Here is a 50,599-nt window from a genome sequence, read left to right as displayed (position 1 = left end):
CAGCCCATCCGGTTTATCAAACATGTGCGCGTTTAAAGCATAACAAATATTTATATATTATATAGTAATTATTGCAAATCTGCTAAATTTGTATTTGGAAAATGTATTTGTTATACTTTAAAGTAAGAATGTTACTTCAAATGTGTTTTATTGTTCACCAAAACAGCATTTATTTCTGTGGGCCTTATATTCACTAAGTAAATAAGCCTTGTATATCCGGCTGCATTCCCAAAGAACAAACTGATAGCCTATCTATTTGTTTGGTCTTTGGGAATGCAGCCGGAAAAGCCCTTAAATATCGCTGATTGCGTTCTCTATGACTGTGCAATACAAGATAAGCTATCTGTCAGCGTCTCTTGTCAGCTCAGTGCCATGAAATATTTTTGACATAGAAAAACCCAAGGCTTTGGATGAGGCTGCTGGTGGGAGGATGTGTTGCACTTTTCCTATAGTGACATAGAATGGATAAACAGGCCCAACATCATTGTTACTATGACACATAATGACAAGCAGCCAGGCCTTTCCCAGTTGATGTCATGGCTAATAATACGAAGCAGATTGTGTTGTCGCACTGTGAATGTTTCTCTGGTAGGAATCATACAGTGAAGAGATAAACAAGGACACGCAGTACATTGCGGGAAAACGTAGAAATATAGCAACAGTTTTACAAATCCACCCAGTCTAATAGATGTTTTACCCAACCATCACCATAACAGCTTGTGTTGTCACAGCGTATAACAAAGGGGAACACCTTAACTGTTAAAGCCCCACCTATAGCTGGCACTATTTCAATTAGAAAGCAAGGCAAAGCACTTTCATGATTTCATTAAAAACCTGCAGAATGGAATGTGGCCTCGGGCACCTGATCTTCTGTTGGACATGCGGCATACCTTTTCACTAACGATTACATGTAAATACTTAGGAAGTACAACATATAGTTATAGTTAGATCATGTGTCATCAAGCAGCAGCAAAGTGTACTCAAATTAAACACTTAATCAACACACACATAAATCCAAAAACATGAGTTACTGTTTGAAATACATTTATTTATAAAATAGATATATTAAGATTTAAGATTGCCAATGTGCAAATAAAAGCAAGCACTGTTTAAAGCAGTGAATAATGTTCGACATCAAATGTTAATATTCAGTAGAATTACATTTAAAAAAAAATCTTTTTCAAAATACATAATACATTTTTTTTAAACAACACTGAGAAAAACAATCTGCTTTATTCTTACAACATCTGTTGATTGCTCTATATACCAGCTCAAGCTTAATCTGGCATAAATCATCATGTTTTATACATGTCCTTATTTAATAAAGACAACTAATAATAACTTACCATATTTATTTCAATCTGTATACATAAAAAAGATAATGGAATGTCACATGATAGAACATTTATCAACTTTACCTCAGCACTTATTGTTAAGTAGCAGGATGAAATGCAAACCTTAAGAAAGGATTTAGGTAAAAACTACAACCTTACACAAGTTTGATCATACACTACATAGATGTAAATCCCTCACTGATACCATGCAACTCTCAAAACTATACATGTTAAACAATGCAGATTACAGATCCGCAATTATACTGCACATATATTATAAGCTTTAAACCAATGCTGATAATATCATGCTTGCTCATCTAAGGTATTTTGGACTTGACAACAACCACCATTTTTTTTTTAAAAGCAAATTATTCTGGCGTAAAACTGTCCTTACGTCCCAGGAAAGGGAGACATGCAGACATACTTTAAATAACAGATGTTAGCCCCACTTTGGGTCTAAGAGATTTTGACCGAAGGGACGGTTAAAAAACAAATGTTTGCCTTTACAGTTCTGTCTCTTTTCTTTTCTTCGTCTTCACCTGTTTCTAAATAATATTCATCATCTGTTGTTGTGTCTGAACTGCTGTCTGTAGACTCCTCAAAAGTGCTAAGGCTGGTTTCATAACCTCTTGAGGGCCGAAGCCCTTTGGAGGACTGGCTGTCCACTTGCATTGAGGCCCCTGACGAGCCAGGATAGGTCGGGGAGGAAAGGCTGGGGGGCTGGGATATGCGTCTGGACACTGGTGATAGGGGTGGGGTAGGAGGAGGGGTTGGAGGACCCTCTGTTGCCCATGCAAAGTGACAAGTGTTCATGTTAGGGCTCCAAAGGCGGGCTTGCTTTGAGGTTGTGGTTGTTACAGAAGGAGAAACAGGGACTTCTGAACTCCAATTTGCCAAGCGCCTTGTCAGTGATCGAGGAAGAGATCTGGACCTCATTTTACCAGGGTCGCTGGCCAAATATGGCATTCGACAGTCCTTACTTGGTTGGCAATCTTTTTCTGTGCTCCAATCTGGATGAACAGACCACTGATCCAGGTCCTTACCGTTGCCTTCACAAGTCAAGGCAGATTCAGAGAGGTCCCCCACACTCATGAACCTGGATCCGGTTGAGATGCGACCAGGCCCTGACGGTCTGCTGGACAGTACTGAACTCACAGAAAAAGACCTCCCAGGCTCAATGCCATACTTTAAGTCTGCATAGGACGATGCTGAGCCTTCCTCGTCCTGTCCTGGACCTGCACTTGGAGGACCAATGGATGCCCGGCTTCTTCTTGAACCCCCCAGGCTAATTCCTTCTCCCTGCTCACATGGTGAGGGGGTATCTCTACGGCGCTGTGGCTTTGGGCTAAAAAATACATTGTCGTCTGAAACATCCTGTGAGGCGAATGGGGAGACCGGCGAAAGTGAAGAGAAGGGTGAGAAGGGGCTTCTGGGGCTAGATGCAGACCGACCTAACTGAGTAGAGGCATTAGGGCTCCTGCAAGAGAGGTACTGGTTTGTTGGGTTAGAATCTGCCCCGCTGTCTTCATTAAAGTCCAATTGGATTGGTAGGCTCTGGATGGAAAATTGAGGTTTGTTTTGACTGTTGCTGTGTTCTGCAAAAGCATTTAGCTCCTTTTGGTCAGTTTCTGGATGTGACATGTCTGGCCAAATGCAAAGGTCACCTCCTGCCATTATGTTCCCAGGACCTGAGGGTGGTCTCAGAGTGCATCTGTTTGGTGTCCATCTATGAATTCCCTCTGTTCCCTTTCCATTGTCCCCCAGCAGCATCCCTTTGTCCTGCTCTTGCTGCATTAGCTTGGGGGTACTCTCAATAGTGCTATCACTGATGTCACTTGATCCACTAACAGAAGGTGTTTGGGAGGCTCGCTTCCATTTCCATGGAAACAATACATCATCATCAGACAGTCTGTAGCTGAATCTTTCTTTCAGTTTGCTTAAGACCTTGTCCATTTTGTTATTAGTCTTGCTGGCCCTCTCAGACTCTGATCTGTGCAAACTGGAGTTTGGTGTGCTGACACTTTTCTTAAGTGCAAACCGACTTCTCTTTGGGCTTTGTTCATTGTTTCCCTCCATTGAAAAAAATCTACTCTTACCCAGTACATTGTCCTTCACTCTCCTGTTCGAGCTTTCACCAGGAGGCTGACTCTCTGTTGAGCTGCTATCACTGGAGCTCTGAGGTGAATGGCCACGTTGTTCTCTTGTACCTTCCTTACTCTGCCCTCTGTGTGACTGTTGACTCAACTTGGTCTCCACAGAAACCGCAGTATGTTGCACAGGGTTAGGTGTGGTGTACTGCGGTGCACCTACAGCTCTATCTGCTTTGGATTTAACACTGTAAACCAGTGTTTCTGTTACACATGGTGAAGAGGAGTTGAGTCCTTGATGAAATCTGTTGTCAATAAGTAATATCTGACCATTCTGGTAATCTTGGCTGTTATTCTTGCTACTATTAAAGTTGACGTGATACGTTTCTGAAACGCCACACTGTGTACTTCCTTGGGTTGTTGCAGTTTTGTTTTGGAAAGGCAAGGGTGGGGGCTGGGGTTGTCTGACAGGCGACAGAGGGGGTTTAGAGGTAGGAAATGTCGTGGCTGCAACTGGATCAGTCCTCATAGAAAGATGTGGGGTAACATATGGCTGAGACTGCGGAAAGAGGGGGGATCTGGGTATTATAGTCTTAGTTTCTCCCTGTGTTGACCTGGACGACATGAGACTGGAGTAAGGTGGGACACTATATCGAAGTTTATAACCACTTGAAAAGTCAGGAGGGAGGGAGAGAGGAGCAGAAGAACGACAATGAACTGACTCCACTGATAGTGTCCTCTCAGGTCTAGGTGTGGTTGAGTCCTGTCTTCCTGGATCAAGGATCATACTGTCACAAGGTCTTTGCTTAAACCTCTTTTGCTCTCTGGATGCTGAATCAGCAGAGTCAGACGATAAGGATCGATACTTCCCTCCTTTCACCACAAGTATGCCAGAGGTCTTAGGGGTATGGGAGCAAAGAGGAGGTGTGTTTGTTGTTGGATTGCTTGATCTTAGAAAAGAAAAGATGGATGCATTTTTGAGGCTTTGTGGGGAGCTAGAGACAGATAGAGGGCTTTTTGGGACTTGAGATAGTTCCGGCTTCTTGCTAGTGATTGGCTCAGGATCCTTTAGATCCACTGAGTCTTCCCATGTTACTCGTCTCACTCTCTTTCCGTCAACACGGGGGCGCAGTTTCTTTGGGTCACTTTCGGGGCTGCTTAAGAATTCCCTTCCCTCTTTAGGACTAGACGTTTCTGAGAAGCTGGGGCTGGTATTAAAAGGGGTGGCAGGGGGGGTTAGGAGAGAAGAAACAGTGATGATGGGAGATGATGTCATAGCAGGAGTGGCGACAGGAGTAAGGAGAGATGGGTTGGGGGCAGCTCTGGCTGCAGGATGGCTGCCAGTGGTAAAAGGAAAGCTGGTTGATACAGGACTGCAGTGTGTTTTAGAGGTAGCATTGCCAGTTGGAAACAGGCTGGACACAGTTTCAGGGTGGAGAGGTTTGTGAACGAAAGCATAGCGTCTTTCAAAGCCAAGAGGTGTGGCATTGGCTGGGTTGGGGAATTTAGGAGGTTGGGAAGAGCCTGTGTAATACATGCCAATATTGGTCTGTGAACCAACTGGATCCGATTGGAAGGAGGAAATGGTTTTATTGTTTGGGGTAAGGGTCGTTGTAGATGTAAGCGCTTGACTATTGAGAATGTTGGTGGTAGGAAGAGAAAGAGGTGGTTTGTTAAACTTTTGAGAGTTCTTGTTCTGTGAAAATGTGGGGGTGGTGTTAGTTTTGGATGTACAATGATTATTATTGAATTTTCTGCTGCTCTCAGTGGGTGTATTTGGGCTCTTGGCATCTAGCAAAGTAGGTGGTAAATCAGTTACATCTGTTGTAAATAAACTATTATTTACATCGTGCCTGATGAGATCTTTAGGGTAACTCAGTGGTGGGTTACCTGTAGGTCTGCTCATTTTAGAAGTAGTCACAACATCGGGCAAACTCTGAGGCTTTTGAGGTTCTCTGTTGTCCAAATGGGAACCATATTGCTGTTTGTCAAGCCTGTGTGACTCACGCTCAGGTGAATCCCCAGCATTTCTTTGTTTGAGATTGGGAGTTCTTTCCTGTGTCATCATAGCAAGGTTCATGTTACCTTTGCGAACTGACTCTCTTGTGGTATTGTTGAATCTGTTATTGAGAATTTGACCACTAAATCTTCTGTTGTCAGTTGGACTTGTAGAGGTCAAGTCTGTATTATTATTGCAGGGTGGAATTAAGGTTGTGTCTGTTTTGCCTTTGATGCTCATTTCATCATTGAGAGGGGAACTGCCTTCCTGGTTCACTTGTTTCCACCAGGAAGTGGATGTTAGGGTGGTCCTTCTAGGAAGGGAATGTGTTTTAAAGAGAGCAGATGGGTCATATTGAGAAGGTCTCGGTGAAGAGGCAGAGCTCTCTGGGAATACATTTGTACTTTTGTCTGAACCCCTCCAGTTCTCCCGCATCTCTGATGGTACGTTACTTGGATATTCTGTGTACTGGGTCCTGTTCATTGATTGAGGTTGTTGGGAAAAGGGTGTGTTTTCCATGTCTTTGTTTATGAATGAAGGTGAAAAGAAGCGTGTTTCAAATGTGTTCCTTTCTCTTTGATTGGAGGATAATGGGGATACTGCAGGCCCACTTTCACTTGTCCTATAAGAAACGGGCGATGGAGAGAGGAAGGACTTTGATCTGTCTTGCCCATTATCGTTGAGAAAGCTTTGAGAAAGGTGCGTTGCGAATACTTTTCCATCTCGATCACTTGTCGAACTGCTCTGGGGCGAAGAATCTGCATTAGAGTTCCTGCCATTTGAGTGAATTCTTCTTAATGACAGAAGCAGGCTGCTGGTTGTTGGTTTTGAACTTAAAGATGACGGTCCTACTTGATGACCAGTTTGTTGATTCATCCTTTGTTCATTTTGGCCAATGGAGAGGGGAGACAAAGGAGATAAAGCTCTGGGTACAGGGCTTACAGAACTTGCGTCCATTTTTCTATTGTCCATCCTTCCAGAGTTTACATCCAAAGAGACAGTATGAATCATTTTCCTTTTAGATTCATAGTCCAGGATTACAGGTCCACTCTTAGTGGACCAGCCCACTGTGTTTCTCCTCGTACCCAGACATGGCACCCTTGATTGGGCTTGTGATCCAGCTGACAAAGGCCTGTCCACAGTGTCTTGAAAACGTTCATGTGCACGGTTTGCCGCAGTGTTTGTCACGTCGTGTAAATTCCCCTGGCCTTCAGAATTGCCAGGTCCTTCAGATCTTTTGGTCCGTCTTAGTCGACCATTCCAGTGTGGGGCAAGAACTGTTACCACAGTGGAAGACAACATTGTTCTTTTAGTGTTCGATAGTTCCCCAAAATCAGTTTGTCTCTCAAGCTTTGTTTGGCCTTTTATATCCTCTTCTAACTCAAGTGATATAGTGTTAGTCCTTGGCTGTGGCCCACATGGAATGTGTAAGCCATTACACCCATGAGGTCCAAACTCCTGATTGGAGAAACTTTGAGTTACACTGAAGTCCTTGGTAGCCTCCAATTCATTGCAAACAACTGTAATAGCCTCTTCCCTCTTCTTGGCTGGAAATGATATCCTTTCAGATAATGGAGATTCACAGGCTACCTTTATAGAGGAGTCTGGTGGTGATTTTGTCCCATTAATCTGTTGGGACATACAAAAATACTGCATGTCAGATATTGTATACCATTTTATCTTTTATTATATCTACTATTTTAACATCTGGAATCTTAATCATAAATTGTATTTTTTGTCAAATACATTTTGACATCTAACAATTCAAAAACAGATCGGTTATGTATCACTAAAGCCAAACTCTCATCCCATGTTAATTTTGTATCATACCTATGCAAATGACCTGGCAAACTGTGTGCCTCTGAGTTCAGAGCTTTGCTAAGGCTTCTGTTCCCATGGTTGAGCTATTTAAGAGATTCTGATCTTGACTAACAGGTTATTTTGAAAGACGTGAGATTTCTAAGGCCAAACACACAAAAGCACTCACACCCTTTTCCTTGTAACGCTTAAAATAATAATCAGTCTGATGTTTTAAAGAATACACAATGGCATAACTATGTTTTGATGTTTTCAAATAATAATAATGAATAATAAAATAATTACTCCATGTGGATTTTAATGATATTCAGAGGCTTTTAACTTGTAGCGTTACTACAAGTATTGACTTGTTGAAAATATTTTGGATTAACTGGGAGGGAAACGTGCAATTCAATATTTGTTTTAGATGCTACTCTTCAGTGTAGTGGTTCAGGTATAAACCCTTACATATTAATGATAAAGATTGTTGTTAATTCTTACCAGATGGTTGCTGTTCTTAGCCTCAGTCCTCTGTGTTTCAGTTAAACTGGCATAACAGGAGAGAGAGGAGACATGAAAACCATGTTAGATTACACCTGTCATCTACTGTTAGTGTAGATTAGACATAATGTACGGTATGCACATTTTCCTCTGGTTTACTACATGTGAACAGACGTCTTATGTACATAAAAAAGGAAGACCGCAAGGAAAACATGACAAGGCAGTTCATCATCGAGAGGACAGGAGTTTTGCCTTCATTCGTCATGTAAACTACCCAGTTGTACATTCACAGAGAAATATACTTGCAGTGATATGTAATGGACACTTTACTTGGTCAGAATTGCCTTTTTTAAATGTTGGCCTTTAATGTTTTGAATCTTGCATGTGATATTTAGATTTGGCAAGAGACCTTGATTTGTTATGTACGGTTATGTAAGGTTTCACACAGCAAGACTTCATCTGCACCGACCAGCTTAGAACACGATCATCAGGGTGTTTAAACAAACTGTATTGCCGATATACCTAACCGCAAAAGCTAGTAAAATATCTCAGCAATAACATTTGCATAAAAGGGTTATATCTCTCTTCGTATGAACACACCCTGTCTTCCTGTGCTCTACTATAATGTTTTGGTGTGAAATATTTGAGGCATTAGACACATTTGCCACAGCAATGCTGATCAACAGGATGGTCAGCATTCCTGTCCTCTGTTCCTCTCTTTACTAACAGTTTTCTCACAGTTAAATGTGAACTAAAGTCACACCTCAAAAGCATTTATGATAGCACTTACAAAGTATTTTTTATGTCGAACATAATAGCACAAGCATCAAACATGGGCGTTCTGTATACAGACCATTATAGTTATTCGAAGATATCTATATAAGGTCATGATGGATGGTATGAAAGTAGGCAGGTGGCTAGCAAGCACTTTCAGATGAGTGTTCTCTCTTGAACCAATAAAGCGGTCAATGGCCTTTACGGATAAGGATATTGTAATCTCAAGCACAAATAGGCATGCAAATACGTTAAAGGCGAAATGTGCAGTACACGCAAATGCAAACTTTTTTCACCATAAACAATGTGAAACGCACATATTATGTCATATCCGATTACTTCTAAAGAAAAGTTAAATATTTCCCCTAGAATAGAAGACTAACTTCAAATGACCTCAACTTAATTTGCATGGCTGAATTGAGGAAGTCAAGTCATGCAAAAAATCTGCTCAGGGGTAAATGATTTGTGATAAGAATGTTAGGAAGATAATAAGATAAAGGCTTCTTTTCTCCCTGTCCGGGATACCAGGGCATGTCGTGTATGGTCACTAACTGAACAAGTGCGTGCATATTGTTAACTCACAGGCAAACACACATTCGCACATGTCTACTTTTACAGGTCACGTTATTAGGTGCACTTCCTTGTTTACACAGCTGACCCTTTCAGAAAGTGTTTCCCAATCTTGTTCAGACATGCTTCAGTGGTTCAGTTACTGATAACTAAAGCCTGGAGGAGACTAGTGACTTTAGTGAGACATTACTGCCAGGTGTACCAGTTTGATCTTCAATCTGTACATCTAATAAAACACCTTTTGTTGGGAAGGTTTAAGGAAACCAAGACTTATTTAAGATGAGAAACAGATATACGTCATGTAAAGTATATAAAGACCTAATGCCATGAGTGCTAGTCTCAAGGTTACTCTATTTATTTCCTTGCTTACCTGTGCAAACAGGGGGCTAATTCCTTGCTGTGATTTAGCTCTGGAGTCCTGGAGAGTCTGAGTTGGAGGCAGGAGGTGAATTGACGTTCAATGGGCTTCTGGCTCTGGACCTTTGATTCAGCGCAGTGAGCAGCCTCTTCTTCTTTAAGCCTCTCTGCTTTTGATATCAGTGCTGTAATAGATTCCAAATAGGAGATTATGTTCTGGTCACTGCTGTTAATTGACAAAGTCCAGACATATTTCTTATATATTTAATGTTGTGTGTGAAAGTCACCTGTGAGTGTTTCTTCCTGTCTGATGGCTGTTTGGTGACACTGCTGTCCAGTTGGCGTTTCATCATCACGATGCTTCTGTTGCTTGAATGTTTCATCCTGCTGTTCTCTAAGACATAAAGCAGATCATTTGATGGAATTAATTTACACAAATTCTAGCATTTTATAATTACTCAAGAGATGAATTTATACAAAATGCCAAAGATTAGCTGGTTGCAGCCCTGATATCACCTGCCACAGTACGGCCTTACAATGAAGCAGCTGAAGGGCATTTCAACTATTTAGATTTATGCTAAAGGTTAATCAAAGGAAACTAAAACAGCTATGCTTCACTCATCTTATCAGTTATACAGCTCTGGAGTGATAAGCAGGAGTTACATAATAATTCCTCTCTGCTCAGTCCACACTTTCTCTTACAACCAGAGCGAACACACCCACTCACACAGTCACTAAAACATTCACATGCACATTTGCTGCTGCCCAATGCTGAACCCACGCTAGTGTGCCAACTGCTGAGCACGATGATGACACCCCAACAAAATGAGGTGGTTATCTAAATATAAATGTACGTGTCACTGCAACCTTTGTTTGTTAAAGATAACAAATTAAATGAAGGCAATAGTTTGTCCCGGTACATTTCAGGATCCCTCTTTTTAATCTGTTTCAGCAGTTTACAGCACATATTATATATACCATTTCGATTTTTCTTTCTTGTCCTTTTTTAAAATAATTACCATGTCTGTCTATTCCGATCCACCTTGCCTTGAGGGTCGACGCATTGGCCTCATTAGAGCTTAATGTCTGTGGGGCTATTATAAAAGCCTGACATGACAAGACATGAGAGAAGCAGGGAGAGATATAGGGAGGGAGGGAGTTCTTCTTGCTCTTCAACTTCACTGCCAAGGCCAACAAGCCTTCCATTTGGATGGTACAGTGTTTTTATCCTACCCTTCCTTCCCTGAGGCAACACATGAAATGAAATCACACCCAATATTAGCTCTTGGATATCTGAACATGTTGTTGATAGGCATTTGATGATGGAGCATGAAAAGCTGTTGTTTAGTTGCATAGGAAACACTGTAGTCATGGCTAATGATACAATAGCGCTATGGTCATGTGATACCTCTTGTTTGGTCCATTTGAGCTCGAAAGGAACAGTGTCTGAAGGGGACAAGGTTTAAGGGTAATTTAGTTGCTATGTTTCTCTATCTGGTACTGGAGAGGAGCCAGTTCACCTCCTGGGCCACTGCCGAAGTGCCCTTGAGCAAGGCACCTAACCCCCAACTGCTCACTGGCGCCGGCTAGACTGGCTGCCTCCGCTCTGACCTCTCAACTGCATGTGCATGTGTGCATATAACTGTGTGTGTATTTGTATATGTATGTGCAAGTTGTAAAAAGTGTGCACTGTGTGTACTGTATTACCTGTATAAAAATGTGTGTATGTGTACGACAGAGTGGAAACGGAATTTCCCCCTCGGGGGATTAATAAAGGTCCATCTTCTTCTTCTTCTATTTCCTAGCTTTTCATTTGGCTATATTTGACAGATTGTTTGATAAAGAACATAATTGCTTGTTGGCAGCCCTACTTTAGAGGACTAATGTTCAAATGTGTTACTGTTTTGGTATAAGGACACTTGAGATTTGTTAAAGTGAAATTAAATCTAGGACTTGGTGATCTCTAACCCTGTGTTGACAAACTATATACAAACTGCAACATCAATGCTGTAGACATAGCGTGCATGTTATCTGGTGTCTGCGAACTATGTCTCAGTTTGTATTGATAGTGTAGATCCATATGAATAATTGTTATCTTTGTTAAGCTCTGCACCATTACTCAGTGTGTCTCATACAAGTGTGTTGGTGTATTCTTCCCTTGAGGTCAGCCCTGCTGTGGGTGTGTGTCCATATCTGCCAGCTAAATCTTACATAACTGCATGGATCCCGCCTGAACTCAAATGTGGGTGTGTGCTCGACACTGCATTTAATGTTCAAAGTACCGCAAATGATTTACTCCCTAAACTGCTTTCTTAAGAAGTACCCGTAGACAATTTAATGACTTAATAACAAAAGGTGGCCAGGACAAAGTGAGACGTGTTCGGTTTGCTGCCACACCTTCAGTGTCTGTCAGCTTTCCAAGGGAGCTGTTTATCTTTGAGGGTACGGATGGGTATACAGTAGATTTAAGTTTAGAGGGTATTCGCAGGAGGATGTGCAGATAATCAACAGAGGTTGGGCTCCAAACATGCACAGACAGCAGCAGTGTGTACCCATAGAGGTAACTCTAGTGCAGGCCTGGGTATGCATGTATGAGCTCGCCGAACTAAAAACTAAAATACATCAACTTGTTTTACAATATTTGGATTACAGTGTTAGTTTAGTGTATGGCACACACCAATGCAAATGCAGGCTCAGTTGGCTTTGCATGCTAGATATAACACAGGGCAGAGTACATAATAGGTTCATACATTATTCATAATAAATAACAGCTACAGTCAATTCTAAACCAATACATCCAGATGTCCAAGATCAGCTTTATTATTTTCTATATTTAATAAGGTTTACTAGATGCGTCTAGGAGTTAGAAGCATGTCACACCAAACCTTATACGAAAATCTGTGAACTTAGACTAACTTAACGTAGACCCAAATCAAGAATAAAACAAGATCAATACGACTCATTTACAGCTACTCTACACAGCCACGACACATGTATTCATCCAAAATAACAATCACAACAGATTTTTGTCAAAATTCGACTTTCTTAACAAGTTATTCCCGCTTCCGTTTGCTGTCAAACATAATATGGTGGACAGTGTTCAGCCCTGAACCAGGTGTAACATAATACATTTATGGAAAAGCTTTATGCCGAATTAAACAAAATTCGTTAATGGATAGTGGGACCTTTTATAATGACTCTGGGAGAGGTATATCTTCCTGGACACGAGTTGAAACATTAAACCTGCAGATTTATACCCGAGGTTTGGTGGAGTTTTTCCCTGTAGAAGAGAACTGCTCGCAGCGCGGTTCCGAACTCACAAGTGAGCAAACTGAGAGGTAGCAAGTGCTTTTTAATATTAAGAAAGTTGATTCCAATCACAGTAAATACATGATAATTACAAAGTTGTTGGTAAAATGCCCGTTATAGACATGTTTTCCTACCTTGCAGTTGCAGTCCGTGTTCCTCCTGTTCTGTACTGAGGCGTATCTGTCTCTCCTCCTACAACTCTGCGCTCCAACTCTCCTGCGTCACTTATTGACATCCTACTTTAACCAGTCTGGTAAGTTTTCACTTTTCAGGCAGGCAATTAGTGAAATTCATTTTACACATGTTGTGGGTAAATGACAGCAACTGCCCCTAGAACAAGCAGTATGTCATCCAGCCATGTCACACTGGAGGTGAAAGTTCAACACCTCCTGTGAGGTAAGCGGAACAAGTGCGACTGTAATCAGTCACTATTGGCTGCGTCCCTTTCCAGAAAAGTCCACCCTGGTCATTTCCTTGTCAGGAAACTTAAGCTCTTTGGTGAAGGTGCAACAAGAATAATCATTGTAGTGATCGTGGCTTCGGAAACACATTTTAGATAGAAAAAAGATTAGGCTACTTTCCCAAGCTGTGATAAAACATGTAACTGTATTTGCACATTTCTTACAAAGTCCTCTAAAAATCCCAAAAAGCATAGGCCTATGTGCTAATTCAGAAAGCAGATCACATATAATGTCATCATGTCAACTGTCATCTACACACTATACTGTAGGCATGCATGCCAAAATGTAATCCCAAAAATATAATAAAATATAGCCTTTTTTATTGCTATCCAACAACTTCTAAAAGCTCAACTTCATCCCTATAGTGCATAGAGATTATGTCAAGTCTGTGTGCCATTTTAAGGTATTGTGACAGATTATGTTGTTTAACTTGCTTATTTTTACTACCGAGAGATGTGTGCACATATTTAAAGTGTTGCATAATTTCAGGAAATTCTGCAGGAGGTTGTGTTCCTGCATGCCAATCGTTTTTTAAAAGATGAGAATATTTTATGTCTGTCAGCATCCTCAACCACCTGCCAAAAGATTTACAGTTTTGGTTAATTGTCTGCAGGAAGAACAGTGCCCTCTTCCTGTTCTGACTCATTTTTGCTGGCAAAAAGATTAAATGTTGTACTTTAACTTATTCAACTAATCACGTCATATCATTAAAGCTGAAAGAACATGTGAAAGGTTTTTCCAAGTCTGTCTAACTCCATTATTGTAATTTAGACGTCTTAATCAAATCCAGTGGGTATCTTCCAGAGTGAGTCCATTTCTGTACATAACACCCTCTTTGTGTTTCCCTGAACAGTGACTCCTTGTTGAGCTGCAGTGGGAAAGTAACACAAAGAGGGAACTCTGTACTGAAAAGACTTGGAAGATACCCCTTTTCATATTTTTCTCATACCTTCAGATACAGAGGGAAAATATTACGAAGGCATTCACATTCAAATGCAATTTAGACTTTTTATTAACCTGTGTTTAAATCACCTGACCTGTTGTGCTGAATTATTTCATGGTTGTCACTGTTTTGTGTTGCTGTTATCTGAAATAGGAGCAATTCCAAAAAGAGCCACAAGAGGTCAGTGTTGTTTTACATAAGAACAATTAAAACGCACCCATCAGTGGCTCAGTGGTTCACTTTAATCCAGATTATCATCTATCATAATTACGTCATAATAATACCATAGTTATAATGCAATATTATATGTTTAATTTTAATGTCCTCATTAGTTAAAGGTCTATAGCCAATTACAATTAAATGTGTATTATGCCTAAATTAATATAACATCATTACATTTAGACGTGTGTGCAAATGTCTGTTATAGTATGAAAATAAGGGACTGCATATTTTATTCTAAACTAAAGTCTTTATTGATTGCTGGATTCTCGTTGGGTCTTCTGCATAATATAGCCTATCCTCGTTTTTCAATATTACATTTCAATATAGTTAATTTCATGCTGGGAATAAAAGGATCCAATCTGAGCAGTTACTCAGGAAACATAATCCAGTGTCAAATGCTCTGTAGGAACCCTATCACCCCCCCCCCCCCCCCTCTCTCTCTCTCTCCCCCCCTCTCTCCCCCTCCTCCCACAGAGGATGCAGGACAGTGTGGACCTGACTCCTGGCGCCAGAGAGAAATTGCAGTGATCATCACGAGGACAGTCAGAAATCACGCTCTGGGATCAGATTAAGTTACTTGTTTTTATTCCGGCTTTACCCCTACTGATCCTTCATTTATTTCACTTGACTCGGGACAGCATGACGGAGCTCGGATTTACACAATTTGGATTATTTCAATGATGGTTCGCTTCAAATGCACATTTCCACGGAGCTGCAGCTGAGGTTTCATTCAAAGTCCGATTGGATTTTCTAACAGCGTGATGGATACAAATGAGTTCGCAGTACTGAAACTTTTTGTTGTTGGGATTTTGGGTGAGTAGCCTATGTTTTATATATATATTTTTTTCTTATTTGCAGAACGCATGGTAACGATAGAAAACTGGATAGTGAGTTATTACAGGTTGAAATAGCATCACAATGAAGCGAGGAGTCTGATATTGAACACATCAGTTCATCATTAAATTGCCATGCTTCTATATCTTATTTTGTGTTCATGATGAGTGTGTCAAGTTGCAACGTGCACATAATAAGATTTATAAGAAGTCCCAGGGCAAATCTATCACATCACATGCAGTGAATGTGGAATATATTGCTCTATGGCACCATGCCCCTTTGGACAGACCTGACCTATATTGTTGCTAATGGATATTTCTTGATCCAGCTCATTAGTTATTGGTTAAAGAATTAAATCATGTTTAATGGTTGTTGAATCCAGTTGTGAAACATTACTGAGCTGTTTTCATGATTTAGATGCTCGTGTGGATGTGTTCTGCTAAGCATGAATCCAGATAATCTGCTGCTGTAAACCCTGATATCTATAGCTGTAGTAGCAGTGTAAACAGAGTAAATGCTATGACTCAGTGGTGAAGAGGAGTTCAGATATCGAGCTGATGTGCAGCACAGTGACTTCTGGCTGGTTAAGTAGCCTGAGTGCTCTCAGTGAGCTGTTGTTGGGCTGATATTGGGGCCACCTGGTCTGACACTGATTGAAATGACCTGTCTTCCTCCCATGTGGATACATGAGCCAGGAGATATAGGATTTTCAAGGTTTTAATTTCAAGGTCTGTGGTTCAGAAGAAGTTCAAACATAGGTGCTTATCTACAGTAGTGATGCTTTACCTTGAGCGCCTCTGAAAGGCAACTTTATTGGCCAAATGTGTACAAATTAAAGGAATTTGAATTTTGTATTTGCATAGACATAGAAATGCATATAAATAGACATTAGGGCAACACAGAAAAGACGAGATAACAAATGGAAGGACTATGTCACCAGTATGTGAAATATAGGTGTATGTATATATAAAGCACGAATGACAAACAATGGAGTAAGATTATAAAATATACAATATAATAAAGCTGAGTTATGATCATTTGGAGTTGGCTGGTGTTGACAATTTACATGATGTACATTTCAATATATGTCATTATATTGCTGTGTTCTGTAGCTCATGAAGAATATCCAAATGAAATACATACTTATTAGTATTGATGATTACATACAGTGTGTACATCTATAAATACATGTAAAAACATGAATGCAACCCACTTTAGGAAGTCCTTGGTCATTTTAAAGAGAAAAGTCTTGTGGTAGTTAGTGAGATGGGGGCCAAGTCCGGACAGGACCTTCAGCCTGGACTCCCCTGGGTCTCTGCCATGTAGCAGCTGTGGCCTTACAGCGCTGTACGGCCAAGCAGAAAACTAGCTTAGATGGACCTTTTATTACTTAAAGCATGTGTTATGCTCAGTTGCTGGACATGCCCGTGTAATGGAAAGCAGGAAGAAAAGACTCAGACTTATCTATGTTTTATGAGTCCACAAATGGCAAATTTCACCACAGCTGCTGCTGTCAAAGCAATTATTTTCCCATGTTGTGAAGACATGCAGCAATGGTTTCCTCTGACAGCTCTTGTCTAGACTCAAAGAGTTTCCCATCAAGACCCCCGTTGGGAAGAAGAAAGGTGGAGGCCAGATGCAGCCTGTTCAAAGACAAACAAATCGTTCTGATTTGTTACTTGAGTATAAGATCCCATCTGCACCGCAGCAAAACACTGATTCCCACTGACTGGGAAGCATCTGCTTATCCTAATAAACAGCTATGCATACAGTCTCACAGCAAAGGAAAAGCCTTGGGGTGTTTCTGTTCTATCTGAAAAATACCATTCTTGTGAACTATTATAGTAAAATGCTATTCATAGACCCTAGGTGAGATATTGTTGTTTGTTGATCTCAGTTCATGTAAAAGGCTGATGTCCATTACATGGGCTGTTTCCTTACACATGGATGTTGTTACACACAGTTGTGTCATCACCTGCACATTCCTGTAGTGAAAGGCTTTCAAGTTTGGTAATCAATCCAAATAATTTCTTTGTTAGATGAAGAAATGTGAGCTGGGCAGATTGTGTCTGGTTTTGCCAAAGTGCCTTTCATTTGTTCAGACTAAAGAATATTTCTTATTGTCTCCAAACTCCATAAAAATACCAAATCTTACAATCCACTCTTTTCTAGGCAAATGTGTGATATTTTATTTCTCCCACTATCTCTCACCTGCAGTGAAAGCATGTTAAGAGCATTATTAATCTTTCAGTTGCCGTTAAAGATTCACCAGAAGGGTTTGTCTCTTCGCTCATCATGCTCCTATCAAAGCATGCTGACGGCTGACTCTTAGTCCCAGTGTGGGAATCTGACTAAGCACCATATGGTCAGCAGATTGCAGAGGCGTTTTATAGATGCACCTATTAACTCAATGCTTATCCATCTGACCATTAATTATTTAAAGGTTCCACTAAAAAAGGTACTAAAGCTGCAATGTTCTTCCATCAGTTTGGATTAGATCTCATTTCACCTGGCCTTTACTATGGAATTGCAAGCATGTGCAAATCTAAATTAATTTGCCACATGTTTGTTGGACAATACAAACATCTAAATATGTCAATTTGTGCTGTGAGAAATTATGATTGACACATTTTGTTCGATATATACCATAGGAACTCCACTTAATACACAGCATGAAAGCTATTCTTTATATATCAATGTGTTGACGTCATGTGTTCTTCAAAATACTGTATATCAAATAAAACAAATTCATTTCAGAGGAAAAACCAAATGTCATTATCTGATATAATTTGTAGGAGACGTCATAGAGGGCAGAGATGGAGGAGGAAGGTAGTTATTTGTCTCGCTATTTGACAGCGAGGGGATTTTCTGCCAAACGACCTTCGCATTCTATCACAGAACAGAATAGGTGGTAATGAGCACTATTAAACTCAGCATTGAATTGAAGGTGTAACTGATGACTGTAATGATAGACTGAAATTATCTAATGATGACCTGAGAGGGCCAAATGTCATGACATTCAGAAACAGGTCCGTTGAGTTTGATTTGGTATATGAGAAGAGCTCTTTGTTGAAATGTTCTCACCACAGGCATAGTGTGCAATAGTCTGCGACAGCTGTAAGAAGTTGTAAAAGCATTACAAGGATTATATGTAAAGCTCCCTGGCAGGGTTCATGGCGCTAGTGTTCAGAAAAAAAAAAAAAAAAATCTGGGGGTGTGGAGCTAGAAAGAGTTTAGCAGACATAAAGAGGTAACATCAGGGTGAATACGTTCACTTCTTATTTACCTTCTATGGATGAATCTGATGTTGTTTAGGTTGGCTGTCTGTTGTGCGTTCTTCTATTTATGTTCGGTAAATACAGACAAGTCGAGTGGGTTTTTCTGATTCCACTTGTGTTATATACAGAACATGAGACGTCTGGTTATGAAGGTTTAAAAGTTGTTTCAAAGCACCTTTTGACGTACTTGTGATAAATAATGGAAGTAATAATAAATGCCTATTATGTTTGTTGTTGCGTAATTCGTAATAAGACCTTTATAATAGATTGCATGTCAGGTAACTGTCAGTTTTATCCACTGCGCACCAATTCATTTTATAATAAATACTCCTACAGCAGTCATATCATCACAAGGTGAGCAATACCAAATTAACACATGTCAGATTTTGATTTGTTTCATTTTCTAATTAATATGGTGGTGAGCAAATTGCCCCGATTCTTCCTAGAAGGCTTCTCGAGTTCAGTCTAGTATGGGACTGCAACAAAAATGTCAATGAAGGTCTTGGATTTATTAATGCCCTTTTAGCGCTCTTGTTTGGCCTCACAGTCTTTGACCCAGTGTTACAATTTTAATGTATGACTCGTCACACTGTCTCTGTTTCGGCATACTAATATTTCTCACTGTCTGTCTGTCTCCCTCTCTGCCTCCTCTGCTGTCGTTACTCTTTCGCCTTGTTGTCTCTCAGACAGGGTGATGAACAGCATGTTGGCACTGTCCTGACCGCCTCCAAGGCAGAGGCCCTTGGTCAACAACTGACAGAAATACAACTTCTATGCAACCGGTTTTACCAAGGAAAATTGTAATCGGGTAATCCAGCCCGGTTTTAATGGGCGTCAAATTCAGATGTTGGTAAAATTTGAGGCCAAAGTGTCCTGACCAAGCTTCTCTATGTGAGGAGTGGGGATTCAAAATGGGTTAGGAAATTATCTGTGAGATGATTTAAGCATCCCTATTTGTTTTATATCAGAACTCATCTGTCTCATTATCCATGAATGGCTGTTTCCATTACGTCGGTGATGAGAATTCGGTCCGAGTCAGAGCGATAACACATTCATCTGCTGTACTTTGGCTTTTATCACACAGATTGTGCCAAGGGACTGTAATTAATGGCCAGGACAAGTTGACATATTTATAACTGACTGGCTAAGTGGGAGACTGAATCGCTCAGCGGGGTGAAGTGTTTACTGCCAAAGGACGCAGAAAAATAATCAGGGGTCCTGCATTTGTCATTGAGCCCAGTCCCAATTTATCAGAGAAGAACAAGTGACCCATTTCCACTTTCCACTGAACCTCTTCATTTAGAGCTTTGTCTCTTTGTAGCCACGCAATTGTGACTCCATGTCAAAAGCACTTAGTGTTTTTTAAAAGTGGATAATTCATAATTTTATTCCAAACAACAAATGTTTGCTTTTTATTGGAGGCAAGCATTTCAATGGAGGTAATTGTTGTGGTTTGTCAGAGACGGGGTGAAACAGTGTAGCTTCAGGCCATTTTTGGCTTTTATGTTTTTGAATTATAAACTTGTCTAGAGTTGAAGAGAAGTGCACAGTGAATGCTGATGAAAGCCCGAATTGTGAATTACCTCCCTAATTCTGTTTTTCCGGTTAATTATCTTTGCTAACAAAGAATGATGTGGAATTTATACGTGTGCTGATTCCGCCACATTCCACCGTTCACAGTTTTATAATCACATCTGTGCTCCTTATCTGTCACCAACAGCCTTCTCTGTGCATCTGTGTGAGAATGCAACGGTTTATGCTCATACGAACACACTTTTAAAAACATTTTTGATGACCCTATTCCGTTTAAATGTCACAGACACATTGTTCAGGAGAGCAGCAGCTGCAATGCTTGCACAAACAAGCCGTGATAGCTCATAGACAGATGGGTTCTCTCCACAGGGGCCTATTCTGCTGAAGCTTTGCTGTAATTTTCCCCTCCACATAGCAAATAGACTGCATTTATATAGAGCCGCTATCCCAAATGCCCTCAGAGCTTTATGTTCACCCACAACATGCTGTCAAACCAACATCCCTGCAATCACGATCTGACCTGCTCCGGCACCTGTCCTATACATGCACAGTGTACAGGTTTGAAAAAAATGGCAATTCTCTCCCGAAAGTCCCACATAATGAATTCTCTCTTCTCCCCCACTGGCATTTTATTTATGTCTCTCTCCGTCATGGTCATGTAGTACTCCGCCTCACCCCCCCCCCCCCCCCCCCCCCCCTCTCTTCCTGCTTTTGTTTGCCAAGCACCCCTCTGTCTTGAACATCTGTGTCATTCTCCAGTCTCCTCTTCCTCTCACTCCTCCTTGACCCCTGTATCCCCCCCACATGGAAGACTCCACTTTGACAGCCTGGATGCTTCCGCTCTGACCTGAAAGAAGTGAATGTCCTCCTGGGTGTATCTTGTACTCCCATAGTAAAATATTAATTGGAGTTATTTTTACTTTTTATTCATGAGAGGCCACTTCTGGGTTTCGAGTGAATCAATGGCAAAGTGCACCAAACCCTAAGATTGATATATTATGCCTTAAGTGCAATGCCCTCCCTCCAGATTTTTAAATCCCTGTCTTGCTCTTATTCAGTGTCCTTCTCGGAGTTTAAGAATTCATTTCTGTTTGCCTCACCTGACACATCCGCTGCTGGATGAATAATAATCATCCATCAGTCAATCACTGTGGCCTGCACTCTGAACCCCCGGAGGCTTGTTTTTATGAGCACTGTGTGACAATAGGAACTGATCAGGTGGTTTGGGAAAGCATTGCTTTTGTCTAAATAAAATAGCTTCAGAACTAAGTAGAGAGCATTAAAAAAAATCAGTCTTTGTGTGCCTGACAGGTCTATGTCTCATGTGGCTTTGGACATTTTCAGATTTGTGAGGCTAATAATAAATGGAAAAAAGTCAGAACAAATACATTAGCATTAGGGCTGTGCAATTAATCGTATTTTAATCTCGATTACGATTTTGGCTTGCAACGATTACGAAAACAACGTAATCGAAATAAAACGATTATTATTTTTATTAAAAAAAAAAAAAAATTAATTATTATTTTTTTTTATTTTTTATTTTTTGGTTTTTCAGTTGAATTATACTTAATGTTCAGGGTAATCAACTGTTAAAAACATACTGTTCACATTTTTGTTTCAATAAATGGATGTTTTCAAAGTAAATGGATAATCGTTTTTAATAATCGTGATATCAATTATTGACCAAAATAATCGTGATTAGGATTTTTGCCATAATCGCACAGCCCTAATTAGCATGTTAAAAGGCCCCTATTATGCTCATATTCAGGTTTCATATTGGTATTTTGTGCTTCTACTGTGACAAAAGGTCTTTATTTTTCTCAGACTGCCTGTGCTCTGGCTCTGTTATGATTGGTCAACCGCTGCCCCTTAGCCTATAATGTGTTGTAGAAACGCCAGTGTTACGTGAAGCCACTATGAAAACAAAGCAGTCCAATGGAGGCATTTCAGGCGAGGGGGGGGAACATTTATGTACAAAAACCTACACATCACACTACTACAGGAAAGGGAAAACCCCCCAAAACCATAATAGGGCCCCTTTAACAACTTTTATTGTTGTAATATAAATGAGTGAACAAAAATGTCTACTCGAATAACTTAAAATGAGTTGCAACATCGACCATCACATGTTAAGACATTTTAATTCCTGTCCAACTTTGATCATAAAGCTGCTATGTTTTATTTCAATGTTATTTACACTTTGGTGGATCACAAATGAATAAAATAAGACTAGAGAGGACTGGCAGTCTTTTATATCGCTTCAGAGTACAGAAGTAATGGAAAATCCCTGCCTACACATTGGCATCCTTTTCAGTCAAATGGAAAATAAACTAGCGCAAGGAGGAGGAGGAGGGGGTGGGGGGTGGGAGATAAGCAGCAACATCCTCTGTGAATAATGTGGGAAACACTTGTGTGTGAGGCTACCAGTTATCAGATTTTATTTATTCATCATTCTTAATTTAATTAAAAATAATGAAATGAAGGGCTCACAATTCATTTACAACGCTAATGTATGTTATTTTTCGAAAATGTCAAATTGTGTTTTATCCGCTGGCTCCCTCTGCCCACATCACGCTCTTTATTACCTGACATTCACTTAGGAGCTGCCTCTGCCTGCTGTGGTTAAAAGGCTTTCTATTCGTCTGTGGGGGGGAGTGAGAATATTTCTCAAAAGCAAGCTCTCTGCCTCAGGTGACCTCAGTCTGGTCACCCTATTGTTTGAGTAGGAAAGGAGGAGAAGTACCTTTATACTTGTAAAACAGGAAATGTAAAGAGTATTTATGTGACATTGAACATAGTGACATAAAACATTTCTTATTCTTTAGATTTCTTATGTATGATTTCTGTAAAAAAACAGCTTAACAACTCCTCAAAAAGTCTTATTTGATCTATATTCTGACCTGAGGTAACCATGCGATCTCTTTGCTGCCTTCTGGCCTTGCAAACAAAATAAACATTTCCCTTTGAAGGGTTGTGTTCTCATTGATCTGGCTTGTTTCAGTTGTTTTTCATTTTGCAGATGCTGGACACGGGGGGGGGGGCATGGCTTGAAAGGCCAAGAACTCAATGATCTTCAAAGTTATGTGGAAGGTCAGCGTGTTATTCATGAGTGCTGAGTGTTTGCAGATTAAAATGAGCCTCACCTTTACTCGAATCATCTCACATGTCCACAATTTTCTCAGAAGTTGTCTTCACTGCTGGTACATCAACACAGCACAGGTTTTACATTGGCATAACTGAGGCGATGGATTGCAAAAGTACTGTGCAGCTCTGGTTATTATTTTGCTCTCGACACATTTGAACATGTCACCGTGTATTTCTCTCCCCCTTCACTATCCCTCACCCTCTGCGTAGAAAGACAGGAGAAAAAGGCTGCAGCAGGAAGAGAAAGATAGAAAAGGACGCCTGATTTATTGTCCTTCTTTGTTTTTCAGATTCTAAACTAATGCTGTAGGCACAGAAACGGAATCAGATAAAACCTTCATATCCTGTTTGAGATGCATTATTCCTTCTTACCGTGTGTTTAAACTAACACAAGATGGTGTAGTGTCATAAGAAAGTGCAGCCAAATGAGAAAAAAAAAAAATCCTCTAATTAAATCTGACCGTTATTACGAACCCTCCCATCCACTGGTACCTTGTTGTACTGATGATACTGTTGAGGAAGTACACAAATAGGGTGGAGGTAGCACTGACATCATGCATTTGCTTTATGTTTTGGACATGGATGGCAAGTTATGTACTTTCCTTCCTTTCCTTTCCCATCTTATCTATATTTATCTTGACAGCCTAACAGGCCAGTGGATGCCAACTGAGCAGGTCCTCGACTAGCTGCCTATCAACCAGCGTGTAACACACTTAAATAAGTTGATTTAGTTTCCGTCTAGTTCAAAATAGCTCTGCTTGGCCGACATAATTCACAAGATTTATGCTGTTATAATTTAGTGCTAAGGCTACATTTCAGATGACTCAACAGGTCTAGTTGAAATACTGGTTTGGTATTATCAACAAGTATCTGTCTATAAGAACTCTACACGAGTGGAAGTGTTTTTTTCATGGATTTTTGTTGGAGGCTTGAAGGAAGCAAATAATTATAGCATGTCAGCGCCTTGCTAATTTTAAACCACCACACGCAGAGAATCTAATGAATATCCTGAAGTAAGGGTAATTATTTCCTTCCTTTCATTAAGGGCGAAGATTAGACTTAATTATGCCAGTTTGAATACGTTTGTGTCTTTAAAAGAGCCAGCTGCTGCTCTAGAAATACTCCTTTTAGTGTATTCTCAAATTAGGCATCCTTTTGACAACACAAAAGCCTGAGAAACTCTCATTGAATAAGCTATTAAAATGGTAATTTTGCTATGATGTTCAAAAAAACGTTGATGCTGACATGCAAGCGGTTTCCTCTTTTTATAATCATAACTGATGTGGTCATGAAAAGCTTGGTTCAATCTTAGAACTGCGTCGTCCTCAGTGGCCATGAAACAAATCATTAGCATAACTATGAACCTCAATGAAGAGGAAACTGATGAAAAATAAGTGAAAGGGTAAAATTATCAATCCACATGTGGCTGATGAGAGATTTAATGATTGTACTGTATAGTACCCTAAGATGAAATTGCAGTTTTAATGAGAGGCTGTTACAATATGTATTCATTAATGTCAGATTGATTACTTTTTAAATGTTTCATTTACATTTTCTAAGTAGTAAAAGGGGAACACAGACATCAATCATCTGTTTCTCACATCTCAGCTCATGCAATTAGAAAATGGCTTTCACATAGAGTTACTGCAAATGGACACTTGTGGTTTTGTAAATTGTGAAGACATTGCTACAATCTACAACTCACAGCCTATAAGTGTTCATGGTAGTAGAGGCAGCTACAGATAAATTGCTTTGGAGCTTTGTATCCCCTCTGCAGAGGCATCTAAGAGATAGGCTACTGAGGAAGGCTGATACTGGCAATTTGTCTTGAAAATCCCTACTGGTGAGCTCTGTGCTATAAGACCATATAAACAGACAATATACATATGCTCTATGCACACTTTATTGGTTTGGTTTTAAGGCCATCAGACTTTATAGTTTGGTTTCTCACACTGCTGCTCCTATCAGTGTTGTTTCCATAAGCAGCATTATGTTTATTTTGTCTTGTAACAAAGACCAACATTAAGCCAACAGCCGTTTAGCTATCTCTTTCGGACAGAGATAAGCTAGCTTCTCTGTGTTTCCAGTATCTATGCTGAGGTAAGATACTCTCAGTAGCTTTATATTTCACTGAAGAATCAATGTTCTTGTCTAACTCTTTGCACGATATTAGCGTATTATCCTATTTTCCTTACATTTCTAATTATTCATCCGTGTCTGTTTCCTGTGTGAATGGACATTTGATTGCTCACACATTCGCCGGAGCTACTTTACAAGCAGGAAATATTGCTGTAGTCACAACTCAGAAATCTGTTATCTTAATCCAGACTGCTATTCATTTAGCAAACTGTCACGCACCGCAAGATGAGAGATCCACCAAGCTGTTATAATTCGTACTCTGGCAAGAATCACTGTCCAACTTTAAAACCAAATCTCTCACATACACACAGACTCAAGCTGATGCCAAAAATGTTGTGTGTTCCCTCAGTTCACAGAGCGGAAAGATAAGATGTTGTTTCAAAACTTTCCCCCACAGTTGTGCAGAGATCATGCTGAAGGGAATCCTGCTGTTAGCTTATTTTCATCAGTGGCTCCATCCTGCTTGTGATTAATTATGACTATTAATAACTTAGAAGACAAGCTTCCTAGGCTGGTCTTTTTGTCAACAGCATATGATTATCGTATACAAACAAGAAAAAGAACATCCGCCATTTGTGTTTAAGGATAAAAGCCACTTTATAGTTTCAGAATTAGGACTGCATTTTCCAACTGATATGTGAAATGTGATCAGAGTAACATCATCTCGTCTAGACATAACCTTTTTTTATAATGTTGCTGCAGAGCTTGTGCTTCCCTAAGTGCTTGTCAAAAGAGTACATGTGGGATATTTGGTTTTGCTGATTGTTGCCTCACGGGAGCTTATGTAGTCAAGATGTATTTATGTTGGCTGTTATATGAGATGTTATTTTTGCATGAGGCTTATTATCAAGAGAAATTAAATGCAAAAGTAGTCCTGTGCGAACCAAACGGCTGAAAGACAGGCTATGAAGTTGGGAAACGTTCAACTTTGAGTGCTCTGTAATCTTCCATGACATTGGATTTGATCTATTGATTAGCAGACAAGATTGACACATTTTGTGGTACTCTTGAGAAATGACTTTCTGTCTCTTTGTGTCTGAAGGGAAGACAAGAATTGTATTTAATGCCTAGCTTCTCGATAACAATACAGAAATAGATGAGTTTTGATTGACGTCTAACTGGGGATTCTTAGACAGCGCCCTTATCTGTCTCCTTATACCGTCTAAAGAACGACGATGACTTGTCGTGACTCCCAACTCAGATTCCCCTTCTGAAACAGCTTGCCTGAGAAGTCAATGTCATCTTTGACAGTCTCTTATAGAAGAGCTTTTACTAGCCTTGTAATCTTTGTTGAAATTCATCAATGGATTCTGTGATTTTAACTTACTTTCTCAATCTTCAAATGTAGCACGATTCACTAAGGTTTCCCCAAGGCTTTTTAAAAATGTCAATCACTCACTAAAACACCACCCTTTTACACTTACATTTTTTTACTGATAAACAAGATATAAAGTATTAAATAGTGAGATTTAGAGATCTAACAAGTCTAACTGTTCCCCTTGTTTCCAGTCTTTATGCTAAGCAAGCTGTAGCTTTATATTTAGCACACAGAAGTGTTTATCAATCCACTAATTTAACAAGAAAGAAAAATAACAAAATGTCAGCAAAACCAAATCAAAGTATAGATGCATTGAAACCAGGTCGAAATCTACTCAAATATTGTTCTGTGTATATTACGTAGACGATCACCTAAGGCAGCGGTTCCCAACCTGCAAGTGGGCCGTCAAATAATTAAAACATTTTTAAATTTAAATTTGTTTTAACATATAGGAGATGACATTCCCATCTCAGACAACAACAAAACAAACAGTAGAAATAAAGATACAGTCAGTAGGATCACTTTTCACAAACAGAAATAGGTTGACAACCAAAAACCACCAGAAACACAACATGGCATATTTATTGTTCCTTTAATCCCACTCTTCGTTAGAGCTCATTATTTCCCATTTCATGGCGTGTTGAGCCTTTGATTTTTTGTGGCAATCATTTTTTCCAAAATAAATTGTATTTTTAATCTACTCTTCAAACACTTTCAATTAAGATTATTCCTTGATTGACTTTTAAAAATATGTATTTTAGCCAGAAGAATAGTTGTATTTATTAACTGTGTGTGGTCTTCATCTAAAAGCCCAAATAACATATTAAAGAGTGTAAATGTAAATTCAATATTTGCTGCCAAATAATTTGCAAAACATTATGATTTGTGTGGAAACATTTTCATTATTATCAATCAATCAATCAATATTTATTTATATAGCCCAATATCACAAATGTTACATTTGTCTCAGTGGACTTCACAGTTTGTACAGAATATCAGTATGACAATACGACACCCTCTGTCCTTAGACCCTCACATCGTACAAGGAAACACTTCCAGAGAAAAACCCACAGTTTAAAGGGGAACATGGGAGAAACCTCAGGGAGAGCAACAGAGGAGGGATCCCTCTCCCAGGACGGACAGACGTGCAATAGATGCCGTGTGTGCATCGAAGAGATAATACATTTTACAGCGTAGGTAGACCAAATGTTTGGAAATGCGATGTGTCTATAATAAGAAGATGAATCCACGAGGATGTCAACAATCCTGTGGGAGCCATCAGGGAAGTAGTATGATATTAAGATTTCTTTTTATTTTAACCTCTTTTCCTTTCTCTTTCTTGATCCTCCTTAGTAACGGTCATTACAGTCCTTGTCTGCTCTGGATTAACAACGTGTCACATGTTCTGAATTGACCAATCAGAACTTTATTTAGCCTCCGTATTGTTTATGGTTGAATGTGGGCCGCACATTTATTTTTGATTCTTAAGTGGGCCCCGAGTTGAAAAAGGTTGGGAACCGCTGACCTAAGGTACAATAATATGATCCTCCACAAACACTCCACGTTGAAACATCCTCACATGCTCAAACAGGGAGGTCTCTATATTTAGCACGCTAACTTAGTAGCAGTGTTTGCCCCACGGGGCGTCTCTCAGACAGATTCTCCACTTTGTAAGTGTGACACTTCAAAGGCAGATACACCGTCCTGTGCAGCAGCATGTTTAGCTTCCGTCATCTATAACACTCTGTTGCGGTAAAAAAGGTGCTGCTGTGTGCAAGAGCTTGGATAGGAAAAAAAGCTAGGTGGGGAAAAAGGGAATTTGTGTGATGGATGCCCTTTTGTGTATCATTGGGATATACATTTTTTTATCTCGATCAATCTCTGTTTTTCTCTTTTCCTTCTTTATCTCTGCTGGGTGTTCACCGAAAGACTGAAAATAATGATGTTTTCTTTCAGTTATTCATGAAAATGTTCACTTACATGGATTATAAACACAAAATTCAGATGGTCTTCGTTCTTATTTGTCACTTGGAATCTCCTCTAACTAATTGAAACAAAAGACAGTTGTGTATGAATCCTGCTCTTCTTGGCTGTTGGCTATCTGTAGTTCAAAAGCACCATCACTTTTCAAATGAAAGTACAAGCTATATGGTCTTTTATGCCTGTCGAGAGGCTGATGGGAATCGTTTTGCCGCTAGTTGAAAGTGCATTGGATCTCAGGCAATAATAGGGTTAGGAAACTTGCAAACCTTGCTAAGCCATGTGCACGTAGTCTTCCATCTAACAGAATTGCGTGGTAAAAGCTGTTGTTTACCTTGATATTGGTCTTAAAGTGCTGGTTCCCTTTAGTAAAAAAACCTGTTGTCTGGAACTGCTTATCTGACAGCTCACCTTGGCTGTTATCTCTTCTGGGATTACTGCATGAATTGTGATCAGCTAATCCACCTGGAAGTAGGTCGTCACAAAGAGCGCATGTTGATTTTATGAAATTATAGCGAACTCTATATAGTTGCTTTACAATAAAAGCTATAATGTAGTGCACTTAAGCAAAGTTTTGAATGTGAAACAAGAGCAATGTGAGGTTTGAATTAGCAGTAACTTAATGCAACAGATTGAGTTCAGATGCAAGAAAAGGATTTTGTTTTGTAATACATTTTGAACCCAATAAGTTAGTTTCTATCAGATGATCAAATCAAATCAAATCAGGTTTTATTTATATAGCACATTTAAAAGCGATTTTTGGTCGAGCCAAAGTGCTGTACATGTAATAAAAACACATTAAAGATGATGGTCTTATTTACTTGTTAATTAACACGTGGGAACCTACCTAGCTGTTTCTAATCACTCTAAATTCATTATTTTTTCTTTTTTTTCACAGTCAATGCCTGGATGATAAGAGGGTTGTCAGGTAAGAAATCCATCCATCCATCCATCCATCCATCCATCCATCCATCCATCCATCCATCCATCCATCCATCCATCCATCCTTGTCATGTCTCATTTCAGTTACTTTTCTGTTATCACTATTTATCAGAGTTATCCCACACAAATGGGGGTATGTGACCTATAAATGCTCTTCTTCTTCTTCTTCTTCTCAGCCACTGACAGTATCAACATAGAGCCCACTCCCCCCCGGCCGAGGAAACCCTGCAATGAGTCCCGTCTGCAGTGGGAGGTGGAGGTCTGCGGAGAGGAATTCAAGCGGGAGATGGGTCACATAGAGCCACATTACTGGTGTAACCTCACACACTTCATCAGGTACAAACCTATTTTATATGTATTTATATACTGTGTTTGTTGGCTGCAAGCAGAACTATTCAGCAAATCAATCAAATGAAGAAGCTGTGAAAAGGCCGAGTGGAAATAGATAGGAGTCAACAGTGAGAAAATTGAATTCAGAATTGCATTGGGCCATATTGCAGGATTTTCTTAAAGAACAAGAGGTGTCTGCCCACTGTAAAGACTGAATTAGGTGTGTGTGTGTGTGTGTGTGTGTGTGTGTGTGTGTGTGTGTGTGTGTGTGTGTGTGTGTGTGTGTGTGTGTGTGTGTGTGTGTGTGTGTGTGTGTGTGTGTGTGTGTGTGTGTGTGTGTGTGTGATGTCTGAGTCCTATGGCCACGAAAGGGGGTGGTGTGATACGTGTGGCAAATGATGTCAATTGATGACGAATCGGTGTATCCGAATAATGCCTTCATATATATTTGCTTCCCTTTGCATCTATGCATTTATCACATGTAGCAGCGCAATTCATTTAGAAAAACACCCACACTCACAGAATCAGCTCAGTGCTAATTGCATTTTGAGGCATTTCTGTCAGTAACCTGATTTTATTATATTCCCAAAATGGATTATGAGCGGCAACATGCAATGCTACTCCTACTTCATCTTCTTATGGAGATTTCGACTCTACCGCGTGGGAATAACTGCACCTGTTTAATTCATTCTTAAAATAGGTTACGGTGTGCTTGCCATGAAATGGTGGCCTAATTATTGAGACACCAAAATTGGCCTGCAACACGGAAAAAGCTCATTTCCTGTTATAGAGAGCCCAAAGATGTGCCCTAAAATGAACTGCTGCCGGTAAGATTAGTAGACAGTTATCTGCTCTACACACAGGAGTACAATTAAACTGTCTCCTTACATTAATCGACCAGTACAGCTTATTACGAGTGACTGCAGAGCAAATGTGTCAACCAGTAGAAAGCCATGAAATAAATGTGACAGATGGACACTAAAAAGCCCCCCGTATTTTCAAGCTCTTATCTTTATCCCTCTTCTTTTCTCAAATACTTTTGTCTTCATGTCTGAGTGCTCTATTTTTGAAGTATAAGCTAGGGGGTTGTCATACAGGTGGACTTTAAAAAAACAATAAACACACATTTGATAGAAAACTGTTATCCATTTGGACCTCATGCAGCTGGCTGGTAGTCTGTGGGTGGGAGAACAGCTGGAGATTTGATTCCCAAAACCAGTTCTGTTTTCCTACGAAGCATCTGAGCCTTGACCACCCATCTGCATCTATCTTTATCCAGCGTTCAACTCATTCCTTCCACTCACCTCTGACCTCTTTCCTTGAACTGAAGAGCCAGAAGGGGAGGGAGAAGTTTCTTGTGTACAGATACACATGGGAGCTTAAAATCAACGTCAAAGTCATCTGAGTCACAGATTTGTGAGGAAAATGTGAAGATTTCTGGGAAGAACAGCCACCTGCTTTCCCCATCCGTCACGCTTCTTCTGTTCTTCTTTTTAAGCCAATATTTATCCCGAGGGAATGTCAGACCTACATGCTGATTTCCAGGAACATTGTTTATTTATGACACTTTCACACACCGATCTATTTCAGTGATTATGAATTAAAGGCCATTTGAAATGTGGGATAAAGGAACAGCAACCTTAAGATAAGATCAACCACATCAAGAGTACGTATGTCAGCCAAACATGAGCCAAAGACACCAGTGTTTTCATGTCTAGATCTGGGATCATCCAGGAACACCCTCAGGGCACTAGCTATAAAAACAAAGATTGTTTCATAGCCATAATCGAGTGGGAAACGCCGCATGACTTTCCAGGAACTCTGCCTGCATACTTCCACATTTTTACGACAGGAATTATTCATTTGGGTGAATTTGTGTATGATACTTCATTTACATGACCGGAGGATACGTTGAGTTTCTCGGAAGCAGCTTACTTTAGAGCCTGGAAGAAAATTATAAGAAGGCATGAGAGAAAGACTGAGAACGATGTAGGGAGTGGTGAGAAGGCTGGAGCGAGGGGCCTCGTGTTTGAACAAGCATCGACCCTTGCAAGGCTTCCTCTCATTGACAAATGAGCTGGGCCTCTCTGCAGTGATAGGACAAACACCCGGCCAACATGACTGTTTTGGTTCCAACTGAGCTGGTACAGCCAAACAAACAGTGTAAACAGACCACAGTGGGTACATTCAACGCACTTCAATCATTTACGTCTAATAACATATTGATTTTCTGCCCTGTGTGGTTTACAGCTTCAGGAGCAGGCAGCCTTATGTTGAGGAACAGCAGTGTTGGTCTATTTGGACCCTTTTATATTACACATGTTCACTATCAGGAGTTATCTTCGGCCCCTGTGCCGACCAGATGCTGCTCTAAAGTCATCAGAGCTTTTTCCTGCTGCAACTCATGACAACTAATTGACCATTTGGATGAGTAAGCCTAATTTTAAGTGGGTTATGTGAACTGCACCACTGGCAGGAGACTGTTACTATCAACTGTAAGCGGCCTGCCATGGAGGGAGAGGACATTTAATGATTGAAATGATAGAATGATGCACTGTTTTTCACATGGTATTATGAACCAAGGGTCAAGTAGGGTAAGTCCCAACCCATTTTTGCCTCATTCTTTTGAATTTCATTACAGGACAGTTTATAATAACATTAATCTGATTAACCAGTGAGCACAGCTATCAGTCTTAAAGGGTAAAACTGGGTGAAATGGATGCGGATATAAAAAGTCGAAGTATTCAAATAGCAGCCAGTCATAATGCATATTTGGAGGTGCACCATTTATATTTCCATTCAGTTTATCAGCCTTATCTTATCTTGCCTTCCAGAGCTACAAACCCCCCAGGCAGTTTTATTTGTGTAGGATTCACTATGGGTTTCCATGAGGAGTTATGGAATGACAATCTGAGGAAAACTCCATATTAGACACTATTATAACAAATATAGGCTTATTTTCATTAAGTAGTCAAAAACGGCATGTCTGTGAATGCATGCACAAATATATCAGGCAAAGAATGAGCCTGTTCTGTATATGTGTTTGTGGTTATTTTCAAAGTTATGCAATGCATTGTATATAATGCAGTTGAAAACCTGTTAGCTGTGTATTACATCTGGGAAATAACTTCAAAAGTCTGTTATTCCCTACAGTCCTCCGTGCTGCATTTTGATCATTTTTTAATGTATTTCTTTCCATCCTTTTATTTTCTTCAGTCCCCAAACAGTCCCTTTGTTGTATTTCTCTGAAGTTCTTGGCAGTGACGTAAATCACTTTGTTAGAGATTTGATATGATTATGCATCGGGGATCTAAAAACTGCTATTTGGACCTCAATCCAAACAGTGCAACACTTTTTATTGCAGTTTCCACATGAACATTTGAGCTTTCACGCTGGTTTATTAATATACTTTTGCTGAGTTCAGATTTCCCAGGAAGCTTTTCTGAGCAAACACTGTTGTTATCACTGGCCTGTTGTGCCTCCTTGCCCGCAATGCACTATACTATATCTTTATATCAGCATACACACAATATGTCCCCAGACAGCGGGGTTTAATTGATTTGCAGCACTTAAGTAAATGTCTTTCAAATCAATGGTTACAGCTTGCCGTCAGAGCCTTATATATGCGCAGTACAGAGGGCGGCAGCATAAACATTTCCATATATTATGTCATTAGAGGAGTGGTGAATACATATATCAATTTACATTATGTTAAGTTATCAGAGTCAGAGATTGATTGTCAACACTAATGTTTATATGTGTGTATTTTCTTCAGTTATAACAACAGGCAGTACTTGATGCCCTTTGTTTGTCTCTCAGGCTACGTACAGGCGTCTGATTAATGCAGCTTGTTTGTTTTTGTTTATAGCTCCTGGAATTTTTCTCCTAATCAACACATTTATTGTAGAATATATTTGACATATGTCAAAAAGGTCAAATTCTGGTCTGAATCCAATTTCCAACAAGTAACTGCCTTTTTAGGCATTGTAAAGCTGAACAATGATAACATGCGTTTTACCGGCTGTGCCTTCATTTGAGTTTTTATTTCTCATAGATTCTACAGGTTTACATCCAAATGATGTAAACAAGGCATTTTATCCATAGGATTTAGACCCATTTTAGGGGTTTATAGACAATATAACTATTGCTCCATTCACTGTTCTGCTGGTGAGAATGCACTGGATGTAATGAGAAACAAATCTGGACCTAGAGGACTGAGGATTCAGGAAAGAGGGATTACGGCTGGCTGAATGGATTCATCAAAGCAGAGCTCTAAGCTTTGAATCTCCATGAAGGCACTGATCGCCTGTTGAAATGGAGAAGAGTAGTGGGCCTGGGCCAAATTGAAGTAAAAGGCAGAATAATGCCAGGCACAATGATGGATTACTTACCAAACCATCATATCTTTGATTAATTCAAGCCCAACCATAGTAGGGGTTTAAAGGGTTGTGTGACGTGTCCACCTCTACCATTACATGCAAATCAGTAGTTTCATCCCTTGAACTGTGTCCATTTAAGTACCCTAAAAGTAGAAAAGTATTAAGATTAAAAGTCTGACACTCCAGAGATACCTAAAATAGAAGTGTGATTTTAATCTAATCCTTTCCCTCTCTCTTCCTCCCGTGTTTCTCCCCAGTGAGTACCACCGCTTCACCTTCTGCACGGAGACAAAGTCCAACTTCGTCAGCTGCTACTGGCCCAACCCGCTGGTAGAGAGCTACATCATCCACATACACAAGCACTTTTTCTCCAACTGCACCTTGGAGCACGTTGTATGGGTGGACCCGCCCGACGACACGTTAACCATCCTCATCCTCGTTCCAGTTTTCCTCACTTTGGCCATGATCGCCCTGGTGGTCTGGTGCAGCAAGAGGAGTGATGTCCTGGCCTAAGACAAGAGGAAGACGGAAGTGGAGGGAGAAGAAAGACAGAATTCAAGGTCCCAATCTACTCCATTAAAACATTTATGTACAAAAGAGTGCACAGAGTTTTTGGGAGATTGCTTCAGTTGGTCAACATACCCCATAAGTGGCTCTGCAAACCACCTAAACTGCCTGTGGGAATAAGTCAATTAGACATAGGCAGTGCAAAGTTGTATTTTCTTGAGTTTCTTTTCACAGTTCTGACGTTGATATACTGTCACTCAACATGTTTATCAAATATTTCAATTCTACAGTTGATTCTTTACTACTTTGATTTCTTTTGTGACTGGTAACAGAGGCAACACAACCCCTTGTAAATTAACACTGTTTCGCTTTTGTTTCGGATAAGAAAAGTGTCAATAAGTGAGCTGAAGATGTTGATCTTGTTACATTTGTATAAAGCCATATTAGCTGTTTCCCATTGTTTCCATTCTTGAGCTAAGCTAACCAGCTGCTAACAGTACCTTTCTTCATTTAGAAAATTTGAATTAGAGGAGTGTCAATCTTCTCATTTAATTCTTAAACCCATTTTCCTGATTGTTGAACTATCCCTTTAGGACACAGAGGAGTTAGGTCGTTTGACAACACTCATTGGGTAAATTGACCAGCAGGGATCGAATAAATCTGTGTGTATTCTTCAAAGCTCATGGGTCCGGACCGTTGACCTCAGAGATTCTTGTCGGAGCACTGAACCGTCGCTGAAGGCCAAAGCATCCACCGTCAGAGGCAAGTCTAAACTGGTGGGAAATGAGATTCCCAGAGGTCACCGTTTGTTAAATATTTTAACATGATATTTTATGATGGCTTGGATCAAAAACAAGCCAAATATGGACTTTATATTGATTCCGCAAGTTGTATCGTATTGTTGAGTTACTGAATAGACTGTCACTACTGGAAGAGGATACACTGGTGTGCAAACCAAAGACACAGCAACACTATGATTCATATATTTTGGGAATTTCTTGTGTTACTACCTGAGCCTCCACGGACTGCTTTATAACAGTGTAACTTATCAGATACTGTTGAATAAAAGACTAAGAGGGATTCTCAATGGAAACAGAACTATGGACTGAAATTGAGACCTTACACTGTACAGTTCTGCTCTCTGTGCTGTCTACTGTATCTGCATCGCCTCCCCAGTGAGAAGTACACACTGATGCTTTGAAGTGAATTCCTTTAGGGGAAGGCTTCATTTAATGTTCCCACTTCGCTGGTTCTTTGAACTGCAGTCCCTAACAGCCACGAGGCAAACTACACCAAGCTTTGCTTTTTTATTTTCTTCCAAAGCATAACGCATCAATGTCTGTTTGTCAGCTCCTCGCCTGCCAATCTTTGTCTGTGGAAACTGATTAAATCTGTCTTAAAATAACTGGTTGCGCTTCTTCCTTTTGTAGAAAAAGCAAGTTAACATATACTGCTACAAGTTTCTTTGTGATGCAATGTTTCTCAGCTTTTGTTTGTGAATCAATGTATATGTATCTTCTGCACAATCAAATGCATTCATTTCTTTTGTAATTCACAATCATCTAAAAAAAGTGCAACAACCTTGCCAACGCTTGTAAACCATTTGTAAACCATGGAAAAACATTGTTAATTTATATGTTTTATTGCCAGAAAAAAAATCTTTATTTTGCATCAATTGTTCAGATTAAATCACAATGACATTAACTTTGAGATATTTCTATAATCTATGTAAGAAACAATGCCACTTGCATCTTTTGGCCTCCTTTAATTGTATTTCACAAAACACTCCGTTATGATGTGATACAATACAATTAAATGTACCAATTTTCGATGTATAAATATATACTTTAATGGCACAAAGATTTAAACTGGGAACTGATTTTGAGATTTTGCCAGTAGAGGAAGTAAAATGCTTTTCATAAAATCAAATCCCACTTTTACATTGTTACCAGTGGAGTTCCCATACTTGATTCAGACGGCCTTCCTTTAGTTTTTAAGACTCCTTGTAGACTTGACTCTCTTGGGAGTTTTTAAAGTAGCATTGTTTTTGTGTAACCTACAATTGAAAACCAGTAGGCGTTTCCTCAATGACACAAAACTGCTTAGAATTTGCTCATGAATCAAACCTGCATATCCTAATCCTTTTTCAGTTTGTGTCGTGTAAAAGTAAGTGTCTGTGTAGGATTAAAAGACAACTGGCTTTCATCAACGTGTAAATATTATACTTTGAAGATCTGCTCACTGAATTGTTTAACTTATATTATATACAAGGGAATTATTAAACCCAGACGCTCGATGTCCCAGTTTGCTTCTTGATCTGGAGTCCATATGAAAGTAACACTGGCTCGTTTTAACCAATCTCTGATGTATCCAATATGCATGGTGCCAAAGGAGCGTGAAATTAAAATTGTCTCAACTTTATTAAACTATGCATATTCACTTCTGTGTTCACATTTAAAATGACAGTAAGTTTACAAAACGATAATAACATTTAATATTTACTGATTGTTAAGGCACTGCTGGTGATAGGAGTTTTCAGTTGTTCGGTCTGATTAGAAGTTATCGCTGTTTTAACGAAGACACTTTATGTTGAATAAACCTTTAGTGCTCTTGTACTAGTAATCTCCCAAAGTATTTGCTTTTCTACAAAAAAAAAAAGTGATTTCAAAATGGGGAAAGATTTTGTAGCTTATTAGCTGCGTTTCAGCTACTTCTATTTATTTGTTTTACTTACCTACCTTCTTTGTTTCAACCCTCTGCTGTGTGAAACAATGCTCTGCGAAAAGGGTACTGCTTTTAAACAATGAGACAGGACTTAATAGTACGGATATGCCTGTTAGATAAACCACATTAATGAATTATTCAGGCCGAGCAGATATGTGGATACAACAGCAAAGTACATAGAAAATAGAAAGAAGCTAGACAAATAAATCCATTTACATTGTCTGTATGATGGCGTAGAAAAAGACGATTAATTCATTTGGATTGCCCGCATTCTGTTGTGAAAAGCCTTGTTGATACAAAGCTAACAATTATATTTGCAAGTTTCCATCTTGTAAATAGCGTTTAAGTCAAGTATGACTCCAAAAAATACAGCCTTTGCATTATTTAACACTGATACTAAAAAGGTTTGGGACACAAAGGAATGATGTTTGCTGTCATCACTTTAAAATTGTGTCTTTGTTTTATAAATGATGTCCCATGCATTTCCCCTTTTCTTAAATGAGGTGGAAAACAAATGTACGACCCCAGAGAATATGTGCTGTTGGAATATGTGTCGAATTTGTTCAGTCATAACACTTGAGACGAAAGCCCTGGGAGAGTTTATTCTGTGTGCCTGCATTCAGCCTTATTATTCTCTTATTAAGACAACAGTATTATCCCGACTTATACAAAGAGCCAGACATTTGAAACCATGACTGATTTGCTACGTGTCTGTGTAAACCTTGAAACAATACAAAGAAAAACCCAGCAATGTAGGTTTAAATGTTATCATCGCATCATGTAAATAAACTCTGAGTCAAACAATGCAGTCCTCACTGTCAGGGGCTGATGGTCAATGATGTTGACATTGCTGTCGAGTCTCGACTGTGAGACACAAAGCCGGAAAAGTCAAACTGAATGACCAAAAAAACAATCACAGTATCATTACAGACCCCACCTAAACAAACAAACAGCAAGATATCAGGCAATATTTATTCAATTTGAAACTGTCCAGAAAGCCAAACAAGGGTTTTTTTGTTTCTTTTGAGAGGCAAAACAACAACGTTTAGAGACACAAACAGAGGAGACAATAGTTCACGGTGAGGGGACACATTGCGGTGCAGTTGCCCTCAAGGATGGCCGCCTCCATGGCGAGCATCTTGAAAGCAGGAAGGATATTAAAGCTTTTCCCAGAGTTGACAGAAGAATACAGGGAAGTGGGTTGACCCAGCGGTTTTTACCAAAAGCACTGAAGGAAGTGTGAGAGCAGCACTGTGGCTCAACTGTGGCTTTACAAAGTTTATGTCAGTATCTGGCACTTTATTAAAGTCATTTTCTGCTTGCATTAGATAGATAGATAGATAGATAGATAGATAGATAGATAGATAGATAGATAGATAGATAGATAGTACTTTATTGATCCCAAATTGGGAAATTGTTGTTGTTACAGCAGCATAAAAGGCATTTTACAATAAAACAAAACTACAAAATATACAAGAATAGAAAGAAAAATAAAATAAAATATAAAATATAAAATATACATGTCGAAATAGAAAATATACATGCAGATATTATATATATATATATACAAATATATATATATATTCAAAATATATGGAATATGGAGTATAAATATTGAACAGATTATAGAGTAAAATGTACAACGTGGTTTTATTTCAAGAGAAACTATGGAGCAGAGAGTTCTCTTCCAGCCAGAGGTGATTTGTTTAAAATATTGAAACTAGTGAATTCCTGCTTATTTTCTCAAATATACTCATGCTTAAATGTCAGGAATGTTATTGGCTCTTGCAGGGACATCAGGATGGTGATCAGCAGGTGATCTCACTGATGAGCTCATCACCACCAGCTGAAGGAAATCAGTGAAATCAGCTGGTGGTGTTTTTAGTTGAAAAAAAACATGCAGTCCCTTAAATGTCCCTGCTATATGACATCTGAATATAGCCTTCCTTATGGAAGAAATGGTTAACTTAATAATAAGTAAAAAAGTATCTTTTAATTACCAGATATTGTTATCAGTCCAACCCGAGACTGCACACTGACACACACCAGCGCACAGATATGACAACATATCAGGTTGCGCATGGCTCGTTTTCAGCATATCTACTCCGATGTCCTAGATATGCTGTATAATATACTGTGTAGATAAACTGAACATTATCAGTTAGGGCATAGAGTAGTGATAAAGGTAAAGCACGTTTATTTATATAGCACATTGGAACAGCAAGGCAATTCAAAACTGCTTCACAAAAAAACATGGTAAATGACATTTAAAATAAGACAGATACAAATAATATATGTTAAAGGTAGCGACAAATGTGGAAATCTTCAACCCTGATGTAGTTGCAATGGTTAAAGCTCATATATGATACCACATGATAGTGAAAAGAAGGCTAATATATGGAGTCTGTATACATATGTTTTAAAGGGAGCTACTGTTTTCTCAGCTTCTGCCATAAATTTCCCTTTCTTTTCCTGTTGTCTGGATCCCAGCCTGCACACCCACGCTCATGTTTTTAAATGGTTCTATTTTAGATGTAATGTACACAGTGTGACTGATCCCCACAGGGGTCAAGTTGTATGTTGTAGTTTTATAATTAATGGTTATGTTATGTCTTGGGCATGTTTGTGTTAGGCCCCAGAGTGGGGAAGGGAGCTCTCTTTAAACACACACACACACATACTGTCCACACATGACAATGGGGTCCTCTAAATGTGCGAGGACATTGTATTGACTTACATTAACTAGATGTGGCCCTTACATTGCTAGCCGCACATCCTCTAACGACAATAAATCACCACGCCGACCATCAAACATGTCTTTACAAGAACTGTGGGCCTTCAAAAGTCAGTTCTCACAACCAGACCCCACACAAACACACACACACACACACACGTACATTTTCCCACAGTAAAAGGCTCTGAAGCACATGACCCAAACAGGACATCCTCTCAATCTTTCACCCTCTTTAGTTTTCTTACCCTCCACCCCCATAAACCACTCTTTCCCAGTTTTGCATTTTTTTTCTACTACGCTGATCGCTGAATGTGCCCTTGTGATTTCTTAACGTCACTACAGCATTCGTTGCTAAATGACCCTACACAGATGAGCAAATGACCCTTCCAAGTGACGTCTTTTCACTGCGCTTCTTGTTCTACAGCTGCCTGCAATTGGCAGAATAAATGTCAAAGTACTGGGCAACTGATTGATTTAATGCACCATCGTTAAAACACTGAAAAAACTAACCCTGTTTTCTTGAGATATCTTGTATTTTCTAAGGAAAGCAACAAAGTTTAGGCCTGAAAATGACTATTAAAGTAAATGTAATAGTCCCTGATTACTCCCTGACATTTCAGAATACTTTAACAAAAAAAGCACAAGGAAACAGGGCTGCCAAAACACATTACTACTGTGACACCGAATGTATTGGATACGACAGCCTCATAACGTCTCCAGCTCGTGCTTGTTCCTCATCAGCCGATCAGACTTTTTTTCCATCCCTCTAATCCCCGTTCCTGCTTTCACCTTTCTCATATATTTCTCCTCCTTGTCCTCCTCCTCTATCCTTTCCCCCAGTGATCCCTTTGCCCTCCTCGCCCTGTTGCTGGCCAGATCACCACGCAGCTGGACTCTGTCACACCCACTCACACTCTCTATCTCACACACACGCACTTTGCTGGAACAGAGCAGCCCAATCTAAGAGTTCATTACTAATTGAATGTGTGCCATGTTATAAACACAGACATGTTTGCAATAATATGTCTGCAAATTTTTGCAACATCTTGCATCATGTTATTCCAATAACAGCATTACATCAGTAACATGGTGTTAGGACTCCCGGGTCTGTTTCAGAGTTTATTTGATTTCTGCAACATCTCTCCTTTGAGTTTGTTGCTTTGAGACGACTCTGCAATAACTGTGTGTCAATTTTCTGCCGTCTCTAGGTTATCTTGGCATTATTTTCACTGACAAGCTGCTGGTGGAGGAATAGATTTAACTCTAACTCATAGTGACTCTCTCTGCTCTGCAATAACCCATAAAATATGAATGCAAGATTTCTGATTTTCTTTCTGAGTGCAGAGGTTTTTTGCAACAGAGGCTAAACCTGCATGCATGTAGTTGAATAAACTAAATATCTAAATTTGAATCTGTGAAACCCCACAATCATTAAATGAGATAAAAGATGCAATGACATTTTAATGATTCGTCATTTGAAAACTGGGTCATGAAACCCAGAAAATCTGATGTGCACACTGTGGAGAAAGAACACGCTGAGGATAACGATTATGCTGGCTTCCTGTTTGAGAGAAATCTTATTAAGTTATCTTTCTGACAGATTTACAGGCTGGCAGATGTTCGCAGTTTCCTCATCTTGTTACTTCTTCGCCTTGTTGATGTGACACAGTGATCATTGAGCTGGTAATACATCCTGTTAGCAGAAGCTTTTATAGATGCTCCTGGGTATCTCTTTAGTAGCAAACCCCTCTGGTGCATGGGAACGATAGGAAACTGAAGCAAGTATGCATCAGTGGCTCGTCACTTGAAATTAGCAGACACACAAGTATGCATCATTACCGTTTGCTATTAAGTGCACTGCTAGACTTTCTGTCAGATTTTCATGCAAAGAAGCCATCTCAGTGAAATATAAGCTTAGGGTTTACTTTTTTTTTGATGTGTAAGGCCTACTAAAGAACACATCACTCTCAGAAATAGCAATCATTTGAGATTTGGGGAAACATATTTGCTTACTTTCTATCTGAGAGTAAAGTGAGAATATTGATATATCACTCACTTATCTCTCTTAATGAGAAGCTATAAGCAGCAGCTAAGTAACTCAGCATAAAGACAGGAAATGACTTTTCATCTAAAGTTGATAAAATCCATCTACCGGCACCTTTAAAGATCACTAATTAGCATTTCTTATCAACACTGATGACGAAGTCATTATGAGTTTTATAGTAATTAAACCTCGATGAATTAATGGAAAATGTTGTGTATGGATTAAGCAACTGGATTTAATATATTACTGAGATACATTTCAGTATTGGACCTTCGGACAGTCTGGCTAGTTGTTTCTACCAGATTTGTTAGTTTATGCTAAGCTAGGCTAACTTAGTTGTAGCTTCATTTTTAACACAATGACTGTGAGTGGTATCCATTTTGTCATCTCAAACTAGTCAAGAAAGCTATTCAATGTGTTTCCCAAATGGTTTAAATATTACCTTAAATGTTCTAAAGATTATTGTCTTTATTTTTTTGTCGGGAAGCCTAAATCCAGATCACAGCAAGAAGTCTTGGAATAAGCTCATGGATGACTCAAATTGTGTCAGTGGGAAGTGTTTATTGTTTTTTTTATGGAGAGGTATAAGTATATCTCTGAGGTATTTGAAACCTCAGAAGTTAGTTTCACTTTTCCGGTGACGTGCATTCTGGGTGTTGCATCCTGCTGCTGTGAGTACAAAAGTGGATTCAAAGAAACCTTCTTCTAAAAGCAGATTTCCCTCCAGATCTGTCTTCCTGTTTACGCCCACTCACACACTTTTACACACATACAGTGCACACACACACAAGTAGAGATGTACATATTAATACGTTTTAAATCTACATTTGTTGATTTGCATTCACCTAATATGCACTCATGAAAACACTCAGAGCTGCATGCTAATGCAAACATAACTGGCTGATTGTATTATTCTGTATTTATGTGAATATTTCATGATGCATGTCATTATTTTGATCTTCTTCGTGTTCTTGCCTACTGTGTGACCTCCCACAATGCACCAGTAGACGAGCTGAACTGTCTCTAAACAGGATTTCCTGTGACATCATCAACCCCTGCATCTCCTTTTGTATTCTGTTTCTTTTAGCATCCAGGCAAATAATGAAACTTACAGGAATATACAGGAGCGGTTTGATTTATTAGCATGCCTTTACACTTACCTTAGACACAGAGGGCTGTTTGACTTTTTAAGCAGAGACAGACAGGGTCTAAGGTTTCTGATGAGTCATGCTGGACCCAAAAGAATAATCCCATCTCACCACATAAGGGTGTTTTTTTATGCTGTAAGGAATATCTTCAGGGGAGAAAACGTTTCTGAAGTTTGCTTCACTCTTTGTTCCTAACTTCAAGGTGAATGGGGTGAAAAGTAATACAAAAGTAAAGAAAGGCTGAAAATAAACCCCCGGAGATATCCTTTTTGAGTCCTTTTGTCTAAGGCAGTGGCTTCATTCAGGATCATAGTGGCCTGAGGGTAGCAGTCTTCCTGAGCCTCTCAGTGCTGACCCCAACAGGGAGAGAACGCTGTTATCTGGATGCTTACTCTTGTAGTGCTTGGTATAAATATCCTTTAAGCAGTTTAAAGCAAAGCATATCCGATGTTCAGCCCAAGGAACAACTCTTTGCTTGGCCGTGCAATCCTGTTCAGAGCAGCACCCTGTCAGGACACTTTCGAGGGTGCAGGAGAGGACATTTCTCAGTATGTGTGGGGACACAAGAGGGTAACCCCAAGGACTGAAAAGTGAAACTAATGCGGATATGCCTTAAACTTGGATTATTTCTAAAAGCCAGCAGGAGGAGACTCTACTATTTGGGAAAACAAGTTCAATTGTAAAGAAGTCTATGAGAAAATGACCCTCGATCTCTAGTTTCAAATATCTTTTTACTACAGTGCAATTTTAATTTGGTCAACATCCATATTATCAGAAAATAGACAATGAAGCAGGGTATGCTTTAGGACCTGTCTGCCTTGTAATTGAATGAAAAGTGTGTTAATTAATAATTTTACCATTTTGTTCACCTAAAAATGTCTTGTTCAGCGTTTGATTGCTCTACACCGATACAAGTCACTTTGTTTAATTTATGGTGACTACGTCCACTTATACAGTCTCTAAGGGATACCAATAAGTTCCTGTACAATTGAATGGTTTTTGCACCTTTTCAAACTCCATAAAACCAATGCCAGTCCCCTTTAAAATTCACATGAATAAGGGGAATCAGTCAGGTAATAAAAGTAAACATCATCGTTGTTTCTGAGTTTAGGTAAGGATTGAGAGAAACTACAGATCCAGTCACTTCATGTGCTGCCTGTGTCAATACCCTCCAATAAAAGCCTTGTTAAACGTGTGTTGCCAAGCAACCAGAGATATTATAGAATGATTAGTTGTTTAGTGCCACTTTGTGAGTATGTGAAAATGCCCTTAAAGCTTTAAACACCTAGCTGGGTCTGTGTTGAGAGTAATTGTGGGCTGGTAAAAGTGCTTAAAGTACTGCAACTCAACATTTTAAATCTTTTCGAAAAAAGGATGATTTGGAGATTTAACCAGCAGGAGTTGAAAAGTCACATCAAACCCTCTGGTGTAAAGGAATGTTTCCACCTGCAGTACATTATGCTATGTTTTCATATAAAGTGACAAACTGCACCAACGTAAGCTTTCTAATATTTAAATCAAAAGAAAAAACAGTGGCCTTGAACCTGAATTAAAGTGGACCTATCATGGTATATTTAAATGATATATTGTAGGGCCATACCTATATAAGGTATATTTATACGTTTCTGTTTTCAAAATACCAAACAGATCATGCATTTTAGCCATGCCTCATTTCGCTCAATTTGCACTTTTTTTTTGCTCTGCTCTGCAAGGGCAGATTCAGTGAGAACAGCACCATCTACTGGCCTGGCATATGTACTACAGCGTCTCCAGCGCTTTCGAACGGCAATGGCCGTGGCTGTCTCCTCCTGATTGGTGGAGTTGGCCCAATAGCCATAGCGCCACTGTCCTGACGTCAGGACAGTGTTCAAATCTGGATCAGTTTTTATCAGATCCGAGATTTGGGTATGGAGGAAAATAGAGAGGGTTGTGTTTTCTGACACTTGGTGAGTTCCCTGGAACACCGGGGACACATATTCATGTATAAAAGATGTACAAAAGTGCATTTTGCATGATAGGTCCCCTTTAAATAGACAAACTCTTCAAATGTCAAGTTGTGGGAGTTGACTGCTCTTTTACCTTTTGATGTTATACATAGGTCTTACATTGCCTCTTATCAAAGCATACCCATTCAAACGGTTTGATGAAGTCTGTGTCCTCATGAGTAATACTCCACATGTCACCTGCAGCAGCAGCCTGTGGGTTTCATATTTAATATCCTTATAAAGGCTGTGAAGGCTGCTCTGACAGTCAGTCTGCTATGCTCAGAATGTGTTGCATACACAGATTAGGTTGTACTGACCTACTAGAGTTTGAACTAGCACAAACATGCAAAAACAAAGAGTCTATACAGTACGATCTGCAATGTGGTGTGAATCCCATGGGAGCAGAAAGGACATCAGCTGCAGACCCCCTCCACCTTCAGGCCTGTAAATCTGGCTCGTCTTTGTATTACCCATCAGCACCAGTGAGAGGAGAGGCAGTCGAATGTCACAAGAGTGAAGCAGTTGAAAGTGAAACTCCCTCCAGGACATCTCAAAGGCTAGTGCAGACTTTGAAATGTAATGCATTCCTTCAGCATTTGTATTCATGTTGCACTATAACACGCATGTTGGGCATGTGTTTCTGCATGCATAAAACTATATCTGATTTCTCTTGTTACAGTTGGTAAAGGAGGAATAAATATGTCAGTTAAATTGTCACGCACAAGCCAAATGTCTCTATTTCTATGAGAGGTATGCAAATCACATTCAAATTCTGCTTTTACAGATGGAAACATTGCAGTGTTTTTTACGCCTTCCAAGGACTCGCAACATTTTTATATAATCACATTCCTGAGCATGTAATGTTTTGAAAACATATAATGTTTTTTAATGGAATGAAACTGATATTTTAAAGGGAGCATTTCACATTACATCACACTTACATGTCCTTGAAAGGAATAGCTGCCCACAATGATTGGAATGTAAAGTTCTTATGAATGACATGGATCCCTTAGTGATTTTTTCTAATTAAAAACACCAGCGGCACATACAACTCAAAGTGATGTCTCAGTTTTACGATTGACAGCCAGACAGCAATCATTGAGTGTCGTTAAATTGCCACGGTGAGCCGCAGGCATCCCGCAGGAAAAAGGTTTGAGTGACATGCAGAACCCGTCATAGTGTGAAATGCTGTTTTGCATATGAAGATAATGCAAAAAGAGAATACTTTTGGTGAGATACTGTGAGAATCTGCCCTGAGGGTGGGATTACTGTGAATCCACAGAAAAGAAAGGAGCTGCCATTGTGAAGAATTGTCGATATTTGTGTGCATTTGTATGTAAAAGCTGCTGTAGGTATCAGACATTATCGTGTATATTCATTTACATATACAGTATGCAAAATAACCCATTTCATCACTGGGACTCCTTTCTGTAAAATGACCATAATAATCAGATCATTTTCTCCATTACTTTACACTAAATCACTGCCTCTTAGTCAACGAAGCAAAGCAAAGCACCAATGATGATGACGAGTAAATATGGATGTGTTTTTCATGTTTTAAAGCATGTTTTTATTTCTTTAGCAATCCACAGCTTTCTCTTTGTCCCTTGTCTTCATTGTTTTTGTCCAGGACTCAAACGGTGTATTTTTTCCTTTCAGGAGGTGCATGAAGATTTCTGCAGAAAGTTAAAATGACTAAATCATTCATGACAAAGAAATCCCTCTGACCGGTGTTGAGGATGGTCAGCAGAGTGTAAGAAGAATACAGACTGGATCAAAAAAGGTTTAACAATGGAATATCTAAATACTGTATCTGATACTATATAATTTATAACTGATACCACTAAAAAACATTTTACTTTGGAATTATAACCATCTACAGGTAATCATCTCTGGTTACATTTTCCACTGCTTCCCCACCTTTCTGTTCCTCCATTAGAACAAGCTGATGATTCGTGCTGCACACTGACATCTTAAAAGGAAAGCCACTGGTCGAGCTTAACGAAATGAAAATATCAGATACAACTGAGACATTTTTTATTCTGACCTATTATATTTAATCAATCTCCGCAAATAACTTTTGTAGCTATAAAACTGCACTTACTTTTATTATTCAAATACATCAGAGAGTAGTCATTCTACCCAGTCCTTTTGTTCAATAATTACTCGTATTATAGCTGCAGAATCTGAGAGGTGGTTATTATTACTATTCCACTGCTTCAAAAAAAACCTCTAATCTGTGATTTGGTCCATCTTGAGCTTCAGGGCGTGTCACAAAAAGCACTTTCTGATGCGAAGGGTATGATTCCTCAAGCTTTCAGAGGATCCTTTAATCTCCTGCAGTTCCCTGCTGTGCTGCAGTTTCCAACCCTTTTTTTAAAATGTGAAGATGTGCATAAACAATGAGCTGTTACAAGCAGCTGAGATTCACCAGGCTTCAAACTAAACCCCACACAACCGTTGCTTTTAGAGTTGTTTGACAATTCTGTAAAGCCAACTTCTGAATTGTTTATTTCTGAGAAGTTTGTGTAATACAAAGAGAGAAGCCTTGAAGTGTTTTCAACAGTGACAGAAGAATGGAAGATATGACTTGCCCCCGATTTGCCTTTCACGCCACAAAAGACCTCAGTCACCACAGACTGTTTTAAAGGACACAGTTTAGCATGACATCCTGTAGTTGGGGACAAGAAATAAGAGTGCAACTCACGGCCAAAATTATTCCATAAACCGTCCAATCAGATGTTTGTACTGTTGAAGGCCGTTTTTCATTCAAAGTGAGTCATCAATTCTGAAGGCATGACGCAGATTCTCCCGTCTGAGGGTCAAAACTACTGCTGACCTTGTGTCATCTTTTATCCTTCCTTTTAATGTTAATGTATCATTTTAAAACGTGATGGTAAACTCACATCCTCTTTGCTAGAGTTTCAGAGAAATGTTATTCGACAAAATAATTAAACGTCTCCTTAAATATTGAAGCTGTCTCTTACTTACTCAAAGTATTAGATTTGAAACTACAGTAATTCTTTATTTCTCTGCTGCTACCCACAAAACAGTTCTTACATACAGCATTTCTTTTATATCAAACTGAATGTTCTAAATATAAATGATTACATGGTGTACAGCATCCAATACTGAAGTCTTCTTCTGTGTAACACTTTTCAGAACAGACTACAATAACAGCCTTTCTCTATTATACTTTATTATCTCTCTTCGCACAAAGCATTTTTGCATTTCACGTTAATTCTGAGAAAGCTAATGAATTCCAATCCAGGATGATCAGTGGATGATTTAATACGGATTTGGATTTAGGATTTGCCCAATCCCATTTAACTGGGACAAAGTGTTTTGTCTCAGTTATGAATAACATCTAAAATGTAAATTAATTATAAGCACACGTCTAAAATGCAGCTTAATTAAAAATGGATGGACCCTTTGTTTGATTGTTGAAATACCACTGATCTTTTTTGGCATTCAGGGATCTTGAAAGTGTAATGAGGGAGGCCAGTACATTCCCTCTTCTCCTCCTTCGTTAAGACTTCACCCTCGCTTCTTGTCCTTTCATCCTGCTTCTTTTTGAAAGGGCCAACTTAGTTTTTGTCCCTTCTATCCATCCAATCAATGCGCTTGTAACTATCATGTCCCTGTCTTTTTGGAGCCAATAAACTTCAAACCAATTTACTTGCAGGGGTAATCAAATATTACAGAAACACTGAAAGGCATTGATTGAGGCAATGTCATCCCAGTGATATTTGACTATGCACCAAACACCACGGTTTACACTGCCCTCATTGGATCCTATTATAGCCTCATGCACACATAACCCCCCCTTTTCTCTTTACTGTATTTCTTGGGAAGGATGTTTGGTTTTATCTTGTGTTTGGGCTAAAGGTCCTGGAGATTCGCTGTGTTTACACACAGATATGCAGTTTGGTTTGACCACTGGCCTGCATCCTGCCTGTCACTGACTCAACATGAGGAAGACAATGGACCCCCAGAGATGTTTCTCAGGGATCCCAAACTGTCTGGTCCTCCCCTAATTTAGATTTCTCATGCTGCTGGCTAAACTTTAGAAATGATCGCAATGTTATTCTGATGTTTAGAGAAAACATTTGAATAAATTGGTGTTGGTTATAAACATACACAGTATAAACAAAGCCTATGTAGCTACCTCGTCGTCACCATTTGCTCCAATCTCAAGCCTCGAGGTTGGCATTTTGGGAATTGCCATCTTGTTGTTTCTTTGTAACCAGTAGTGTCATAGGATGGTTTGGTTTGACCAAACAGACTAAACTAGATATTTTTAGATGATGTTTATATTTAGCTAGTGTTGAAGCAGAAGGAATCTAAGTGTGTGATGCATGCGATAGAAAAAGCTTTCATTTGTCATTACATTGCTGACTTAAAATGGCAGCGAATAAGCATAACCCAACACTTGAACCCATCGTTTTTTTTCTCTCCTCTTTTCCTCCTCCATGCTTATGAATATTTATTTTAACCAGAACTTGCATATGCCTCCCACTTGACTACTTGAGGAGATGTACTGTGTGGCCTGACCACAAATCCCAAACTGTTTGACTGAACTTCTTTTAGATTTGGCTACAACGTATACGACATCTCTGAGTGTTAAAGTGGTGTTCAGCCTGAGCTCATCCATGTTTGGTTTATTTAACATGCTTCATCTCCCATGTCTGACCATGACTTAGTAAGCTCTCTATATAAACAAACTGCTCAGTTTTATTACCATCAGCTGTTAGTATTGTTTAGAAAATAACCACAAGTTTGACTTCTTCTCTTTAAACTTCTTGAATTGGTTTCTTCTATTTTTGGTCATGTATTAACCCCCAACATTTAAGAGCCAATGATTGATGAGACCTTAACTCTGTTGGAATGAGGTTCGAATGAGAGCTCAGTGGTTTGTGATTGATGGGACCTTTGGGTGCAGGCGCTTTGTGAACATATATAAACCTCAGAGGCGATTACTAGCTGGGGATTGGTTTTATGGGGACTTTACAGAGCAATAAGCCACCATGAAAGTCATCTCAATGTGGGAAATCATGCTGAGAACTATACGAGGAACATTTATTCAGGATAGAGAGGCTGAACAGTCTTCTTAACCTCCTGGCATGTCTTTGTATCGCCTCCTTTGGGGTGTAAGTCTCAACTTTCAGTGCAAAAGGTTATTGGTGATATGTTGTGTTCTTTCGAAAAATAATTTTCTATCTATAT

General features: G+C 39.4%; 2 protein-coding genes across 3 annotated transcripts; one reads left to right on the top strand and one right to left on the bottom strand.

Annotated features, from left to right (window-relative positions):
• Window positions 1-1,019: 1,019 nt before the first annotated feature.
• On the bottom strand, window positions 1,020-13,093 carry zmp:0000000991 (mucin-12). Of its 2 annotated transcripts, XM_034132483.1 has the most exons (5): window positions 12,863-13,085; window positions 9,707-9,813; window positions 9,433-9,604; window positions 7,719-7,764; window positions 1,020-7,049 (listed from the first exon to the last, which is right to left on the bottom strand). In XM_034132483.1, exons 1-5 carry the CDS (start codon window positions 12,961-12,963, stop codon window positions 1,791-1,793), a joined length of 5,685 nt encoding a protein of 1,894 aa, XP_033988374.1. In that variant the 5' UTR covers window positions 12,964-13,085; the 3' UTR covers window positions 1,020-1,790. The 2 variants fall into 2 exon arrangements, with proteins under 2 accessions (XP_033988374.1, XP_033988375.1); XM_034132484.1 differs by lacking the exon at window positions 7,719-7,764 and having other exon boundaries at window positions 6,791-7,049; window positions 12,863-13,093.
• Window positions 13,094-14,871: 1,778 nt separating this feature from the next.
• Window positions 14,872-37,159, top strand: LOC117483895 (receptor activity-modifying protein 3-like). Its single transcript, XM_034132223.1, has 4 exons — window positions 14,872-15,167; window positions 29,479-29,508; window positions 29,699-29,858; window positions 34,489-37,159. Exons 1-4 carry the CDS (start codon window positions 15,116-15,118, stop codon window positions 34,742-34,744), a joined length of 498 nt encoding a protein of 165 aa, XP_033988114.1. The 5' UTR covers window positions 14,872-15,115; the 3' UTR covers window positions 34,745-37,159.
• Window positions 37,160-50,599: the final 13,440 nt, after the last annotated feature.

The sequence above is a fragment of the Trematomus bernacchii genome, unplaced genomic scaffold (assembly GCF_902827165.1).
Source record: "Trematomus bernacchii unplaced genomic scaffold, fTreBer1.1, whole genome shotgun sequence".
NCBI lineage: Eukaryota > Metazoa > Chordata > Actinopteri > Perciformes > Nototheniidae > Trematomus > Trematomus bernacchii.
This window is presented reverse-complemented; position numbering and strand designations above follow the sequence as displayed.

Excerpts from the sequence above, each read along its gene's own strand:
- zmp:0000000991 (XM_034132483.1), bottom strand. The coding sequence starts at position 12,963 with ATGTCAATAAGTGACGCAGGAGAGTTGGAGCGCAGAGTTGTAGGAGGA. Across the intron at positions 9,605-9,706 it reads ACAGGAAGAAACACTCACAG|CACTGATATCAAAAGCAGAG; the intron begins GTGACTTTCACA and ends AATCTATTACAG. Across the intron at positions 7,050-7,718 it reads CTAAGAACAGCAACCATCTG|ATTAATGGGACAAAATCACC; the intron begins GTAAGAATTAAC and ends ATGTCCCAACAG.
- LOC117483895 (XM_034132223.1), top strand. The coding sequence starts at position 15,116 with ATGGATACAAATGAGTTCGCAGTACTGAAACTTTTTGTTGTTGGGATT. Across the intron at positions 29,509-29,698 it reads GATGATAAGAGGGTTGTCAG|CCACTGACAGTATCAACATA; the intron begins GTAAGAAATCCA and ends TCTTCTTCTCAG. Across the intron at positions 29,859-34,488 it reads AACCTCACACACTTCATCAG|TGAGTACCACCGCTTCACCT; the intron begins GTACAAACCTAT and ends GTTTCTCCCCAG.